General features: G+C 47.9%; 2 protein-coding genes and 3 long non-coding RNA genes across 9 annotated transcripts in view; 1 reads left to right on the top strand and 4 right to left on the bottom strand.

Moving 5' to 3' along the window:
• Positions 1-17,728: 17,728 nt before the first annotated feature.
• LOC120706578 lies at positions 17,729-22,303 on the top strand. Of its 5 annotated transcripts, XR_005688361.1 has the most exons (8): positions 17,729-18,109; positions 18,183-18,245; positions 18,397-19,457; positions 19,601-19,653; positions 19,796-19,876; positions 20,388-20,462; positions 20,828-20,962; positions 21,337-21,529. It is a non-coding gene; the product is annotated as an uncharacterized LOC120706578 (long non-coding RNA). The 5 variants fall into 5 exon arrangements; XR_005688358.1 differs by lacking the exon at positions 21,337-21,529 and adding an exon at positions 21,626-22,303 and having other exon boundaries at positions 17,729-18,245; XR_005688360.1 differs by lacking the exon at positions 21,337-21,529 and adding an exon at positions 21,620-22,303 and having other exon boundaries at positions 17,729-18,245.
• A 3,812-nt stretch (positions 22,304-26,115) lies between these two features.
• LOC120706577 (F-box protein At2g32560-like) lies at positions 26,116-30,123 on the bottom strand. Its single transcript, XM_039991256.1, has 5 exons — positions 28,719-30,123; positions 28,289-28,368; positions 27,674-27,852; positions 27,440-27,514; positions 26,116-26,683 (listed from the first exon to the last, which is right to left on the bottom strand). Exons 1-5 carry the CDS (start codon positions 29,412-29,414, stop codon positions 26,496-26,498), a joined length of 1,218 nt encoding a protein of 405 aa, XP_039847190.1. The 5' UTR covers positions 29,415-30,123; the 3' UTR covers positions 26,116-26,495.
• A 20,770-nt stretch (positions 30,124-50,893) lies between these two features.
• LOC120709727 (protein argonaute 4A-like) overlaps positions 50,894-70,919 on the bottom strand; it is a 32,831-nt gene continuing 12,805 nt past the window's right edge. Inside the window, exons 10-24 of the mRNA XM_039995388.1 lie at positions 54,274-54,390; positions 54,084-54,191; positions 53,921-53,983; positions 53,717-53,830; positions 53,475-53,643; positions 53,268-53,383; positions 53,008-53,142; positions 52,756-52,883; positions 52,605-52,667; positions 52,367-52,430; positions 52,161-52,275; positions 51,712-51,785; positions 51,482-51,573; positions 51,343-51,374; positions 50,894-51,249 (exon numbers count right to left, since the gene is read on the bottom strand). Of these exons, the coding sequence (XP_039851322.1) occupies positions 51,086-51,249; positions 51,343-51,374; positions 51,482-51,573; positions 51,712-51,785; positions 52,161-52,275; positions 52,367-52,430; positions 52,605-52,667; positions 52,756-52,883; positions 53,008-53,142; positions 53,268-53,383; positions 53,475-53,643; positions 53,717-53,830; positions 53,921-53,983; positions 54,084-54,191; positions 54,274-54,390 (1,554 nt within the window). The 3' untranslated portion in view covers positions 50,894-51,085. The remainder of the gene's footprint in view (positions 51,250-51,342; positions 51,375-51,481; positions 51,574-51,711; positions 51,786-52,160; positions 52,276-52,366; positions 52,431-52,604; positions 52,668-52,755; positions 52,884-53,007; positions 53,143-53,267; positions 53,384-53,474; positions 53,644-53,716; positions 53,831-53,920; positions 53,984-54,083; positions 54,192-54,273; positions 54,391-70,919) is intronic.
• Positions 64,671-65,993, bottom strand: LOC120706574. Its single transcript, XR_005688355.1, has 7 exons — positions 65,937-65,993; positions 65,725-65,860; positions 65,363-65,629; positions 65,185-65,269; positions 64,973-65,097; positions 64,801-64,872; positions 64,671-64,712 (listed from the first exon to the last, which is right to left on the bottom strand). It is a non-coding gene; the product is annotated as an uncharacterized LOC120706574 (long non-coding RNA).
• LOC120706576 lies at positions 66,004-66,899 on the bottom strand. Its single transcript, XR_005688356.1, has 3 exons — positions 66,669-66,899; positions 66,521-66,584; positions 66,004-66,432 (listed from the first exon to the last, which is right to left on the bottom strand). It is a non-coding gene; the product is annotated as an uncharacterized LOC120706576 (long non-coding RNA).

Here is a 70,919-nt window from a genome sequence, read left to right as displayed (position 1 = left end):
TGGCCTGGCCTTTTTAGGCTTTGGTGCTAGAAGAATGCTTGCGAGCGACGGGGGAAGACCGGAGAGGGCGTGCGCACCATCCGTCAGCTTCAGTGGGATCAGCAGAAGAGCATTGGGCCGATGGGGTCCTGCTTCTGCGATGTCCCCTAGCCTGAAGGGGGATGGGGTCGCCTGACCATGGAGTTAGTGCCAGGTTAGGCGGCCGCTCTTCGTATCGTCCCCCCCGGCAACAAGGTTGCTCTCGAGGAGACGGTGCGGAGAGTGCTGTCCGCCAGCTCGACCCTCCGCATAGTCTTCGGTGGAGGAGATGGTAGAAGAAAGCTTGCGAGGAGAGCATCCCGCTGGACCCGTGAGGTCTGGGGGCTGTTCCTCGCATCCCTAGCAGCCTGGCCGTTGCGCCAGCCAGGGGCTCGATGCCTTTCTTCGTCGCTCGCTCCTCCCCAAGACAGGGAAAATTGCCACGCGGGTGGCAATGTGTTTGTATTTTTCGACGGCTTCGCACCGGTAACCCTTTGAAATCTTTATTTGTATCGAGTAATAAAGTCCCTTTCTCCTTCACGGGGAGGATGACCGAGGGTATAGGGATGTACAGAGGGTTACAGCCTTCGAATATGTGTGAAGTTTCCTTCGTGGGGGCGCGTCAGCGCACCCGCGGGTGTAGCCCCCGAGGCCTTGGAGGAGTGTTTGTACTCGTCCAAGGGCTATAAACGTCGCCCCGCTGGGTTGCCTCACTGGGGTGGCCGTCCAGCGTCTTTTTTCAGCCTGAGCCGCGGTGTGCGAGGAGCCCCCGAGCCTAGGCCCGTGTGAAGGCGTTCAGGGGAACCCTCGACTTTGATTACGACCCTCGTCACCCTTCCGCAGGGAGGAGGGGTGAAGCGCACCATGCTACCCATGCCCGGGCCGCGAACTATGGCTGCTTCAGTGAGCTGTTAGCGGGTAGTTCAAGCGGACGTCCGTGCCCCGTTCGATAAGGGTCGGCTCGTGGTCCATGGACACATCACATAAAGCACTCGCAAGGGTTCGCTAGGCGGGGCTCGGACCCATTCGATAGGGTCCGAGGGCTCGATGCTCTCCCTCGATGGGATCCCCCTACTAGGCACCCTCAACTGGCCTTGAACACTATGTAGGATGTCTCGAACTCTGCGTTCGAGGGTAGCTTGTACGGCACATCCACGCAGTCCCTGACTCTGGTGATCTGGGGCATCTGTCGAACCCCCGACGTGCCAGGCTTCGAACCCCTGATCAGTACGGCCTCGGAATGCGATTCCTTCGAGGGTAAAGAGACCCCGGAAGGAATATTCCGTCATGATTCGAGAAATGGCGCGGAGTCGCTGGGCACGCGCGCGGGTCTTCCGCTGATTGTGGGTGATGTGGCCCGATTCGTGCGGTGCGGGCGCGCCTTTTCAGGCGGCAGCCTCGGGCAGACCAAGCGGTGTGGGCGGCGGCTGACAGATGGGATAGTGCAACAGTCGCGCCGTGCCCGCCGGTTACCGTGCCGCAGTTATTGCTGCGTGCGCGCATGGGAGACTCTGCGGTCGTGGGGCCCCAGCCGTCAGCGACAGCAAAATCTACCGCATTCAATGCGGTAGATTCGGGCTGTGGCTGCGGACCCGCCCATCGCGGTGAATAAAAACGAAGAGGAAAGGGTTGTTTGGGCTCACCTGGCTATTCGCCTTCGTCTCACTTTGCCTTCTCCGCCTCCCCTGCATCCTGAGCGCGTAGCCAAGAGCGAAAAGAGGAAGAAGGAGTGAGAGCGCACCCGCCATTCCTCAGCCTTCGTTCCCACATCCTCCCGCGACTAGAAGAGATGTCGGACGTCCAGGAGCCATTGCCGTGGGGGAAATCCTCCGCCACCGTGGCGGTTCTGGAGTAGTTGGTCGCCGACCGGCTGTTGCCGCGGAACCCCGGCTCGGGAGCACCGGCGTGGATCTCCCCGCTGCCAGAGGATTCCGAGCCAAAGCCTCCCCTGGGCTACGTTGTGAGCTTTGTGCGTCTTCATGAGTGAGGCTTCGTCGTCCCTGTCTGCAGGTTCATGTGGGCATTATGCGAGTACTACGGAGCGGAGCTGCATAACTTCAGCCCCAACTCCATCTCGCAAGCGGCGGTCTTCGTCGCCGTCTGCGAGGGGTACCTCGGCATCGAGGCCCATTGGGATCTTTGGATCCATCTATTCCGCGGTGAGCTCTTCGTCGAGAACGCGTGGGGCCAGCCGAAATGGTTCGCGCGCGCCGGTGGCCTGACGCTACACGTGCGCCCGTACCGGAAGAATTTGTACATCCCCAGCAAGATGACGACGAACAACGCCGGGTGGAGTCGAGGGTGGTTCTACCTTCGGAACTACAGTGGCGCGCTCCCGACGTTCACTAACAGGGTACTCCGGGAGCGACCACCGAAGTGGGACTAGGGGTGTCGCCCCCAGCACAACAGGCCAAGCTCGGAGTTCTCACCGATGCGCTGGCGCATCTGGCGAAGAAGGGGTTGACGGCGGCGGCCGTCATCGCAAACTTTCATCGGCAGAGGGTGATTCCTCTCGTGGAGAGGGCCCTGCCGATCTTCAAGCTTACCCCTGGGACTCAGGCTTCGGGCTCGAGGACGGCGGTCGAACTGCTTTCCCGTACCGCCACCGCCCAGAGGGCGAAGTACGCAGTGGCAGAGTTCCCCAACGACCCCGAGGATCTTTGGAGGATCAAAATGCGCCCCGAGCCGGGGTACATTTCACTGGTGAGTTTTGATTTCGAATTCGTTGTGTGTCTTGTGTGGCCCCTTTCCTTGCCCCTAACTTCAACTCTGTCGTGCTTTGCAGGGGTTAATGTGCCACCCCTCGAGGCCTCCGGTCCCTGAAGAACGCCAGATCAACCGCCTGCACGCAGAGAAGTTGAAGAGGCGGAAGGACGCGGCGGAGGCGAAGGACGAGAGGAAAAGGAAGAGGAAGGAGAAACACAACAAGGCATGCAAGATTGCACGCTCGTAGGGGAAGCTGCGGCCTGCCACGCCCGAGTCCACGGACGAGGAGGAGGAGGCCTCGGATGCCGAGGGCCACCTTCTGGGGGACGATGGGGCGGCGGCGGGTGCGAGTTCCCCGCTGACCTATCAGTGGGATGTCGATGAGAGGGCGACAGCAGCGCTGGAAGAAACAAGAACCGCGGCGGAGTCGGCGGCGGATCCGTCCCTCGAGGGGACGGAGCGGGAGTCGTCCCCTCCGGCGGTGGGTGAGGAGACACCCGTGCCCCAGGTGCTGATTCGTCGTGACGAGTCTGCGGTGGGAGCGGAGACGCCCGTGCTGACAGCCTCGAGGCACCAGGCCGACCCGAGGGCGGCGCCCTCGGGACAGTCTTCGAGGGGCGGCGCGGTGCCGCGGGCTCGAAGAAGCGGTACGAGAAAGCGGAGCATGAGCGCTCGATCCGGGTAAGTGGACTTGGACTTTATTTATGTCGTCAGTTTGGTCGATTTCTCGATCCCATTGTCCTCAGCTTTTATTCCTCGATTTCCAGCCCCGGGACCATTGCCAAGGATGCGGTGCAGCTTGCCCCAACTAAGGCCCTCAAGACCGGGGCACGCAGTACGCCGCACACGGCACCGCAGCCCCTGCCTGCCGTGGACCTCGTGGCGGCGACCGCAAAGCTACGGGAGGCGATGGCTCGAGGGGCCCAGGTGGCCCAGCAAGCTCGAGCACAGGAGGAGGAGGACGACATTGGCCAAAGTGGTGCCGAAGCAGCCGCTCAGGCTGACGACGTCGAGGAGACCGGCCGGGGCGGTGCGGACGGCGCCTATCGGCTGGACATCGAAGTTGAGGCCGGTCAGGGCGACACGGCTAGCGCCGCCCGGCCAGTTACAGGAGGAGAAACTGGCTGGGGTGCGCCGGAGCGCCCCACCGACCATGTGGAGGTGGAGACCCTCGTCCTCGAGCCCTCGAGGGCTGTGGTCGAGAGCGTCGGAGAGGAGATGGCGCTAGGGGCGCCGGGGTGGAAAGAGCCCCTGTCTCAGAGCCCACCGAGGTTCGGGATGAGGGTACCGTCGCGGTGGTGCCGGTGCCGACGGCGCAAGGGAGCATGGTGCCGGTGGTGCAGCTGCCGGACAGCAGCGAGGAATACGGGGATTCGATGGACATCGATCCTGCTGTTGCGGCAAGCACCGCGCGCACATCGCCGAGTTCGCATCGGCCAGCGTGGACGTGCTCGAGGTGGGGACGTCCGAGGGGCCTCACCACGGGGCGATCATCCCGTCCGGGCTCCCCTCGGAGTTTCTCCACAAAGAGCAAGAAGAGGAGGAGGCCTGGAATGCACAGCTCGACGTCGGTCGTGAGATCCTGCAAGCTCTCGACCGCGCCTTCCAGCTCCATCAGAAGACGGATTACCAGGTCAGCCAGGTAAATACTTTCCCCTGAAAATTGCTCGGATTCGGTTTGGCTTTAACGTGCTTTTACCCACGCCTTCCCACTTGCAGCGGCTGAGGGAAATCTCGCGCGAAAAGAGCGCCGAGATGACCCGGATGTACTCCCAGATGAGCCAGCTTGGGCAGCACAACGCCGAGCTAGTGCTCAAGAATATCGAAGCCAACACTAAAATGGCGGATCTGGGAGCCCGTCAGCAAGCGCTTGAGGAGGATTTGGCGCGGGTTGCCGGTGAGCGGGACGTTCAGAGGGCCGCAGCAGAGCAGAAGGCTCGGGAGGCCGAGGCGCAGGCTGCTGAGCTACAACGCCTCCGGACGGCGCTCGAGGAGAAGGCTCGGGAAGCCGAGGCACAGAACGCCGAGCTGCGGCACCTCAGAGCAGCAGGAGACCGAGCTCCTCCACAAGGAGGTAACCGTTGTCACGCTCACCGGGACCCTCCGGGAAAAGGGTGAGGCCCTCGAGGAGAAGGAGGTGGCCCTCCAGAACGTGGGGACCGCCCTTAAGGAGAAGGAAAACTCCTTGTCCTCGCTCGAAGAGGCCGCCCGAGTCCAGAGGGAAGAGGCGCAGAAGAGTATTGCGGGTAAGTACCTTCGAGTTTTCGTTGGTTTTATTTCTTTTTGTAGCTTACGTTGATTTCCTTTGCTCAGAGCTGAGGCAGAAGGTGGCGGATGAGTCCGCGGCGAAGGAAGCAGTCCACACATCACTCACGGCGGCGCAGGCAGAGTTCGCCGAGCTGGAACAAACCGCCGTGAGCGTGTGCTAAGAGCTCGAGGGGGAGGGTGCTGTCTCGGGCAGTTCGGTGATCAGCCGCCTGCGAGCGCTAGGCGGTCGGATTGCCGAACACGCCAAGAGCACCTTCCGCCTCGGTGTTGACGCTCCTTAGCGCCCCGATTTGTATACCACAAGCGCACGGTTCGTGTAGCTTTTTCCTTAGAGTATTCCCCCAAGGTTTATCAATCCGTGGATCGACAAAGAACAACCTAAGGTTTTCCATCTAATCTAACGGATCTATTCTAACATGAAGCATTAATTGCATATAAAGGATAAACCTTTGATAGATATGAGTGATGTGTAAAGGTTGATCTCATCCATGAACATAGGCTTAATCATAGCAAAACCAAAGACATGACTAGGCCTATCGTCATCTAGTTGTAGTTCAAGCTAACGAGCAAATAAATCATGCATCTCAATCAAAGTATCTTTAAACTCAAAATCTCCAATCCGATCCCTCGATACTCCGCCTACTCTGTGGAGATGGCCTGTCACGACGCCCCCCTTTTGAACGAAATACTCTGAAGCAAGTCGAATCCCCTTTGGTAGTTCCGCCATGAACCTCTAGCCACCATGACTACAAGATCATGCTAAGCGATCTATCTCGATAATAGATCTAGGATGAAGCAAACCCAAAGAAAAGAACGAAATCGAAAGAGAGAACATGATCGCTAATAGATTCGGAAGACATGATTATCATTACTCACATAATAGATTCATTTGGATCGTCACCACCGAGTACATACCATTGACGACTCCAACTAGCTCATGAACTCCACCATGGCACAACCTCGCAGGGAGGCCATGGCGGCTAGGGGTGGCCTAAGCCATCTCCTAGACAACTTCGAAGACTTGCGGCGGCCATCGTCTCCCTCCGGTCTTAGCCCTAGGTTTTCGTCGAGTTCTGGGTGGATGGATGCTCCGTGTTGAATAAGGTGCGAGCTATTTATAAGCCGAGGAAGCCACCGGTCGAAGGGGAGGCCAAACCGCCTCGAAAACGGGCTGGGCCGGCCGGCCCCATGGGCCTAGGCCGGCCGGCCTACCCCCTTTCGGGCTTGCCTCGGTCTCATCTTTTGCGTGTAGACTCCTCGCATCTTCTAGAGTTTATGTCCTTCACGATTGCACCCCTTTGGACGTCGTTATCTTGGATATATCTTCGAGGAAAGGATGGGATAGAGAATCCTTCCTTAAATCTTCATTTGCTTTGCTTAATCCCGAAGTATCTTGATCTCATCTTCGTGGGCTTAGTCCTTTGGGCTCTCTTGGAGGATGGATGTGCATGAATGGGCTTCGAATCAACATGGGCTTTGGTCCTTCCTTTGGGCTTTGGCCTTCGTCTTTCTCCGTGTTAGCGCTCGATCACGGGCCTCGTCATTTCATGCTCTAAAATAGGCCAAAAACCTGCAAAAATGAAGTTCCTCCAAAATATATGTGCAAGTGTGAAAATGACCAATAATTAGGCGGGGGTTAGGACGGTTAGTGATTTTGATATTAAATTCATGCCATTATCAAGGATAAACAAGGGATAAAGTGGGTACTTAAGGAGCGCCAACACTCGGTGTCCTGCGGGCCCTCGCCGTGGCCTCGACACACTACCTCATGGATCTCAAGAGGGTGTCATCGGGGTACGTCATTCCCGATGACGCTGATGGGGACGCCGCGTCGGCCATTACGGACGATGCTGATGCAGCCGCGGAGGAGTTCGCCACAGTCCTTGCCGGGAAGCTCGAAGCAGACATCCCTCCCATCGCCGAATTTGACGCCACTGAAGATCCGCAAGGGGGGGATGGTAGCCTGTAGGAAGTCTGGGCCTCGAAGCCCATGTAATAGATTAGCATTTGTTGTAATCGTACTTTGCAATCGTGCTTATAAATATAAGAAACTCGTTTTCGTTAAATCGACTGTGTGGCCCATCGAGGCCTTGTGCGTTCGAGCCATCATTTTCTTTACTTTATTTCCGTGTTCACATATGCGACTTAGATAAACTTCTGCGAGGAATTTCGCGTTCATAAGCAACGTAGGCGTGGGGTGGTGAGGGGGTGCCGTATCCCGGAGGCGTAGGCGGCCCCATGACTCGGCCGGCCCCGTACCGTAGTTTCTTATGCCTCGCGTCCGTTTTTTCCAAGGATACGAGAAGCTTAGGGGCGAGACAGAAATATTTCGAAAAAATGTTGGTGATTTTTGGGGGCGTTCGGGGGTTCCCCCCGTAGTAGCCCCCGAGGGAGGCTTGGCTTTGCCGAGGGTAAAGCCAGTCGTACCTCAGTGTTTGTGCGCATCCGAGCCTTCGAGGGTCCGGAAGGTTCTCAAAAATAAACAAGTAAAGCGTACTTCTTTATTATTTCGGGAAATCGAAAGTGCGAGTACAAACAATGTACAAGTAGCTCGGAATTCTAAGGATAGAAGCGACGTAGCTGTTGTATGTTCCAAGCGTTGGTGAGGACTTCGCCGTCCTCGTTTGCTAGTTTGTATGTGCCGGGCTTGAGCACCTCGGCAACGATGTATGGGCCTTCCCATGGTGGTGAGAGCTTGTGGCGATCCCTGTTGTCTTGTCGAAGCCTCAGCACCAAGTCCCCTTTGTTGAGGTCTCGGCGCCGGACTCTCTGCGCCTGATACCTTCGTAAAGACTGCTGGTAGCGCACAGAGTGTAGGAGCGCCACGTCTCGAGCCTCGTCCACTTGATCCAGCGAGTCCTCGCGGGCTCGCTGGTTCTGCCGCTCTTGGTATGCCTTGAGCCTCGGCGACCCGTACTCCAAGTCCGTAGGGAGTATGGCCTCTGCGCCATAGACGAGGAAGAATGGGGTAAAGCCCGTGGCTCTGTTTGGGGTTGTCCTCAGGCTCCAGATGACCGAGAGTAGCTCCGTGAGCCACCTCCGGCCAAACTTGTTCAACTTGTTGAAGATTCTCGGCTTCAGTCCTTGGAGGATCATGCCATTGGCACGTTCCACTTGCCCGTTCCTCTGTGGGTGCACCACAGCCGACCAGTCCACACGTATGTGGAAACTGTCACAGAACGCCAATAACTTCTTGCCTGTGAACTGGGTGCCGTTGTCGGTGATGATCGAATTCGGGACCCCGAACATGAAGACGATGTCGGTGAAGAACAAGACGGCTTGCTCGGATTTGATCTTGCTGATGGGTCGAGCCTCGATCCATTTGGAGAACTTGTCGACTGCCACCAGCAAGTGGGTGAAGCCCCCGGGCGCCTTCTGCAGTGGACCGACGAGGTCCAGTCCCCACACAGTGAAAGGCCATGTGACGGGGATGGTCTGCAGAACGTGCGCGGGGAGGTGCGTTTTTCGAGCGTAGAATTGGCAACCCTCGCAGGTCCGCACGACGTCGGTGGCGTCGGCGACCACGGTGGGCCAGTAGAAACCTTGCCAAAACGCGTTACCCACGAGGGTTCGCGGCGCGGCGTGATGACCGCAGGTGCCAGCATGGATGTTGCGGATCAGCTCCTTGCCCTCGGGGGTGGGGATGCATCGCTGCAAGACCCACGAGGGACTGCACTTGTATAGCTTGCTGTCGATTAGGACGAAGGACTTAACTCGCCTGGCGAGGCACCGCGCCTGAACGCGGTTCGAGGGTAGGACCCCTTGAATTATCCAGTCGAGGTACTGGGTGCTTCAATTTTACGAAGTAGGGGCCTCGTCGACTTCCATTGCTTCGGCCTTGTCCGCGGAGGTGGTCCCGTAGTCAATGTCCATGGGCTCGGCCTCGTCCGCCGGGGAGTTCCCGTTGGGGGCCCGGCGGTCGAGGGGCCCGGCTCCGCCGGATCCTTGAATTCGGCGGAGGGCCTGGCGATGTCGCGAGCGAAGACGTTCGGGGGACGGTGGTCCGCCCCGACGCAATCTTGGCTAGTTCGTCGGCGTCCTCGTTGTACTTGCGCGGGACATGGTTGAGTTCTAGGCCATCGAATTTGTCTTCGAGGCGGCGCACTGTATTGCAGTATGCCTCCATCTTCGGGTCGTGGCAGCTGGACTCCTTCATCACTTGGTCGATGACGAGTTGAGATTCACCACGCACGTCGAGGCATTTGACGCCGAGCTCGATGGCGATGCGGAGGCCGCTGAGGAGGGCCTCATACTCCGCCATGTTGTTAGACGCAGGGAAGTGCAAGCGTATCACGTATCGCATGTGATCCCCGAGGGGTGAGATGAAGAGGAGGCCGGCACCGGTGCCGGTTTTCATCACCGACCCGTCGAAGTACATGGTCCAGCATTCGGCCTGGATTTGCGGTGCAGGTAGCTGAGTGTCCGTCCACTCAGCGACGAAGTCGGCCAACATTTGGGACTTGATCGATTTGCGGGGGGCGTAGGTGAGAGTTTCTCCCATCAGCTCCACAGACCATTTGGCAATTCTACCCTCGGCTTCTTTGTTGCGGACTATCTCTCCCAAAGAGAAAGACGAGACCACGGTGACGGGATGGGCCTCGAAGTAGTGGCGTAGCTTTCGCCGAGCCAAAACCACCGCATAGAGCAGCTTCTGAATCTGCGGATAGCATGTCTTAGTTTCAGACAACACCTCGCTGATGTAGTACACCGGCCGTTGGACGGGTAGAGCATGGCCCTCCTCTTGTCTTTCGACAACGACCACCGCGCTGACCACTTGGGTCGTCGCAACTACGTACAGAAAGAGGGGCTCGCCGTCCGTGGGTGGTGTGAGAATGGGGGCATGAGTGAGCGATGCCTTCAGCCTGTCGAGGGCTTCTTGGGCTTCGGGGGTCCACGTGAAGCGCTCAGTTTTCCTCAAGAGTCGATACAGGGGTAAGCCTTTCTCGCCGAGACGCGAGATGAACCGGCTGAGGGACGCCAGGCATCCCATGACCCTCTGTACCCCCTTTAGGTCTCGGATCGGTCCCATCCGAGTGATGGCCGAGACTTTGTCAGGGTTGGGCTCGATGCCCCGCTGGGAGACAATGAAACCCAAGAGCATGCCTCGAGGCACCCCGAACATGCACTTCTCGGGGTTGAGTTTTACCCCTTTGGCCCGTAGGCAATCGAATGCGATTCTGAGATCGGCAACCAGGTCATCTGTCTTCCTAGATTTTACAACGATATCGTCGACATATGCCTCTACGCTGCGCCCGAGATGGTCCCCGAAAACGTGGAGCATACACCGCTGATACGTAGCTCCGGCGTTTCTGAGGCCAAAGGGCATCGTGACGTAGCAGTACATGCCGAAAGGTGTCATAAAAGAAGTCTCGAGCTGGTCGGACTCTTTCATCTTGATTTGGTGGTAACCGGAGTAAGCGTCAAGAAAGGATAAAAGTTCACACCCCATAGTAGAATCTACAATCTGATCAATTCGTGACAAAGGAAAGGGAACCTTCGGACATGTCTTATTTAAACTAGTGTAATCTACACACATCCTCCAGTTACCATTCTTTTTCTTCACTAATACAGGATTAGCTAGCCACTAGGGATGGAATACCTCCTTGATGAACCCGGCCGCCAGAAGTTTCTGCAACTCCTCGCCGATCGCCCGGCGCTTGAGCTCGTCGAAGTGTCGCAGGCGCTGCTTCACTGGCTTGGAGTCGGGTCGGATATCAAGGGAGTGCTCGGCGACCTCCCTCGGCATGCGTTGGTGCAGAGAAAGTAGACGAGCACCACTTCCTATTTGCTATCGAGGGTGGCGCTGATCTGCAACGCCTTGTCGTCGGGGTGGCTCGGGTCAAGGGGCACTTTCTTGATACCCTCGGCAGGTTCGAAACTCCCGGCGTGTCGATGCGTGGAGTCCAAGGCCTCGCTTGCCATTTTGTCGAGGGTGGCTGCGAGGGCCTCGTCCTCCGCCTGAGCCTCCGCGTGCTCAACGCACTCGACGTCGCACTCGTAGGCGTGCTCGAACGAAGAGCCGACGGTGATGACGCCCTTCGGACCCGGCATCTTCAGCTTGAGGTAGGTGTAGTTGGGGATGGCCATGAACTTGGCGTAGCAGGGACGACCAAGAATGGCGTGATAAGATCCTCGAAACCCTACCACCTCAAAGGTGAGCACTTCCTTGCGGAAGTTGGCTGCCGGGCCGAAGCAGACAGGCAGGTCGATCTGGCCGAGGGGTTGGACGCGCTTTCCCGGCGCAACACCATGAAATGGCGACTTGCTGGGACGAAGCTTGTTCAATCCAATCCCCATGAGCTCCAAGGTGTGGGCATACATGATGTTTAGGTTGCTGCCTCCGTCCATGAGCACCTTGGAGAAGCGGGTATTGCCGATGATGGGTCGACTACAAGCGGGTACCGTCCCCGATGCGGGACGTAGTTGGGGTGGTCCTCGCGGCCAAAGGAGATGGTGTCCTCCGACTAGTCGAGGTAGGATGGCGTGGCTTTGGTGACGGAGAAGACTTCCCGGCGCTCACGCTTGCGCTGCCGAGAGGTCATGTTCGTCGTTGGTCCTCCAAAGATGAAGAAGGCGTTCTCCACCGGGGGGAACTCGTCATCTTCACCTTTGTCACCAGCATCCTTCTTCTTGTCTTCGTCGCGATGTGCGACGCGGTTGTAGTACTTCTTGAGCATTTTGCACTGCTCGAGGGTGTGGTTGACCGAGCCCTTGTGGTAAGGGCACGGCTTCTTAAGCATGTCGTCGAATAGGCCACCACCGCCTCGAGGGGGGCCTCAAGGTCCTTTGCGGTCCAGGGCGGCAGCGAAGGCCTCCTCTGAGTCCTCTGCCCGCTCCGATCCGCGCTAGTTCGGTGGGACCGGCTTCTTTCCTTTCCTCTCCCGCTTTTGTTTCTTGGCAGGGGTGTTGAACTTGGGGTTGCTGCCCTCCGCGGGCGCATCCTCCTTGCGCTTGTTCGGCTTGTCATTGAAAATTGCACCAACTGCCTCCTCGCCGGCGGCATAATTGGTGGCAGCGTCGAACAACTCGTTGGTGTTGTCGGGTCGGCTTCTCGCAAGCTCGTGCACCAAGTTCCTGCACATTGTACCCTCGAGGAAGGCGTTGATGACCTCGACGTGGGTGACGCTAGGGAGCTTGGTGCATTGCTTGGAGAAGCGCTGCACGTAGTCACGTAGGGACTCGTTGGGCTTCTGGCAACACCCTTTGAGGTCCCATGAGTTCCCAGGGCGCACGTATGTGCCCTGGAAGTTACCCACGAAGATCTTGACTAAGTCGGCCCAGTTGTGAATATGGTCCACGGGCAAGTGCTCGAGCCACGTTCGTGTGGCATCAGCAAGATGGAGAGGAAGGTTGTGGATGATGACCGCATCTTCCATCGCACCGCCTAACTGGCACGCTAGGAGGTAATCGTTGAGCCAGACTGCAGGATCGGTCTCGCACGAGTACTTGACGAGGGTGGTGGGTTGTCGAAAGCGCAGGGGAAAAGAAGCAGTTCGAATCTCCCGGCTGAACACCCGGGTGCCCGGAGGCTTCGGCGACTCACCCCTGTCATGCTCGGGATCGAAGCGTCCACCCCGTCGAGGGGTGTACCTCCTGTCATCGATGATATAGCGGGCGTCGCCATCGCCGGCGTGCCCGCGTGTGTCGTGGAGTCGCTGCCTCGCGGGAGGCCTTCCGATGCGGTCGTGCACCGAGGGTGCCTTCGCACCGGGCGCTACAGCTGCCTTGCCCTTCTCTGCCGATGGAGTGTGCACCGAAGCCTCGCGGTCCTGGCGTGCAGTCCCACCGGGCTGCTCCGGGGCCTTCGAGCGCATACGAGACGCAGAGCTCTCGGCCTGCTGCACAGCAGCTTGCTCGATGAGCACCTGTGCCTCGAGGCGCAAGTTGCGGCCCGAAGGCGTCAATGGCTCGGGCATGGCTTGGAGTAGATAGGCCGCAGTGACGAGTTTTTCGCCAGCCGTCTTTAGTTCCGGAGGTTTGTCGACGTCGTCGTCGGCCAGGATGCGCTCCCGGGCAACTCGCGCCGCCGCCTGGTCATGTGCACCCCGCGCGGTGCGGTGTTGCTCGAGTGTGGTGCGCAGATCCTGGGTCTGCCGACGCTGCTCGTCGAGCTTGGCTTGAAGCTCCTTGAGCTGCGCCAGCTGTGCTTGCCGCGCCGCCGAGCTTGACGAAGAAGAAGGGGCCGCAGGCGGCACCACCGGTTGGTTTGCCTGCGCGTCTGCCCCGCCGTTCCCGTCATCACCCGGAGCATTGTCGTCTTGCCCGTCCGCGAGCTGGACCATGAAGCACTCCCGGGCGGGATCGTAATCCCCCTCACTGGAGTCTTCGGAGCAGGTGAGGCAGTAAGCCGTCGCCAGCTGGAACGAGCGGAAAGCATCGGGGTCGCGGACCCCGGAGTAGTCCTCGGCCTCCTTGGCCGTGAAATTGTTCATGAAGAAGTTGACGTCGTCGGCGATTGAGCTCGCCGTCCCGGGGTAGGATTCGTCGGGAGACGACGCGATGAGGCTGCGGATCGACAGAAGATGATGACCCGGCAGATCCTCATACTCGGTGAAGTTAGTGCTGATTGAAGAGGCGTAAGTGGCAGCGTTGCGCATCCCGAAGGGAAAGGGCGACGGCGAGGTCGAGCCCACCCTGGGAGGTACTGGTGCTGCAGCAGATGATGGTGCCGGCGCAGACGACGCCGAGGCACGTGATGACGAAGCGGTGGCCCCGTTGGCCGCGATGCTGAGTTGAGACATGCCAGCCTCAACCCACGTGGGGGAGGTGTGGCGTGCCGTACGGCGCCGCTCCGCGCGTGCTTGTCACGTACGGTGGCCCGAGCGCCTGTTGCGCTGGGCTGGTGAAGTTGGAGTGATGGGGTTGCGTCTGGGCGAGAGGAGCTCCATGAGGTATCCGTTGCCGGTTGCTCTGAACTCGAGACTCCCGAACCAGATCACATAACCAGCTGGGAGCGGATCCAAGATGCCCATGGGGTACGGGTTGGATCTGCTCACCATCCCTGGAGATCAAATGGGAACAAGAGAGAAAATGTCACGCAGCGAGCCCCTACCTGGCGCGCCAACTGTCGGTGTCCCGACCCGGGGGTCCGGATCCTAACTAGTAAATGATGCGTGTTTCCTCGTCCCAGATGTTGATGCAAGAGGCAACACAGTAACGCACGGGTTTATCCTGGTTCCGGCCGCGGGGCCGTACGTCCAGCAAGAGGGTGTGCGAGGGCACTATATTATCTTGCACCCGGAGTGCTTGTAGTAGGGGGTATAAGTGATGCGAGAGAGGGAAGGAAGCTCCCAAGTCCCTGCTAGAAGAGGGTTTGAGCGTGGCGAATAGCGATGTTGAAGCTCGGAGCGAGTACGTGTGCTCTGAGTGAGGTCTAGAGCCGACCGACCTAGATGGCGATGGCAGCTAAAGTCCAGAACGTCCCCCTTAAAGGAAGCCCGCCTCCTCCTTTTATAGTCACAAGGAGGGGCGGGGTACATGAGCAGGGGGGCGTGGAAGTCATCGTCTTCCCCCAAATCGCGGGGGTGTAGTGGTCGAATACTGTAGGAAGTACACTGCGGGGCATGGCGTTGGGCGTGGCAGTCGTCCTGGATATCGTCCTTGGTCTTGCGGAGATCGCGCCGGTGTCCTGCCAGCCCTAGCAGGCGGCGTTGTCATCGCTGTAGGGTGTACTGTCCTCCAGACGTGGCGTGATGGCGTTTTGTGGGCCCTGCGGGTCAGGATCTTTCATGCACCGATGGTGGCGGGGCACGCTGAGGCCCTGGACCCCCTGGACGGAGTGCTGGCGTGCACTCTAGGAGGTCCGAGGGTTGCGTGGAGGTCCCGGACCCCTTGAAGAGGGGAGGCGCGTGGCGACACCGGACCTCTCCCTGAGTAGGAGGTGGGCCTGGGGCCATTCGTGTGATGAGGTGGAGTCCGGACGGCCGGAGTTGGCAGAATAGTGATGGGAACAGTGCCGAGCCCATCTCGTCCCATGTCGCAGGTCCACAGTGTCGCCACAGCATCCGGGATGGCGGAGCAGTGACTGGAGCTGGCGGATGGGACTCCGGTCACAGCCACTGTGGGGAATGGCGGCCTGACGCCGTCTGTCCCAGGCACTGTGGAGGAGTGGTTGGCACTTAATGCCTCTGTACGACGGACGGGTGAGCAGCAGGGCCGTTTGTCCTTTATGCCGAGGGGTGGCCTCGAGCGAGGTGGAGATGTTCTGCCCACTCAAGGGTAGATTCGCTACCCTCGAGCGAGGCGGAGATGTGTGGCACAGTCGAGGGTCTCGATGGGATGTGAATGGGCCGTATGCTGGGCTTCTTTGAGTCCTTTTCTTTCTTCCAGATTGGGAGGAGGCCGTGGGCCTTCGTGGGCCCAGTTGCGTTAACATGTGTTTGCGTTTTTTAGAGTAATCTTAGTACCACTATTAGGGTGTCCCTAATCGTGGTACCCGACACCGAGAGCGCGGCAATTCGAATTGATTATAACATTGCAATGGTGTACTACTTTACTCACACGACGCAAGGACCATGCGACTCACCCAACCGGCCAAAGTTGGATAAGGGGGTACTCGCGTCAACCGTTCCCAACATGGCTCGATCATTAAAATTTTCACACCTAGCTTACGAGTAGAGACTTAGTTTCCACCGGGGCCATCTCTAAACTTTCCTACACATAGGTCCATCCGGGGGACACCTCTAAGCCTCTCTGCATAGCCCTTAGCCACGTATCTAGGACTGTACATCAATGATCAAGTCAAAGAAGGTAATTAGTTCATCCGTACCATTATATTGGATATGTGGTAGCACGGAAAGGTGCTCAAGGCCGATGGCATCTACTCGGTCCTTAATCGATCCAAGCGGACTACGCCCACGTGACTTCATTCTCTAGACCCTACCATTCCGGTCGAATCTCGATACTACCAACCCTTACCACCAAGCCAAACTAGTGAGATCAAGGGTAACCAATAAATGTGCTTCTCCAAACTACCCTTCCTAATAATCAATATGAGTACTCTAAGCAGGGCTAAGCATCTAGTCAAGTTAAGTTATTATCTAACTAGCATGTGCCAAGGACAGGGTTAAACAATTCAAGGATGGACAATGCATCAAAGTAGGTAAGAGAATGTATTACATACATAATATATATAACCCAACTTTACCCGGTGAGATAACTAACTCAGATTAAATAGGAGCAAGAAATCATGCTTAGCTGCTTGCCTTGGTTAACTTCGGCCTCGACCGCGAATGGAACTCAGAGCTCTGGCTCAACGGGCTCGGTGGGCTCCACAGGTTCGACCTCCGACGGTTCGGTCACTATAATGCATGAATGCGATGCAAGAATTAAGAAATGAAATATAAATCAAGCATAAATCATGAAATAAATTAAGAAGGCAGAGGACAACACAAAGAACTCTTGAAAATTGATTTTGCAGCAAAAGCATTTTTCGATAATTAATCATAAATAGATCAATTTTCAGCTATTCAAAACAAGATAAATCAGAAAAAACATGCAAACTTAACTAAACAAATCCAAAAAAATTATCATAAATACTATGCATATAAAAAAAGCTAACAAAACTGGTTTCACCCTTTTATCACTTTCTAGCAAAAAGTTCTACATTAAATCATTTTCAGACAGAACAAACGGAAACACACTAAAACTTTAACAAACAGCAAATAAACATGCAAAATAATATTTTTCTTGAGTAGATCTAAGGTAGAGGAATCCAACAAAATAAGTTTCACATTTTTTTTGAGCTATACACAAATTTCTATGAATTTTGCAAGGTAGAGGAGGCCGACAGGCGGGGCCCACGGGCCAGCGGCCCACCCAGGTCGGGTCAAGGCAATGCCAGCCTTGACCGCGGCGTGGACACGGCCACGACGACGCGCGTCGCGCGGTGCACGAGCGCACGCGCGGCCACGGCGACGGCGACGGCGGGCGGCGGCGGCGCGAGGCGGCACGGCGAGGCGGGGCCGGAGCAGGCCGGGGGTGGCGGGCACGGTGATGAGGAGGAGGCAGTGAACCTCACCGGCAGCGGCGCGGACGGGGAACGGCGGCGGAGGGGCGGCGCGACGGCGCTAGGCGGCGACGGACGGCGAGCTCCGCCGGGGCGCCTGCACGACAAGGGAAAGGGCCGAGTGAGGAGGGGAATCGAGGGAGGACGTCGAGGGGAAGCTCCCCATGCGAGGAATGGAGGAGAGGGCGACCGGAGACGACGAATCGCGGCCGGCAGCGAAGCTTCTCGCGGCGGCGTCAATGGAGGTCGGCTGGGCGTGAGGTCGATTCCGGCCGGGGTTGGGCTCAATCGAGTCCGGTGAGGGGCGGGGGAGACAGAGGGCGAGGTGAGGAGGCCGTGGGCGAGCGGAATCGAGGAGTGGCAGCTGAAGTTGGTCGGGGCGCCGGCGAGGGCGGCTCTGCTCTGCTCTGCTCGTGCTCGAGGAAGAAGAGGAGGAGAAGGGGAACACGGCAGAGGGGAGGATAAGGCCAGCGGCGGGGTCGCGGATAAGGGCGTGCACAGTGCGGGGAGCGAGGATGGCCGACGCGTGGAACGAGGTTGGACGCCGGCATTCCGCGCGTTCAACATTTTGGGGTCGTGACAAGTTCTATCCACCATGCAGTCGTCCGCGGCCATGCGCCTGTACAAACACCGGCATCCTCACCGTGGCTGCAGGTCGTCCAGATACGGTAAGCTACTAGCTGTGCTCTTGTTGCTCATCCATCGCTGGTTTGTAATCTCATCTCACGAGTCATGAATCCTACATGTTGTGTATGTATTTTTTTTTTTTGCATATTAACGGAGGGGATGATGTGGGTGCACTCTCTATGTTTGGGTAAATGCCCCAGTGAAGTTGATGCCCCTTGCAGGTCGAGCATCGCCGTTTGTTTCTCTATAGTCTGTGCTGGTCAGCTGACAGCAAGAAAAGGGTTCAATTGGAACTAGAGATGTTGCATTATGCATGTCTAAGCTTCTCTGTTCATCCTACCGGTCTTTTCTCATACGCTCATGAATACAATTCTGACATTGTCTTGGACGAAAATCTCCTGAAGCTATTTTTCTGTTTCAAATATCTGATTAGCGACACGTGCTTATTGGATCTCACAGTGGAGAAATAACATTTGTTTGCAGGTTATTGATCCTGCACTGCCTCTACGATTTATGATCTAAGAGCACTATGTGACAGAGCCTTGATTTGACGTAGGTAGGAGAGCAGCCAACAACCAGAGGCGTCCGATGGAGACTAAGTTCTTGATAGAATTGGGAGGTAGAGAGCTTGGAGTAGTTTTTTTTTGTAGCAATGGAACCTGTGATCTTTTTCTTTTTCAAATTCTCTTCATCTTTGGTACGGATTTTTGTATGAGTAATTGAGTGGCACTAATCCATTTCACATGTACTTTGTTCTGCATTTTCTGTAGGTTTGAGATGTATGCTTGGAGAAGAGGAGAAAAGAGGATGCTTGAATCTGGAGATGGTAAGAGTATTCTGTTAGTTTCTGCCCTTCTCAGGTTGTAATGGTGGCTGGTGGGTGGGCGAGACTTGGCATCGGCGCGGCACAAAAGCTGTCCTGGTGGCCGGCGATCATGAGGGCGAGCGAACTAGCGAGCGAGCGAGGGAGAATACTGAGTTAGGACGCCCTGAGATCAAAACTGATCCCCAAGCATAACTTACATTAACATGGAGTATGTAGTCATATAGACTAGGTACATAACGCATAGACTGAATTACAAATTTGAAAACGCTAGGAACTGCTTCCAGACGTGGGCGTGTGTGCGTTTTTGCCGTTCAACCGCGCTGCCTCCTCTTGTACACATTCCCAGTCATAACATATTGAATACATGGTGCAAGTAAGGGTTCAGTTTCATACTTATGAGGGTATTGTTAAGCTAATACACCCTATGAGCGGACAAAGAGGCATCATGGACTAAGAACCATTCTGAGGTATATTCTACTCTATTTAATTTTTTATTTCCAAAAAATTAAGTGATTTAGACCTCATGGTTGTAGCTTAACATTTATATCCTTGAACTCTGAGTAAAATTTGGTATCCATTTGGTGTTAACTAACGCGTGATATATATTCTTGATTTGTCCAGTTAGCTGTATTCTTGATGAAACTCTCTGCCTCCCTGCAATCCTTCTAATTCCCGATGGTTACACAGCAAGACAGAGTAGATAGTAATTCGGCTCCATCTATATGCATTTTACATAGTATGAAAAAAAAAATCTTTTGGTAGGTGCATTAGGATCTAAGCTGTTTACAACAGCGGCTCCTTTTTGATACAAAACTAATTCTTCACATAGGTGCATCTTAATTTCAGTAGCATTTGTGACTGGTGACTGAGCTTATTTTCTGATAGGATATCACATTATCTGTCCTTTCTCTACAATTAATCTTTGTCATGAATGCAGGAAATGATTCTGCTCTTTGTTGGATTCGAAACTGAGTGCAGATGAGTGATAATAATCTTTGCCTCATGGTAATATTCTTGCCAAGAGTACTTTAATATGCAGGAATTATGACTAAGAGTAATTTGGCAATGAAATAACTTTATAGTCTTTGTTTTATATTTGTTGAAAAAGAGAGAGTTGACAACCCTACTTACATGGTCTTTGTTTGCAGAGACTCATGGTTTTGGTTCAGAATAACAAGCATGGAGCATGGCAGATACACATGTACAAATTTCTACTCTCCTTTTTGTATGTGCAATTGTGCATGCCACTCTTTGTTTTCGTACCACACCCAACCTGCTACTCTCTTGCTTTCATGCCTATGGTAAAATGTCCTACATGTTAAAGTAGTTGCTACTTTTTGCAGCCACAACCAAACAGCTGAGTATGCCTCTTCAATTAATCTGCAGATCCCTCAGGTCGCATAATGACCTGTGTAAATTTAGAGGTTAGTCCCCACATATTTTTGGCATGTATGCAGTCTTGCAGTGCCCCTGTTATAAAATGAAGTCAGGACTCAGGACTTTTGGGCTCCTAAAAAGGGAGATATGCTATTTCTGCTTACATGATTCCAAACTTGAAATGTGCGGCCCATTAGCAGATACATTCAAAAGTGTTTTGCTTCATTTTCCAAAAGTTCACATTCCTGAAATTAGTTTTCCAGACAGTAACTTAGATTCTGCACTCATTCTCTCTAAGAATGATATAAGCTACCAAGATTCTTCTGTCATCTTGCTGTAATATTAAAGAGATGTTTGTTGCTCAGTGCACACTCCATGCTTCTCGAGAATAATCTGTCATCCGCATGAGCATGTTTCGCACTGAATTCAAAATACCACTTGAGATAGCCTAGCAGACCTTTTTGCAACTTTGGACTGCTCATTGCTAACCCAGATTCAGCTACATGATCATATTTTTCTTTCATATACTTTTTCTCAGATTGACAGTTACCTTTTTAGGAGAATTTGCTTCCCTTTCATTTTTTCGATCACCTTCGCAGCATCTTCCTGCTTGGAGCTCATTTCTCTGTTAAGGTATTTACTTTCCAGACTTAATATTTATGCTTCCAACTCCTAAGGTTAATTCCTTTGTTCCTAGTTTCCAAATGTGCCGAGGTTCAAACTAATGTTGATGACCTCATGGAAGACACCAGGAAATGATATTTACTATGATATCAATATTAATAACCAGGTGCTTAAATACATCTGAAATTGTCTTGTTCAAGTTGTTTGTAGTTGGGTACATATCGTTTGCTATGTCTAATGGAACACATCATACAGTTTTTAGCTATTCCTGAAAATGATTCTTATGTTGCCAAAGTAGGAAACATTTGTATGTAATCATCTCCTTTTTTTGGTCAAGTGTATGCAATCTAATTTGTGACAACCATATCTGTAAGGGTCCAATCAGCATGACCAGACCATGCAGCATCTCAGCTACGAATAAGATTGAAAGAATCATCAGGGAACCAACACTCAGTAGATATGGTTCTGATGATGGACTTCTAGAACATCGTGAAGCACTTCTCGAAAAGGTAAATTCTTTATTTCTCAACTGAGAAATGAGAACAAGATTCTCAATCCGGGGAAACTTGTTATTGGTTGGGAAATTTTCTGAAAGATTTACAATAAAAGTTGAAACTTTCTGAAAGATTTACTATAAAAGTTGAAACTTTCTAATACAATTCCCACCAAGTTGAAACCTACCCACCCTCTCACGAAACACCTCCAGGTGACCCTCAATTAAGACTTTCTAGCTATTTCCAGAAGGAAACCGGAATCAATATGCAAAATGCCATTCACCAATTATCACACAAATGCTTATCAAATTAACACATCGTGTAGATACTAAAATAGCCATTGATACCTATTGAAACATTAGAAAATTGAATTAAATATTTTCTTGCAGGTTCGCCAAGGCTGTCGAGGAGGCAGAGAGCAGACAGATTGCAGCTGTCTGTGTTCTTGTGACAGACCGACCTACTGAGATGGTTCTTTGGTAGGTTCTAAATGTGTAATAGACACCGGCTGACTGGACGTGATAGCACAAATGAAAAAAATATATAACAGATGCATTATAATATTTTCTTGTTCCTACTTAATTTACTGCTGCATCCTCTCAATACTGAAAATTGGGCAAAGATTTGGGGGATAGAATTGGCTCCTACATGCAATTTGATAAGAACGGCCAGGGTCAGGGATCGGTTGCAGATGAGGAAGCTAATTGTCGAAGCGTGGTGGGGTGTGGAAAATGGAAGGAAAAAAATGCACTGGCGCTCATGGGAGTGGCTTTCTTCTCCAAAATTTCTTGGTGTTCTTGGTTTTAGAGATCTCCACTTCTTTAACCAAGCAATGCTAGGCTCAGGGATGGAGACTTATCACTGAACCAGAATCTTTTGTGCAAGGGTACTGAAGAGCCGCTACTTTCCTTTCACTGATTTTTTGCCTGCCAGCTCATCTCGATCAGCCTCTTACACCTGACGCAGTCTATTTTGGGCTATTGGTAATGGCAAAAATATTCGATCAGTCTCTTACACCTGGCGCAGTCTATTTTGGGCTATTGGTAATGGCAAAAATATTCAAACAGTGGATGCCCTTGTAAACCCAGTGACTAGGCAGTGGGACCATGCCATGGTCAATACTTTCTTCCAGCCCAACTGCTGTTAATATAATTTGATGGTTAATGAATTTCTTGTGAGAATATCTTTGTATGAGAACCTGGATTAGATTAGATTTAGAATGGAGTGGATTGCTACATTCCTAATAAAAAAATAATTTAGTTGTTTTAGCGGAATTTAGTTGTTTTAGCAGCCGTTCAATGTAATCCAACTTTGTTTTATTATATCAATTTTGAGTCTCATGTTATTTTAAATATAGTTATCCTTTTTATAAACATGTGATATTTTTAAATATAATTTTTTTAAACATGTGCCTGTGGCACGTGCACCACTAGTATGCTATAACAATTCACCATATTGGATATATACCATCATAATACATCTTTCCCCTCTGGAGGCCCACCCGCAGAGTACAGCTCCTCGTATTTTTCTCATATGGACGTATATACCCCTCCATCCAAATCCATCTGCTACTCCTGACTCTGTGCGTCGCCCCCCCCCCCCCCCCCCCCCCCCCCCCCCGCGTCGCGACGCCCCGCCGCCGCCACGCCCCAATGCCGCCGTCCCCTCGAGGAGTCGCGACGCCCGCCCTGGAGGCCGCGCCGCCGGCCCCTGGAGTCGTGCCCCCCCCCCCTGCCCGCGCCGGCCACCATGGGCAGCAGCCCGCCAGCCCGGCTAGACGCCGCGATGGACGGCGCGCCGGCCCCCGGCCTGGATGATGAAGCTGGTTCCTCCCGGTCCAAGAAATAGAAAGTTCAAAAGAAGAAGAAGACAGCTAAGAAGAAAAAGGCAAAGAAGGCTGCAGCTGACCCACCTACTACTCTTGTCAGTAGCATTAGGAGGCTAGTCTATGAAGACTAGAGCTTGTCACTAACTTATGCTATGCTTTTGTATTAGGTTAATATAAGAACTTGTATGCCTAGAACCTTGTGAGGTGGCGAACGCCTGACATGTTCCATTGCATAGAGCTGGAAGTGATTTGGTTTATGCATTGGGTTTGTGTGGTGCCGTTGAATCTTATCTTAGCGATTTCTTTATTCTTGGAAATAGGCTATGTTCTACTCTTGCAAGATTGTACTCAAGTTAATTGTAAGGAAGAACATCCAATTTGCATGATCTATTGCCTCCTAGTAAAATAGAATCCAGTGCGTGTAGCTTCAGCCAAAAGAGCACTATATTTAACTACATGTTATGCCACTGTTTGTCCGTTTCTTTAGGAAAATTGTGACCCCTCCATTGCTTATCTTTTTTTTAATTGCTTGGGCTGACCTATTACCTAAGGTCAAATTGGCAGTATGGTTTGTGTGATTTTGTTATCCTGATCACTAGCGGTTGTACTTAATATTCCCCTGCATTTCTTGTGGCCTATTCCTCATGTACAGAAATAATAATACATAATACGACTATAAAATTAATTGTAAATTAATAACTTTTATGTTTTTCAGAAAACGGGAATGTTGAAAACGGTATCATAATACAAAATACGATGTCTGTTGGTACGGAAATTTCCCCGTTCCGCTTTCACCCTAAGGGGGGCTCTCCTATACACCCTTTCGATAGATAATTTTACTTCTTATATCTCTAATCTAATAGCAGCCCATCCATCGGCCCACAGCCCATCAACCGTGCATCAAAGAAAATTCAGCATGCAACAGGCGGCGGGAATAGCTCAGGACAGAATCACTCACGGAGGGGCACATCAACCGTGCATCAGAGAAAATTCTGGCAGTGAAACATTTGCGAAGTTTATCTGCAACGCAGTATAAGAGCATCTTCAAGAGTTTCTTCAAATTACACTAGCTAAATTCCATTTAGCTAACTATTTAACAAGTCGTTTAGCTATCCAGAGGGCTAGGATATCCAATAGGTTTTTCATCCATCCCCTGCTTCTTCCTCTCACCTGCCGCCGCGCAGCAACAGTTCCTGCCGGCGCCGTCGCGGCCCGCGCCTCCCATGGACTGGGTGGCCTGCTTCTTCCACGGGCTCGGTGGCCTCCGATGCCATCGCGGCCCGCGCCTCCCGCCGCCGCGGGCGCGAGCTCTGCCGCCACGGCCGGACGGGGCGAGCAGCGCCGACGGGAGGCGGAGTGTGCGCGGCGAGCAGATGGAAGGCGGCGGCCGGCGGCTGGAGGAGGCGCGCGCAGAGGTGGCAGAGCCCATGGCGGCCAGGGGAGTTGCGCGCAGAGGTGGTGGACCCGGCCGGCGTGGCATCTAGGGCGCACTACTAGAAAATCGGCTTAAGGCACCGGTTGCAAGGAGCCTTTGATACTGGTTTTTTCAACCGGTACCCCCAAAGTGGTACCAAAGGCTGAGTCTTTGGTACCGGGTAAAACAACCGGTGCCTAAGCCTTCAAAATTCACGCAAAATATTCTTTTTGGTTGGGACTTAAACTCGCGACCTCTAGCCTCGCACGTTGCTCCTTTACCATCTCAGCTGCATAGTTGTTCTGATCGAGAAGGAGATATTTGCCTTTTAAAGTAACCAATGGATGAGCCTAAGGTACCGGTTGGTGGTACCAACCGGTACCTATAGACGAGCCTTAGGTACCGGTTGGTGTTACCACCCGGTACTAATATAAAAATTACCACCCGGTACCTATGGAGAGCCTTAGGTACCGGTTGATAATACCAACCAGTACCTAAGGCTCATTTATAAATTCCATCCACCCCAAAAGTACCGGTATGGAGATGAACCGGTACCTATGCATAGGTACCGGTTCATCTCCATACCGGTACTTTTGGGGTGGACCTAAGGCTTGTTTTCTAGTAGTGGCGGACCCGCCCAGCGTGGCATCCAGAGCAGGGCGGCATGGCGTCCAGGGCGGACTGGGGCGGCACGACATCCAGGGCGGGCGAGGATGTCGGTGCGCGCGTGGAATCCGACGGCGGGTGTGCCCGGAGCGGCAGCCGCGAGGCGGGAGGGAGCCGGAGCGGCGGCGCGAGGGCGGAAGGGAGCAAGGGCGGCAGTGCGCGTGTGATGGCGGGAGGGCGCGGGACGGAGGTAGCGGCGCGCGAGAGGGCGGGACTGCAGGAGGGGCGCAGGATTCGGGGAGATGGTGACCGCTCAGATTCGGCAAAGATGCCTACTGGGAAAGGTGGAATACCGATCGAGATGGAGAAACGAGGAGGATAGACAAGCTCTTGGATGCGTGTGTTTAGGGATGTTTTTGTTTTTTTACAGATCTAGACTCATTTGGCTAGTCTGTTGGAGTTGCTCTAATGCTGCTACTGCGCAGTCCCTTGTTTTCTTTTAATGTGTTTTAACGAAGGTTCAGGTGATCCAAGATATCCGGAAAAGAAATGCCACTTTTATACTCCTGAATTGAATTTCTCGGACGAGTGGGTTGAACACTTGAACTTTAGCACCAATCTTGAAATGAACTCGATGGTTATTGGTTACGATAGGTCGGTCCGCTGTACTGCGACGAGTAGTTTGCCTGAACCACCAAGTAAACTTCGTTTTCTCTTGTTTTTCCTACCCAAAGCTATTTAAATTGGCGCAAGAAAGAAAATGGAAAAGACAAATTTTATTAGGTGGGTTAGATTTGCCAGTTTAAATATTCTGGGAGAGGAAAACAAGTAGAAATTTTTATTAAATATGCTGTAAACGAACAAAGTAAATTATTCAGATAGTAATAGTTTTTTCTTTTTAAAAAAAAAATGGGGGTAGCATGGCGTGAATGTGATAGGGACAAGGAAAAAGATGTGATGTGAACAAAACGTGGATCTCTTCCTTTCTGGGCCAGGCGTAAATTACTCGAAGGCCCATAAGACATTTTGGCATTTCAATTAGCTAAGGATTTTACGACTAAATGTGGCACCTATTTCTCCATCAGATATTCAGATCAGAATCTTTAAAAAAAGTATAATAAACTACGAGCATTAGTCCCCAAAATTGCTCCAGTTCAAATTCATCTGTACCACAGACAATTGTAACTGGAAAGATCCCAGGTGCTTGAAGAGACATAAGACATGGCCCCCAAAGTGTCACAAACACACCTGGCAACCAGAACAACAATCAGAATCTTTAATGGCCCAGCAAAAAATTCAAACGCAATCCAAAAATGGAAATTACGAGCCACGGTATACCAATCTGGCAATCTGTCATGAATCTGAGCTAAAAAATGTAATTTACATTTGATCTTTCTGCTCTACAGCTACAACAACAGGCAAAGGCACAGGCCACAGGTACACATACTGGCTGGAGGCTCAATGAAGGCTTACAGTCCCCCTGAATAGGAAGCAGCCTGTGACCGTGCGGCCGTCTATGCCTGATGATATAAGTTTACACCCGTGTCCAGCTACCAGATTTGTTTGTCACCTCATGTTCTAACTCGTGTACAACAGCGCGACAGAGGAAGTGGCCGTCCACAGAGCACAGCAATGGTCAATGGAAAGTGTGTCAATTGAGCAATCTGATGAATGGCGATGGCGAAATAGTCTCTTCTTTGCTACTCCAGGATGTCTGTTGGCCACAGCTGCCTCCACTTGGAGATGTCATTCTTGCTGTGGAGCTTCCTTATCCCGCCGTAGAACCCGTCGCCCTCATTGCCCTCTTCCCTGTGGTCCTTCCTGTTCACCAACGCTTGCCTCCATCTTGAGCCGGGCGTGTATTGATTGAACTCCAGCACAACGGTATCTGCGACAAAAAAAAAGGGTTAAGTTATTTAAAAGTAGCAATATTGCAACAAAAAAAAGGCCTCAAATGAATTACTAGTACTTCAATTCAATGAATGTTCATGCTTCTGTTACAAAGAATAATCTCGAATGGTATCCAATCCATTCAGAATGCATGTTTACAAGATATTTGAGTTCAACTACTTTTAAAATGAACAATATTTTTTATTCATATAGACGAAATGGATCAGCAACAACAATTTGATAGCCCACTTATTGTAGCTGCAAAGATTGTTATTCTGCACATGTACAAGCGTCAAAAACTAGATTTTATTCAGACTTCAGATTTCAGAACATGTGATGCTGACCCATGGATATATCAATTTTAAACAAACAAACGAAAGTTTAGTGTCTGAAATAGATGATCTGTCACAGAATCGAATATGCTGAACATGCGCATACATATCTAAACCCAGCTGTTTTCATAATCATATTAAAAAAGTGGTAGTCCAGTTTATTTAGTAGAAATACACAGTGTACAACCTGCTAGCAAAGTCATGGTCAAACATATATTACATATCTTAATTGACCATTTTGCTTTCTGTAATGAATGTGTAAAATGAGTCTGAGACCATGATATTGTTTTATAATAATGTTCTTTAGACTTCGCAGGCATGCAGGCATGTTCATGGCTATCAACAGCAGATGTGCTTGCAACAACTTCTGCAATTATTAGTCAAGTCAATAAATTAACTATTTCGCTTAAAGATATTCTCACCACTAAGATGACACCGACAAAAGTGCTCATTTCCATCACATGACTCCAAGTGGCCAACAACTCCATACCACCAGCCTGCCAAACATAGAAATGCATGAATGAACACACTATCCACTGGTAAAAAACTCCTAGCCACTATCTGAAAAGATTATCATATGCCATATGGCGGTGTTTAATGATTCCACTGGCACAGCCTAAAGCAAGCATTTCATTGTTGGGTGCTCGGGAACATACCATATGGGAATTCTTTGTTCCTTCTCCACTGAATCTCAATATGGTCGCCAGGCCGGAGTTCATGTAGGCAATCGGAGGCATGTAGGTCATGTGCAAGAGTGTCGACAGGCGGTGCCCTGACCCTGTCCCATTGCACCCCATCCTCCAAGACCACAGTTCGTCGCCCGTGTGGTGGATACCTGGCACATCAATCATTTTAAGTGCCAGAGAGGCAGTTTGAACGAGCAATTTTTCAGTGGGTAAAGATAATCGGGAACATATCAGGTGCAAACCAACCTCTCCGTGGAAACTATGCAAACTTCAATCTGGGCCACCGGATCAACATCCAAGGGGCATGGGGGAGGAGGGTAATTTTATAATTAACCGCCCGCCCTTGGATTAGGCAATCGCACTTTTACAAATCCCCCCTCCAACTCCCCCTGCGCCCTCCCCTTGGATGTTGATCCGGTGGCCCAAATTGAAGTTTCCATAGTTTCCACGGATATGTTGGTTTGCACCTGATACGTTCCCAAGATAATCTTGTTTCTAAGTTCTATGTGTTCATCACACAATCATCATAACATAAACGCAATCTTCCCGACCATCAAGGTGGGAAAACAGAAAAGCTATCAATACCTTGCACGGAATGTGTCGGAATGGTAATCGTAGCTGAGCTCTGCATCATAGCATGACATCATGAACCCAACATGGCCATGCTGCAAAACAGAAAGGAAGCTTCAGGATTTGCTTCAACAAACATGCCGAAATAGTCAATATGAACAAATATGTAAAGCCAGCATAGCATGTAACAGGCCTCAAAAGGGGAAATTAATGTAAGCTAGCATTTGCAGGCTGATGAAGCCGTCGAGATTCAGCTCAGCTGGATCCTAAGAAGCAAGTCTATTCAACCAAACTAAGGCCTAAAGATTTATTCTGGCAATTGGACATTAACTGGACAGCAATTAGCAGTAGTGAGCACAAATAAAGAGTGCTAATTAGCACGCTTTGCAATAGTGAAACTGCCAGTAACTAGTAGTAACTGACGAGACATGGGATTGGATGGTACCTCGCGGTTGTAAACCTGAGCCGGGAACCAGAACTTGCCGCTCTCCATGGACAGATACCACGACATGATGGAATCATCCAGCACAGGGCCGGAGGACTTGCCACTGTCCGCCCTGGGCCGCATCCAGGACACCACCGGACAGACGCAGGACAGCGCGGCGAGCCACCTCCGGCGCTTGCCGCCGCCGCAGCCCGAGGCGGAGCCCGCGGCGCCGGACTGGCTGGCGGACGCCAGGTGCGCCCTCCACTCGTCCCGGGCGGCGCGCCCCAGGACGCGGCCCCACTTGTCCGACATGTGGCGCTCCCAGAGGTGGTCGCTGCGGCAGCGCTCCCGCATGGAGCGGCAGACGGCGGCCATGCTCCGCAGCTCCGCCGGCGGCAGCCTCTCGAGAATGCAATCGATGGCCAGCTCGGGCAGGTCGAGGAGCACGGACGGCTCGCCGCCGGCGGCGGCGGCGACCTCCTCCGCATTCCCCACCATTGCCGCCGCCCGCTTCCTCTTGAAGGACGGCATGAGCGGCATGGTCTCCGGGGCGGCCGCGACGCCGCCGAGCAGGCGGAGGCCCGCCAGGAACCCGAGCAGTGAGAGCGCGAGTTGCTGGAACAGGGAGGCGAGGAACAGTCTCATGTCACGCGCGCATGGCTTGGACAGGAAGAGCAGGCAGGCAACGACGAAGGCGGCGAGCAGGGCAAACATCAGCGCGCGCCGGCGGAGGAGCGCGCTGCCGACTCCGGGGAGCCCGCCGCTGCTCCGTGAGGACAAACAGCGGGAGAAGCCACAAGCAGTGGGGTTGCTGGTGCTGCTACGACCAAAACCGCATCAAGAGCTCTCCTTTTTATCCCTTTTGTGCCGCTTTCTTTCGCCGCCCGATCGGAGGAGCCGTGGGGGTGACGCGATGGAACCCACTTTGCGACAGGAAGGAGAAAGGAAAAGCGCAGCGAGATAACGGAAAAACAATAAAATTAGGTCGGATTAGACCGAATCGAAGCCCGGGGATCGGGGGAAGCCAAGGACACTTGTTGCCGAGCCGCTTGTTCTTGGATTGATTCGAGCTCAGCGGCCAGAAACAGCTCCAATTCGAGCTGAATTTGGGCCTCTCCGAGCTCGGAAACCACAGGAGGTGCTCGGATCTCCGGAGCTGGAATGGGCGTCTTGGAGCGAGCGAAAGATCAAGGAATGATCCTAGCAAGAATGGGTGGGGCAAAAAAAAAAGTTGGGATCTTGGAAGGAGATAAGAGAGAGAGTTGGTGAGAGGGGGGAGCGTGGTGAGTGACCGGGGGAAGGCAAGGGTGGGGCCTTCCCGAGCTCACCGATGCCTCCCTCTCCTCCCTCCCCTCCTCTCTCTCTCGCTTCCAAGAAGGAAGGCTGGTGCCAAGACGAAGACGAAAAGAAAAATGGAGTAGGGGGGATTGCAAGTGGAGGAGGAGAGTATTTATGGGGCGCAAATTGCAGGAGTTTTTTCTTCCTTTTCTTGCCGCCCTCCTTGTTTGTAGCGGCTTTGGTCCCATGCCGCTTGTTTTTGGCTGCCGATTTTTCTGCTTTTTTCTTGGGGGTAGGGGATTTAGGAGCCATCGAGCTCCAATTATTGGGAGCCATGGGTTCGCCCGCGCACGTTTAGGACCAATCATACAGGGTTAGGCTGGAGGATGGAGGAGAGATGGGATGGGACGACGGCGTCCAACGGATTCATGGCCAAATTTAGGGGGAGAAAGATATGAGGAAAATGAGATTATTTTTATGGAGATTTTTGTGAAGGTTTTCTCCTAACCAACGGCTATAACATTGGGTGTTTAGAAGAGATGCTTAGTTAAAACTCAATTTTTTTACTATATTATTTGTCCCCGACGGTTAACATGATTAAAATTGCATGGAAGTTTTACCCGCAAGAAACATACCTGTAGGATGTAATGTAGTGTTAATGAAAAGGTGGCAATATAGATAGGACAAGAAAAAGCATTGCCCAGTGCTAATGTGGAAGTGGAACAAAATATAACAAGCACATAAGAACTAATAAGAAGAAAGATGAGATGTGATAAAGACGAGGAGGAAAGAAGATGGTAAACTGTTTGGTAAGTGGCTATATTTGTGATTTTTTTTCTAAAGTTCATATAGCCATTAGTTATTAGGAACTAGGAAGGCCATGACTAGAAAATTTGAACTTAGAATATGGCTTGTTGTTCGACGTGTCAAATTTCTGAGCCGGTACTAAGTTCGTTGCAATATCTTTGATTTCCTATATTTTTGTCCCGCCTATAGGTGTGCTTAACAAAAAAATAAACTTAGTCCAAGATGTGGCCTGAAAATTGTTGGCCATGGTGTTTTTTTGTTTCCCGCGACTTTTTTTAGCCCCTGTGATCTGTTTATAAATTCTTTTTTGAAAGATGGGTGATAATTCGCGAAATGAATTTAATGAGCTTAATTAATTCATTATTTACTACAGTAATGATACAGTAACCATCTGCTGAATATAGATTAGTATACCTCATTAGATTCGTCTTGCAGTTTAGCCACAAACTTCTGCAATTAGTTTTGTAATTAAATTTTATTTAATATTTTTAAATACTAAAATTTTCTTTAAAGTGATATGGTATAAAGATTAGGCCCAGATCCAAACAACCTATACCTCGATCGACCTTGACATGATTGGCTGAGGTCCACTGCCCGCGTGCTTTCTCTGCTACAACGGGGACGATAGGACGGACCGCATCCATTCAATACCTGCTACTGTAGTCATTGTACTGTTTATTTTGATCTAGACCGTTGAAATCAGATATGGCAGTGCTACTGTGTCTAAAATGCGGTTACACTAGCAGCTGTGCAGGAACTATATTTCCTACATAATTTGGCAAAACAGACGTGGTAATAATAATGAAAGCCAAGCAAGCAAAACATATGAAACTCGGCTCTTACTTCTTGCACGCCCTAGTCAAAGTGAGCCCAAATTTGGTGGCACTATTACTCATACATATTAATCCTTTTTGGAGGCTCTACGCTAATTCTCATGAGACATGTTAGGGGAAAAAAAGATAAACTCTAAAATTCTCATCAAAATCAAAGACACCCGCCCATCTCATAAAATCAAGGACAGCTTTCTGTCAATTCTATGATCTTGTTGATTCCATTCTCTAAAAATTTATCCACATGACCGCCCTAGTCAAAGTGAGCCCAAATCTGGTGTTGACTGTTAAATTTATTTTGAGAACGAGCGGGAACCATAGGGGGCAGTATTACTCATACATATTTATTCTTTTTGGAGGCTCTATGCTAATTCTCATAAGACATGTTGGGAAAAAAAGATAAATTTTAAAAATTCTCATAAAAATCAAAGACACCCGACCATCTCATTGAAACCAGAAACATGCTTCTATCAATTCCATAGAATCTAATCGTGTTGGTTCCATTTTTTCTCTAAAAATTATCCACATGAAAATAGTCTAAAAACTCTCTAAATCTATGGATTACCCACATATGTTAATATGAAAATAATCTAAAGTAAGTTCATTATATTTCTAACCAAATGACTTCTAGTCTAGTGGTTAGAGCAATTGAGTAACATTCAGCAGATTCAACCCCTCATTGGAGTGAATTAAAAATATGCATCAATGAAATAAAAAAAACTTACATAAAAATAGGTGGGGGTCTCCCCTGCTGACTTCTATAAAAAAAAGTCTCATAATATTTACAAATAATACACACATATACCATATATTTAAAAGGAATATAAAAAAACCTTCTAATTTGCATCTAAACTACCCACCTCCATTATTAAGAATAACCTAAAATAACAACTAAATAAGCATCAAAATTATTTTTTGCGAAATATGGTAATTTAAATTAGCTATTTTGTCTTTATAGAAAACAAACCCCAAAGTACCCACATATATGCTTCTATATTAAATTACTCACTGCTACCACTGTTAATATAGAAAAACTAACTTAAAGTATAACTGATGCTTGTAACAAAAGTATACCACGCTGGGGTAAAAGATAAGAAAGCTGTGAATGGATGGAAAATGAACCGATGAAGGTGTCCTAGTGTCATGTATTTACAACTTCAGGGGTATTATTGGTATTCAATTATAATATGGATAAACGAGACATAGAGAGGGTGAGCAAAGATAAGCAAGTTTGATTAGTTGTGGGTTCCATACTTATTTAATTACAATTTTTAACAACTAGCCTATCAACCCATGCTCCAGCACGGACTAATTAGAATTAATATAAAAATAAAATATATAGGTGATAATTGTAGTTATCTATTTCACACCCTCTTTGTCTTTGATCTATTAAGTATTCTAAAACGTACTCTAAAATACATATTTATCAACCTCTATTTACAATAAATTTCATCCTGCATCATACCATCATGTGTGTTTGATATATATTTAATTGAACCATGTTTTATGAACTGGTATTCATCGCACATGAATATGTAATGACACATATAGTGGGTAGTATATTTAAATAAAGGAAAATTCCTTTCTACACTTGCTTGTAGCTACTCCAATGTTTGTATCTCAGGATACATGACGTATCTGCTCCAACGAAAAGTATGTACGCGGAGTATGTATTCATACTAGAATATCTATGATGAGATATATGTTGGGAATGTGACCATATATAGAATATATCGACATACTTATTTTATATACTAATACTAAAGTATAATTATAGTATATTTAAAATATAGGGTTGCTTTTAAATTTTTTCATGTATATACTTTTGAAGTATCTTAAAATAAGTATATGAACATACTCAAAGTGATAAATGAGTATGCGGACATACAGACGTTGGTATACTGATGATGAGAGTAGCTACACGCGAGTGTAGAAAAAACTCGTCCTAAATAATAAAATAAATAATATATTATAATTATAGAAATAGTAATTTAGAAGTTTATATTGGTGCACTTTAATATTTTGTTATAATTATATAATTTAGATTCAGATTTAGAGGTTAATTTAATTTTTAATAATTATATAATTGTATAATTTATATAAAAATTCAGGGAGTTATTTGTATTGTTTTTATAATATCACGGGTGGGTAATTTACATGAAGATTAGGGGTTACTTTATTTTTTTATAATGACAGAGGTGAGTAATTTAGATACATGTTTAGAATATCACTTTAGTACATTTACACAATGACAGAGGTGGATAATTTTATTAGGAAAAATAATAGATCCAATGAATATTACGATTAGAGTGATCGGATTGATGGCAGAATGTTTCTGATTTTTTTGAAAAATTTTAGAATTCACTATGTGAGAAAATGCCAATAGTGATGAGCGTCATCTCTCTAAGGTGATGGGTATCGCGCCCGTCACTTGTACATCGCCACTGATTAGAACAGAAAAGTGACGGACAAAAGCCCGTCACCTATGTACATAAAAGGTGACGGGTATTAGTATGAGCCGTCACCTATGTCAACACATAGGTGACATGCATCATTCTTTTGCGTGCTAGAATAAATATTTGCAGTATGAATAAAAATCAAAAAATTATTTTCTTTTTCCCCAGCGAGTTGCGATTTTTTCCGGTATTATCAGGATTCGAACCCACAACCTCAGCCTCGTGCGTACCCTTCCCTACCACTGGGCTACACCATCACATGTGACCAACAATGAGATATTTTTCTTTTATCATCACTTTTTAATATCTTGTATAACCTGTTTCACACCTATAATGATCTCAAATGAAAAACTTTTCAACTACAAAGTTATAGATCTAGTGGCGAGCTACAACTTTTGTATATACTTTTTTTTTCCATCTGAGGTCATTTGAAAATTTTGAAATTTTAAAATTCAAAATTTAAACCATATATTTGGGTGCCAAAACAACCTCAACTGAAAAACTTTTGAACTACAAAGTTGTAGATCTGGTTGAGGCCTACAACTTTTGTATAGACTAATTTTTTATTTGAGACAATTTGAATTTTTTAAAAATTGCATGTTCAAATATTAATAAAAGTCACAAAGGTGACGCACTTTGATGTTGCACGTCACCTATATCATCACAAAGGTGACGCGCTTTGATGTTGACCGTCACTTTTTACTTATTAAATTCTGTCATCTATACTAACTTTATAGGTGACATGTTTTAATGTTGCCCGTCACCAATATCAAACTTATAGGTGACGAGCCATAAATGTGGCCCGTCGCCTATAACAAAGGTGACGTGTTTTGATGTTGCACGTCACCTATGTCATAACAAAGGTGACGGCAATGTTTTAGAGAGGCCACCAAAAGGTAAAAAGTGACGCGCATCATCTTTGCGCGTCACTCAAATAATAAAGGTGATGTACAACAACAACATGTTACATTTGTGCACGTCACTATAGGTCATTTTTTACATAGTGATTTCTCTATTTTTTAAGTACCCACCTAGGATCCTAGGTGGGTTCATGTGAGGCTTCAAAAGAAACCTCTAATTAGTAATAGTAAGATGATGTATTTTAAAATTAGGAAAAAATCTATTTTTGGCCATCCAACTATTGCCCGAGTTTGATTTTGACCATGCAACTCCAAAACCGGGTATCCTTGACCATCGAACTATCAAAACCGTTCATATTTGACCATTCGGCTGTTTCGAAAGGTGGTTTCGCTGACTTGGATGACATGTGGCAGTGGGACCCACATGTCAGCCCATTTTCCTCTCTTCTCTCTCATCTCTCTATTTCTTCTCTCCCTCCTCTCTCTCTCTGACGAGCAGGGGCCTGGAGTTGGGGCAGAGCAGCCGCCGCGTCCATGGCCGACTCCCTCCCTCCTCGGCCTCCTCCGGGTCGCCGCCTCCCCTCCCTGTTCCAGCGCAGGCCGGCTGATTCGAGCTCGTGGCCGGCGGCAGAGGAGCGGGCCGGATCTCCGGCGAGCTGGTCGAGGAGCAGGGGAGCCCTGCGGCGGTGGAGCAGCAGGGGTTGCCGGTGCGGACGTCCGAACTTCTTGACCTGCGGACCATTGGGAGCGAACCGTCCACGGCGTGCCCGCCTCGCCGCGGCTCGAGAGGCGCTCGGACGCACTGACGCGGGGGCGGCACGCGAGCCACAGCTCACTGCTGGTGGCGAGCCGTACGGCGGCGAGGAGTTGCACCTTTAGCATCTACGCAGCAAGGCGAGTTCAATGGTGGGTGATGTGCGTGAGAAGCAACGGCCAAACATGGTCGGCGGCGAGGAGGGGGTTCCGGCCGGCGGCGAGCTCCATAGATGAGCGCGGAAACCGGTGGAACGTGGAGGGCATGAGCTTTAGGAGTTCGCTTACATTCGATTTGAGCTGTTGGACAAGGAAAATGGGAGCCGGAGGTGGGAATTCGCCTACGGGTGGATCTCGGTCCCGCCGGCGCCAATGGCGGACGGAGAACTTCGATTCACAGCCGGGACTGGGTTGAAGCTCATCAGGAGCAGGTTGTTGAGGTAGCAAGGAGGGTAGAGGAGGGTTGGGAGAGGGGGATTTGAGTTTGGTGGCCTAGGGTGGCGACAAAGTCCGGCGGCTCGGCTCTGCTCTGCTCTGCTTTGCTCGTGCTCGTGGTGAGAGGTAGAATAAAGGAAGGGGCGAGTGGGGAGAATGGAGGGGCCGGGGTCTTATGGTGCTGGCCTGCGGCGGAGCTCTGGGTCGTCCAGCCGGCGGCACTAGCCCGCGGCGAAGCTTGCATTGCGAAGCTTGCACTGGCCGCCTCGCCGTCGCCAACTGCTACGCTGCATCCCCGCAGGACGCCATCGACCGGTTCTTGTCCGTACACGCCATCGAGGTCAAGGGCAAGCCTCACTTCGCGGACTTCGGGCTCGTGCCGCTCGGCTAGGGCGCTGCCGCCGTGCCGTGGGTCGCCGCCGCCGCCGACGGGATCCATTGAAACAGGAGAGAGAAAGAGGGAGATAGAGAGAAGAGAGAGAGGGAGGTAACATTGACAGGTGGGTCTCACTGCCACGTGGCGTCCACGTCAGCGAAACCGGCCACCAAAACAGCCCGATGGTAAAAAATAAATGGTTTTCATAGTTGAGTGGTCAAAGATACCCCGTTTTAGAGTTCAATGGCCAAAATCAAACCAAGGCAAGAGTTGAATGGCCAAAAATGGACTTTATCCTTAAAATTACTAGCCCCATACTCCTGCATAAATTGATAGACTAGTATTGCATATAATTCATGTACAATTATAAAAAAAACAACGATACAAAAGGAAGGGACACCCTGGGCAACACGTATGTAGAGTTTCGAGGTCCAAGTTTGATTCTCACCCCCTATTATAGGTAAGGGGAAGTCAGCACTATGAGATGATGAAGTTGGAATTTATTCAATAATTCAATATAAAAGAATTAAAACTAACTACTAATGCTAGGGAATTATGAGGAGGTAAATATTGGTGATTAAAATAGAGGATTGATGGCTAGTTAATGGTGCAAATTTATAGTCATTATTGCACCTAAAAACGTCCAAGTTCGTTGAATCTGATGGTGCCGCACGGTTATATAAACCAGCCCACTCTCCTCTCATTCTCACTCACTCAAGCACTTGCTTCAGGTACTCCTACTTAGGAGACATCTCCCTTCTCCCTCTACTGCTTTCTGCAATCTCCATCGCTAGCACTGCGCGCACAGTCCTAGCGAGAGCAGGCCTCCGAAACCATTGCCCGCTGAAGGTCTTGCACGGGATAGCGGGGCAATCAGGTTTTTGGGGAGCGTCTTGACGCGACTGCTCGCAAGGCTCCCGAACGACTACGTCCTCTACTTCTTGGTGGCCTCAACGACTACATCCTAGCGCCCAGAACAACTACTTCATCTACTTCCTGGTGGTCGTTCGTGGGACTGCACTGTGAACATCGTCCTGCATCGACATCGTTCGACTACTTCAAGTAAGGCCAGTCGAATAGCATGGATGCTATTCCAGCCGGTGACGGCGCACCCAATGCCTCCGGCACTGGTCCTGCCTTGGGGTACAATATGGAACTCATGTGTTTCATTCTGTTTATGTTTATGTTAATTTTGAACATTTGCACATGCTATGTTTCACTCACAATAGTCATAGAAATATTGTTTATTCACATGTTTAATTTTGAAATTAAAATATCTCCGAAAATACCTATATTTCTAACAGACGAGGCTACGTGGGAGTCTTTCGCACAGGCTAACAAAGAAACGTGCAAAAGGGAGGAGAGTGATCAGGAGACGAAAAAAACGAAACGTGGCTATATCATCGAAGTGTCGTCGATAGTGTGGTTGAAGTGACACGAAGGAAGGAAGGAAGGAGAGAGGGAGGGAGGGAGAGATACGTCGAAAGATGAGGCGTGGTGAAGAACGAAATTAAAGGGACCGAGGAACAAGAAGATAATTTTTCATGTGGCTACAAGATGGGTGAAAATTTTCCCTGGCTAATTGAAAGTATAATGGTAAGTTAGTTGAATGCTCTAGACAAATATAATGGGTGGATCTTGACCGTGCTGGAGACCCTGCTGATGAGAGGCCGGCCGGCCGGCGAGATTCTGTACGTAGTGGGGGAAGTAGAATTTTTGTTTAATTGACGTGTCGGTTAAATGACGATTAACCAAAAGTTGAGCGGTTTTTTATTCGGTACTCCAACTAAGGAACCTAATAAGATGCGTCTTCATTTGGCGACGCCCATCAGCTCCCACATAAGGAAAGCGAATGCACATATCCATCGTCTACATGACCTATACTAGTCTAATGCATGCACATACGTAGCACTAAAGCTATGCAAGTTGACAGCATCGTCTCATAGGGCTTTAATTTATCCATCAGCTACATGACCTACTAGTCTAACTAATGTCCAAGTTATTTATTCCGAAAATTAACAAGATACATGTATTTTTTAAAAAAACTAACTGCAGGTGGCTATATCCATCAACTTTAATTTTATCCGAAATCAAATTTCTCCTATTTTAACTAGGAGAACATATCAGGTGCAAATCAACCTCTCTGTGCAAACCATGCAAACTTCAATCTGGGCCATCGGATCAACATCCAAGGGGCATAGGGAATTGGGTAATTTTACAATTAATCGCCCGCTCTTGGATTGGGTAATCACACTTCTACAAATCCCCCCTCCCACCCCCTACGCCCCTCCCCTTGCATGTTAATACGATGGCTCAGATTGAAGTTTGCACGGTTTGCACGGAAAAGTTGGTTTGCACCTGATATATTCCCTTTGACTAGCTAGGTATATAGAGAAATATATTAAGATTTATAATACCAACTAAATGAACTGATGGATTTAATGAGATGATTCCATGTTGTAGTTGGTGTATTTTTATTTTATTTTTTATATAAAATCATCAAAAATAGATAAATTTAAACTTTATATATATATATAACTAAAGCGATCTAGATTCTAGAATAGAACAGGACGCAGCAGGAATATAATTGTACTCTGACTAGGCAGCAGTGTGCTCACTAGCGACGATGGTGTCGATTTCCAAAACAACGGTGGCTATCCAGCATCAGACAGCAGTATGGGCTGAGCGTATCGTCCGTAATCTCGTCCCCCGACTAAACTAATCCATCGAGTACTCGTCGCCCTCTGAAGAAACGGTGCGTTTCCACCTAATGCCTCCAGTTAAATAAGCGATCAAGCGATTGCCCTAGATATGGTAGGAGATACGTGACAAATATAGAATCGCCGGCGAGCAAATGGGCTGATCCCTGCATGTTCCCCCGCCGGCTGGGACGTGTGTCGACGGCAGAAACCGCCGGGAGACGCCTCGCGCCTCGACAGCGAGGAGGCGATTTGGGGAAAATTCGGACGTGTAATCTAGCTAAAAGAAGGCGTGTGGCCTTTTAATTTGCTGCTCTTTTTTCTTTGCCCCGGGATGCAGGCTTTGCGTGTATTCGATCGTGCTGTCAGCCTGTCACATATTGGATGCTATTCCAGCCGTTCCAAATTATTTATAAGTCGTTTTGATTTTTCTAGATGTATAAATTTCTGGGAAATTTGTCCAAAGTATACTGCAAAAAGCATGGTTTTGTACATCATACATCGTCAAACTCGATTTAGTATTCAGCACACTGTGAAAGAGTGCATTGGTCTGCTATACACCACACTGAATAAACTAAACATTAGTGGCTCAAAAAAGGATGAAAAGACCATTTTACTCTTGAACTCACCTTTCATCATATTCCCACACACACTTATTTGCTTCATCCTCTCTTCTCCTCCGACCTCTGCTGCTGCTCGGCTTCTGCCGGCGCGAGGGTGGAGGGCGGCGACAGCTGCGGGCGTGGAGGAGACCGCGACCGCGCCGCCCTGGAGGAGCCCACGATCGCGGCGGCCGTCGTGCGCGCGTCCGCCCATCACATGGAGCCAGCGACCACGTCGCATCGTCCGTGCCCACCCAGCTCCGTCTGCCTTGCTCCCGCCTGTCGTGGGATCCCCAGAAAGCCTGATTGCATCCACAGGAAGCCCAGCATGATGGCAGCCTCCATCTGCGCGGCGGCGCTGGTTGTGACGAGCACGAGCCAGCCAGCGTCGGCGAGCAGTGCGGCCAAGGGGGCGCGATGGCGCAATGGAAGTGAGGAGGCGACGGGTGGGACCCGCTCCAAGGGCCAATTTAGTCCTTTTACTGTTCCCTCTCTTATGTCCGGTTCGAAAAGCTATTTTTTAAGGAATGATGTGGCGCATACAAATTCGTATTTTCACGGTGTCTTTCAACCTAAATCGAAGAGTGGGATGTGCTGCCCACCAAACCACGTTTTAGTGGTGTGCTATAGACAAAAAAGTGCTAGATTTTACTATACAACTATATATATACACTGTGTCTAGATATACAGAAAATATTGTGCATCTAAATTTGTCAAAATATCCTATATATAATTTGGAAAGGAGTGAGTAGCTAGGTTTATACTAAGATTAGTTGACAAAGGATTAGTGTAGTTTTATGTAGTCAGATGATGGCGTGTGCAGGATTTAACCTAACATCCCAACTTATTACTAACTTGCAACACGGGTCCTTCTGGGGGAGCAGGGTGTGAAAAGTTGGCGCATGGCCGGCCACTGGCATATTTTTTGTTGGATGATAACGAAACAGTAGCAGACGAAGTATGATTGTCTCTTCCATCATACATAAATATATAATGACACGTATATGGGGTCAATCATGCTGCTTGGACAACTGGAATGCAACGGAAAGAGAAAAAAATAGGGGGTCAACGTCGTCTTGGAGGAAACGAAGTCAAGGAAAACGGAGCTGAGATGCCACGGAGTTAAGCAATAAAACAATAGACAGTACCAGTAGGTGACAGTGTTATAAAAGAAACAGTAGGCGACAGGTGTTATATAATTAATTCACCAATGATTTGTTTTCGTCTCTCCTACTAGTGCTGTTAATTAAGGCCGTGTTTAGTTCCCCTTAAAATCCCAAAAAAATTCCAGTGCTACAGTAATTCCGAACGTTTGACCACTAATTAGAAGTCTTAAGTGTGGATAACTGACAAAACTCATTCCATAACCCCCGGGTGTAATTTCGAGACGAATTTTTTAAGCTTAATTAGGTCATAATTGGACAACATCGTGCTACAGTAATAATCTCTAATGAGAGATTAATTAGGCTCGTTAGATTCGTCTCGCGATTTAGAACCCATCCGTATAAAAAGTTTTATAAATAAATTTTATTTAGTACATCTAAATGCCAAGATTCAATTTCCAAATTTTTTGGAAAACGGAACTAAACACAGCCTAAAGATTCTTTAGTTGAATCAAGTACCTGTCCAACTAAAGTTATGTCATGTTTATCTGAATTTATTCTTGGATGAAACAGTATATATCGAGTTGCCGGTCCAATCTTGTATAAGTGTTTGTATGTGTGAGTGTGTCCATCCATGTGGAGCGTTTTGTGTTTTGCGTGTCCGCATCATCTTGATTGTATTTCTAAAAGGTATTGATTTCTTTCAAACCCAAACATTTTCTAACAAGGTAGAAATATTTCAAGTTTGCATAAATAAAATACAGCCACCAATTCGGGGACTCTAATCATCATTGTCACACAATAACCGTTGCATCATCTGATTAGCTGCTTCTGCGTGAAAATTGAAAATATCAAGCCAAGTTAATCCCGTACTTTCTTATAACTTACATAGCTATGACATTTTGAAAAATAACCCAAAGTACATCGTGTAGTCTATGATGCTTCCTAATAAGTTAGAAAGTGAATGATCCATTTTAATCCGAAACATTAAATAAAACATGACACTAACACTAGTATGATCCATGATGTTTTTACAATAGCAAACAAAAGGTATGTGATCGTGCAATAAAAACATATTGAAACAGGAAGCTCAAGAGGTGATACGTACGTTGAAGCGGGGTCAATGCAGAGGGCACCGAATGCGCTGTTTCAAATGGACCACTCGTAGTGGTCGGTCGAGCTTGGTCGATGTAGCCATACTAACTGCACATGTTCGTTGTGCAGTTGTGTCTCTAGGCAGTACTGGTGCGCAGTCATTAGGCAGTACTGGTGCGCAGTCATCAGGATGTAGTGGAACGCAGCGAGCAGTTGCGCAGAGATGTGCTTCCAAAAACTTGGTCAGCCTCTACTTGGTGCAAAGTCTCAAAGAAAGCGGAGTTTCGGATCCTTCTCTGTCGACGAACTGTGCGCCCAGATGACCAGGACCACTCTGTTGTGCTGGCAACCAGCAGCAGTGTTTTTCTCTCACACCAAATTAATAACAACCACCAGCCATCAGCTAGTCAGTAGTATTTGTCTTTCATAGCAAATCAGCACCAGCAACCAGCCACAGCCAGCCGAACAAAATGAACGAGGTTGCAAAAGTAAATCGTGCTTGGCTCGACTTAGTATGCCTCGACGAGCGAGCAGGCACCCTCATGTGGCACCCTGCTATCCTCCAACTTCTTATCAGGTATAGACAAACTCCACCTTATAAGTTGGTTTGAAGCCTTCTTTACGTAACATAGGTGGTCTTGGAATTATTTTATTAATGACTTAATAAATCTAGGCCCAACTAATCCAATAATAGATAAATTGGCTTAATAAACTTGGTCCAATTAATCCAACATAAATGATAAAGTTTCCTATCGGCAACTTATGAGTGTTCATTTTCTTGCAACAAGTTCTCACCAAAATTACAAAATTCAAATAAATCCCCAAAGTAAATCCGATGGAATTGTTTTTTTAAGAGCCTCAGCGATCATTTGTAAACCTATACTGCACACCTATCTTGAACAGCTTAAATTAATAAACTATAGTTAAGATAAGAATTGGCTGGTCCATTAGACTTTCTTAATTGCCGCCATACTAGATCAGATGGCATAGCTCGTCTCCTTGCTAATTAAACCATAAACAACGCCAACTTGGTCGATCTGCCTTTATACGAGCCCAGATTACACGATCAGAGTGACGCAGTGCCCAACAAGATAGCTGAAGAAGAAGCAAGTAGCCACCGGCCCACTTGAGAGAGCACCAAAAGGAAAGCGAAGGCATCTGTCTGTCGCTCGTCAGTCATCAGCATACCCGTTGCATCGCCGTGCCATCCTGGGTGTAGCTAGGGCAGGTTCATTGCATCCAGCAGTGCTCCGTTCCATTTGCAGGTATGGGCCGCCAGGGCTGGGATCCCAAGCTCTCGGATGCTCTTCAATTTGCGGCCGGCCGTGGTTGGGTAGGGTAGCGGATGGCATGAAACTGGACAGGGCAGGTTCACTGAACTGAATCCGGACTCCGGGGGGCCAAGCCGGTCACTGCACATGTATGTCTGAAAACCTTGTTGGGATCATATGCTTCCTTGCTTGATCTTGTTACTGGATGTGGACATTTCATTGCGCCGTGTTCTGTTCCTTGAAAGATCCTATTTACACATCTAGGAGTAGATCGAGTGGGAGAGGCCTTTACAGAGCAAGAAATGTCGCCATCTTTGCCGCCGTGTAGGTCGGAGTCCGCCGGAGTAGTCGAAGCAGTGGCGGTGACGACGGTCGGAGGGGCACCGGAGTCGGAGAGGATGACAGCGGCTTGATGCAGAGGTGACAGAGGCGCCGGCCAGTGGCGACGCCGAGCCGGTGGCGCTTCCCGTCGCTCTCAGCCCCCCTCTCTGATCGGTCTAGGTTTTGGACGGTGGGAACTCTAGCTGCAGCGGCGAACCTCGTGCCTAGTGCCGCTGGTCCTCACCTCCTTTTATGGGGCTGCGCGACGGGGGCCCACCAGCCTTCCATGGGCTGGGTGCCCCCGATCAGGGCGCGAGTCAGGGTCCATTTGGTCCGTTGGGCCCAAATGGTGGAGATCAATACTAACATTCTCCCCCTTGATCTCATCTTGTCTTTTTACTTATCTCAATCTTTACTTTCAACATTTTTTTTATTCTTTGTTTACCTACTCCATCACGGATTAGTGCATATGAGCATGCCTCATCGTCACGGTCAATAACCGATAGACTTAACAGCTACAACACACCTTTCGGTTCTGAAATAGGTACTTTAACTTTGGGCCCTTTATTGTCCGGAAAACATAGGCTATACCGTAAACCCATGTCGACTGTGTGTTCTCTGTACACACTGGGCGGCAAGCCTTTAGTAAGCGGATCCGCAACAACTTTCTGTCATTTAAACTCACAATCCATTTCAATCATGATTCCGGACTTTCTCCTTTACAACGTATAACTTTGTGTCAATGTGTTTGGCACCACAGTTGACTTGTTGTCACAGGAGCAAACTATTTTAATGGTTATTGCTGCTGTCAACCATTATCAACTCCGGGTAAAGGTTCCCTTAACTATTTTGCCTGTCCCTCGGCCTCGTATCATGCTATACCATGTCTTTGCTTCACATTGATGATAATTATTTCATTTTGGAGCTTTTCCACACAAAACCTCCAAGTGTGAAAGTTAGCGACAATTGTGGATTTCGCTACACATTTCACATGTTCTACTTTTGTACTCACAATCTTTTGAGAGTACTTGATCTTTCCAACTTAGCATGAGGCCGACATTCTCAATTTTGTTCCAGTGATCTATATCTGGATTGAACTTTTGCCAAAATAACCCGGATACACAAAATATGTCAGGGTAAGTTCTTTACTTGCGCGCCTGTAAAACTTCCAACAGCTGAAGCATATGGATTCCTGGAACATTAAGGTTCCCAAAACCATTACCCTTGACAATAGGAACAGGCGTAGGTTTACTCCTTTGCATACTTCATTTCTTTAGAATCTTTTCTAAGTATGCCTTTGTTGTAACCATAATACCCCTTTTTTTTATCTCAATGAGTTTCAATTCTTAGAATGAAAACCAACCACCGAGATAAAAATTTGAGGACAAGAATTCTTTATCTGAAATAGCATATTAACACCACTACTAATGGGTAGGGTGTTATCTTTAAGTTGTGGAAATAAAATTTCCCATTCTTTAACTTTCTTTAAAACTTTCTTTAAAAAACTATTGTCCTCCTCAATCTCTTTAAACCCAAATTTTTCTTACTATTTCTATGAACTTTAGATACCACCATCTCAAGGCTTTAAATGAGTTTCTTCTTGTGGTATCTCATATATTCTTTCTTTCCATGACAAAACGTCAAGTAGTGTCATGTAAATATTTCTTCTCTTTGTGTGAAACTTTTGTCACAAGCCTTGTGTTATATCTTTCATCATTTCCTCTAGAGTCACATTTCTCTTTGTAGGTCCATTACAACCTATTGTGGTGACTCTTTTAGGAATTATTTTCCTTTTCCATGGATTTAGCCCATAGAATTCTCGTGACTTCTTCAAATGAGGTGGAATCAACTTCCATTTCTTTTCTTGGTACATTGTTTTCTATATATGGTTGTTGTTGCTCTTTGCCAAAAGGCAATAGACTCTATAGGCTCTTGCATAACAAGACCCTTCTTTATATTATTCATCTTCTTTGAAAAGCTAACAACAGGTGTTGTATACAACATCAACAAGTATGAGAAACTTATTGCTCCTGAATCATCGAAGTGGACACGCATTTCTACTTCTCTTCAAAGCTTACCATGCTCCCCCAGATTTTGCCATATTTTGTAAATATGGCGTATCAGTAAATCTCTTTATTTGGGTTATCTGTTAAAAACTTTATATGTGCTCTGTAAGCACCATCTTACTATCTTTGAGGGTCGTCCAGCATAAATACTGGAATTTAGCCATTTCTTTACATAGGGGTATCAGTATAGTGACCGTTGTACTCCCCCTGACGGTCACATTCAATTTTAATAGATCACCTCTTGCTTTTCAATGCACATTTCAGAGGAGTATCTTTCTAACTATCTCACATTTCTCCCCCTCGAAATGTGGCATGAACTTTTCTGCCACAATTTCGAAAACTATTCTCAACTTTCGTGAATGAGGAAACTTTTATTTCTTATTTCATCCACATGATTACGACATGCAGAATCAATTAATTTGTTACTTTGTATGGGAGTACTTTTTACTCATTTTACTTTGAAAACTCAATAGAGTCCTTTATTCAATATGGCAGTACCTTTTCCTCGATTCACTTCACGAACTTAATAGAGTCCTTTATTACTAGTAATTTAGCAAGTCACGCTCGCATATCTTTCTTATCTTGAGGTTCGCATGCAACTTTCCATTCTTTTTAAACTCATTGAGTGCTTAATCACTGTGACACAATAGAAGTACCCGATCAATTCTAGAATAGCAAAACTACTCCAAACTTTTCTCCCAGTGTGGGATAAACCAGTACATGAGTCATCACAACTTTCTCCCGCCATGCAGGATTAGCACTATGCCAACTTTATTCCGTCATGCGGGTTATTTCATACTTTTCCAAACAAAAATGTCAGGATCAGTTCATATCAAAATTCAGAAATAAATCTGAATATTCCATGACACACATGCTTAATCCGACGTTGATCAAATTAAACATGTATTGACTTATCACAACTTTGAATGAACTCAAAATGAATTCTTCTTGATAGAGAGTACATAAGAGACATTTCTCAAAATGAACTCTTATTGCTTTATCTACTCTTCTTGGATAAATATCCTGAGTCCTTTTCCTATCAAGCCGTTCTTTACAGAGAATATATTCTCTTATGTAATGACCTTCTTTCTTTCTGAGTCACAAGTACCCAGTTCAATGTCTTTAGTCCATCAAGGACAACATAGAACTCTTTGTCTGAAAAGTCAATAATCAATACTTTAAGTTCTATTCTAAATCACCGTTGGGCAGAAATAGAATAATCTTTTAAATTAATTCTGTATCACCGTTGGGCAGAAACGGAATCAATGTATGGAAAACTCAATAAACTTTAAAACCATATATCTGCTTCTCAAAATTAAATTCTCCCGTTGGTTCGAATTTAATTAGAGGATAATCAACTTTATTGCAACAAAAACTAGAAAATATATTTTTTCTAGTTTAAGAGCAGTTCTTTATCTATTCTCTGAAAATGGTCACTTTGATGCAAGATTTACCAGAGACTTTAAACTTTAAGGTATGATTCATGAAAAATTATAGTACTGTTATCATCAACATTGGTCAGAAAATAACAATACCATAATTAACTTTAAAATTTCTCTTCTTTGAGAATTATCTTTATAATTCCAGTGATGCTCAACTTTGAGACTCCAAATGGCATAAAAAAATACCAAAACTCAACTTTAACTTTAAACAGCGGAAGCTTTTCTATCTTTTCCCCACAGAGAAAAACTCATTTAAGACTTTTGGGCTATTCTTCCAATTAAATCTTCTCGTTGGTTCCGACTTAATTGAAAGATAGCATTGTATGAAAACATAAATATTTTCCTTTCTTTGTGGCAGCGGAAAACTTTTCTTTCTTTTCAGAAACAATACTTTGTACTCATTTTCTCTCTAAACAATTTATCTCGTTGGTTCAAAATTGATTAGAGATAAAACTATACAAAACTTACTCAAAGTAAGTTCTTTAATCATGCTCTCAAAAGTAATTCTCTTGTTGCTTTCAATTAAAATTAAGAGCAACAACTTTCAAACTTTACAGCAAACACATGTAAAACTTTTAAGCATTACTGTACTCATTCTAATCTCTAAACAAAATTACACATTGGTGCAAAATTGAATGGAGATCAAACTATCTAATATTTCATCAAAAATTGCTTCTAAAAATAAGAAAACTATTGACAAAAACTTACTGTGCTATACTCTGCCTCCAGCCCAAACGACAAAAGCTGTCTCGGCCCGCAGCATCCCGCGCAGCCCAACGGCCAGCGCTCGGCCCGCTCGCGGCTCAACTCGCTGGGCCGAGTCGGCCTCGACATGCCTTCACAGCCCGCTAAGCCGGCCCATGGCCCAGCTCGCAAGCCTGGAGCCGGTCCGGCCGCCAGCCGCCGTCGGATGGGATCGAACGGCCACCCGCCGATTTCGGCGAGGCAAAAACCGGCGGCCGGTGCATCCTCCCCAAACCCTAGCGCACTTTTCTCCATCCCTAAGCTCTCCCGAGCCGGGTCCGGCGGCAGCCCTCGCCGGCGCGTCGCGACAGGCCGGCCCCCTCGCCATGGTCGCACGCAAGGGCCCGGTGCCTTCCTTTCTCTTTCCGTCCACCCCCCCTTTCTTTCTGCCGCGTCATTCGGAGCGGTAGTGGCCGATGCGGCTCACCGGTGGAGACGGCAGCGTCGGTGCAGACCCCCTCGCCGGCGCGCGCGCCCGCTCGTGTGCGGACGCGCCGCCGTCGAGCGGCCTTGCATCGGTGCCCAAGCCCGCATGGAGCAGCGGCTCGGGTCTTCTTCCCGCACGCGGAGGCTATGGCACGCCGGCGAGCCGATGCCCTGGCTTTTCTTTCCGCGCAGCCATGGATGGCGGTGGAGCAGCAGCAGGTGCGTGCCCTCTGCTCTTTCTTTGTTAGGGTTAGTGATTGCTTTCAACTTTCAACTTCGATTCGAGATCGAGTTGCATCTTGTTCTGTCTCTGTTTCTGTCGATTCGCAAAAGAATCCTTTCCAAATCGATCTACTCGATAGATCGGCTCTGATGCCAATGAAAGATCCTATTTACACATCTAGGAGTAGATCGAGTGGGAGAGGCCTTTACAGAGCAAGAAATGTCGCCATCTTTGCCGCCGTGTAGGTCGGAGTCCGCCGGAGTAGTCGAAGCAGTGGCGGTGACGACGGTCGGAGGGGCACCGGAGTCGGAGAGGATGACGGCGGCTTGATGCAGAGGTGACAGAGGCGCCGGCCAGTGGCGACGCCGAGCCGGTGGCGCTTCCCGTCGCTCTCAGCCCCCCTCTCTGATCGGTCTAGGTTTTGGATGGTGGGAACTCTAGCTGCAGCGGCGAACCTCGTGCCTAGTGCCGCTGGTCCTCACCTCCTTTTATGGGGCTGCGCGACGGGGGCCCACCAGCCTTCCATGGGCTGGGTGCCCCCGATCAGGGCGCGAGTCAGGGTCCATTTGGTCCGTTGGGCCCAAATGGTGGAGATCAATACTAACATTCCTGTCCTTACACACGTGAAAACAATGGAGCAGATTTTCTTTGGTTGTTTAGTAGATCCGAGGATTCCTTGCAGTACTGCTACGTCAATGATCTCATCCGTTTAGCAGTATTCTGCTGAGTGAAACTGTGAAAGGGTGGTGAATTTAGACATGGCCGTAGTTTATCTCTAATGTTTTTCTACCGATTATGTCCTCCAATTTTTTGGTTCGTAGGTATAGTAAAAACTGTATATTTAGAAAAGACAAAGCAACAAATAATTTGGAACAAAGGAAGTAGCATCCGATGTTCAAAAAGGCGCTAGATGGTTTCTAGGCGGTGACCCACCGCCTAGAGCCTAAGCGAGCTTAGGCGAGCCTAGTCGTTTCAAGGCGATTTGCTAGGCGGTGCTATATATATATATATATTTCTTGTCATACACATCAACTATCTCTAAAAAAAAAGAAAACTTGAGAATAATGGGCCTAAAGTTAGATAGAAAGCCCATCAAGCAGCCCAACCCAAGTCTCAACCCTAGTTTATCCCTAGCCTCAACCTTATCCTCCACCCACCCTCCTCCTCCACCCGTCTCTGCTGCCCAGGCCGCCGCCACCCTCCCGCCCCTGCTTCCTCCGTTGCCCAGGACGACGTCGCCCGCCCGCCTATGCCTCCTCCTCCTCCTCCACCACCTGCTCGGTCTCAGCCTCCTCCGCCACCGTCCAGCGCACGCCGCCGCCGCCGCCTCTCAGGCTCCCACCTCCTCCACCGCTGCTTCCGCTTGATGTCCCTTCCTCCCTCGCCGGCGCATGGCCTCCCCACCTGGCGGATCTGCACGGCGGCCACCAGGGATGGAATTCCGGCCATCCTTTCACCGCCGACGAGCTGGCGCCGCCTAGGGGACCGCCTACCCCCATAGGCGAGGCGGGACCCCTCGCCTAGAGCTTAAGCGCGCCTAGGTGGACGCCTAATTCCGCCTTCTTGAACATTGGTAGCATCCATACTTAATTACTTATCCTCGTGAGATAGAAATTACTGTTGTGGCACGGTAAACCAAGTCAACTAATAATGTGGTAAATCATTTCATGTGCATGGTCAGTAGTTTATTGTTACAAACTAGACTTATTCCTGACCTTAGCCCAATATTGTATTTTGGACAATGATTTTTTAATGCCAACGAAATATGCAAAAATATATTTTCAAGGTGCACCGAAAAACTGGCATCTACCAGATAAATTTCACAGTTCTTAGTGGTCAAGGTCCACACCAAAACTGTAACAATTTCAATCATAATGTGCATACGAAATAAATATCTGTAGTAACCTAAGAAAATACTTCAGCGTCAACCCATTTGTACATCTCTCTTACAAACAATGTGTGGTTATTCCAGGGCAGCATGATAGCAAAACTTCACAATGCTAGGTCCCCAACCATTCCAAACTAGATCGCACTTATAACAACTAACAAACAACTAATATAAAAATAATGCTAAATGGTAACTAACAGGTTTAGTCGTAAATTTTACTGTGCATTTAGTCATTTTTCCCCAACAATCAATTAATTTGATTACAAATTAATTCAATTTCAGTCGATTTGTTAGCAGACAAAAAGCACCAAAAATATTTTTTTAGAGAAATTAGATGACGGGACAAATGTTAGTTAGCTTGGGGCCCCATCAGTCAGCCCAGGCCCATCAGTCACCTCCAGCTCCATCTGGCTGCCAAAATTTAAAAACAAGCCCGCCCACAATGAGCCTGCCAAAACGCACAGCTCGTACGCCTAATGATCTCAGCAACATCATCAGAATTTGCAATATCATTACCGTAGTCCTAATTGACCAAGTCCAATTAAACGAGTTGATGGTAGCAAGCAGAAGCATACAGGTCCAAACTCAAAAGCATAGTCCAGCCTTCAGAGTTTATGAACGCCAAAGCGAAGTTTGTTCAAGGAAAGCAAAAGCCAAGGTCGATCTGTCGACTGTCCTCGTGCAATTTCATCGGGTCATCCACGCCCAACTCAGCAGAAGAACATGGAGGACCTGACGCGGTCATTCAGCCGAGGCAGCTCTGGCACAGGTGCTGGACCGCCGCTGGCCGACGATCCTGTCTCTGATGACTCATCCAACTTGACAAACTGCCGCACCTGCGCTGCCGCCAGATGCGCGTAGTACACAGGAGCAACTGCATAAGCAAAACAATGTTCTGATCTGTCATAATGATCAGTTGAGCAATTGACCTGGAATTCACGAGGACAGAGAAGTAAGTTAAGCTTACCGACAGATATGGCTGAGGTGCTCCTCTGGTACCTGAAAGTTCACAACAATTGCAAGGTTAGACTGAGGAGTGCAAGGACCAAGTAACTGAAGTTTCTCTCTTTTTGGTTTTTGTTTGATGCAGTTTTCAGAGTGCATACACATAAGAGAGGGAGTGCACGAGCTCCTCCAGGTCATCAGGAGTGAAGCCGATCTCGTCATACAGCACGTGGTAATGTGTTGGCCTTGTCCCCTGTCAATGCAAGCACAAGCACAACCACAGCTCAATTAGATGAAACACACATTTCATAACTATCGTTCTATGAAGATCGATAAACACAATACTACAAAGACTATAAAGTGCATGAGCACATGTAGAGAATCCACTCACAATCCTGCCGGCGTGAGCACACATGTAGAAATCATAGCCCCTGTGGTGGCAGATTCCCTTGTCCACAACAGTACCTACACAATAGGGATGAAAACGGATCGGATACGGACGGATATCACTGATATCGTATTTGTTTTCATATTTGTGTTCGAATACGGATTCTGATACGGATAGTGTTAATTTTTGTCGGATAAAATTGTAATAGATATCGACATCATAAAAATATAACTTTTGAGCATTCGGATACGGATCGGTTACGGATAGTAGATACTCGGAATCGGATACGGACGGATAAAAACCCTTCCTGACCAGATCAAATTCAAATACGGTCGGAAAATATTCGTACCATTTACATCCCTACTACACACAGACACAGATTTAGCAACAACAATGAACTAACAAGATGAAAGGACACAATCAAAGGATCGTAAGTAAAACTTCTGGGTTACCAGCAGGAACATTAGACCCATCATTGCTATCTCTGAAAAACCTTGTGTGGTGATTCTTCTGCGCAACGATCACCATGAACTTGGGGGACCAATCGTCTTGGAGAAACTTGCATGCCTGCATCATCCATCATCATTCAGAAGAACAAGACTATAGAAAACGAGCAGAAGATGATGGCCGGGGCGATACAAATTGGAGGCATGTTTACCTCAATAATTTGCGGTAGCTCCTTGTTCAGCACCTGAGTAAACTGGCCCTCACTGACTCCATCCCTGGGAAGCAAGGCAACACAAGCCAACAACTAGTTGGAAAAGGCCAATAGGGGCGAAACATTGTTCAACTGACTTTAGATGCTTTTAATATTTTTTTCATTTTGAAACATGTAGGGTGTATGAATTGACAATGTCATAATTGACATTTTTCACCCACATCTTAGGACTGCTAACCTGAAAATGATAATTTGTTGCGGCAATTTTCTGCAGCTGTTACCAAAGTCTTCTATTAGCTCCCTAAAACAAATTTCGATCCCATATATCAAAATATATAAAAAAAACATCTTATTAGCAGGCACTTGTGAAAACTAAAGTAACACCGTACCTAATGAGGCCGCGATCATTATCTCCCTCTTGCTTGAACAAGGACTCAATCATCTCTAGCCTAGGTGACTGGGTGCAGACAGGAGCTCTGTATCTTGATATGAGAGGCCAATCCAAGGAACTTACAACCTAGGCAACATGGAAAAGCATGGTTTTACATCAATAAAATGATCAGCTAGAAGGTGCAACTAAGTTTCATATGCCACTTGCATCTAAAAATAGTGCAAAAAAGAGGCTAAAATGTACTACTTACCGCAGCAACGGATGGCAAATCACGTTGTGGTGAACCATGGGAAACATCCATGCCAAGGATCATGGTTGGAACCCGTGACACGAGAGGTATGGCATGCTTCTCTTCCATTTCCAGCAACGAGTTCAGCCCGCCAAGCTGATTAGAAACAGAAAGCAAGCCAAGGATTCAAAGGATCCATTGTTATGGTAAGATATGACAAGCACAACCAAAGAAAGCCATATATACCCCGTCACAGTATCAATGATGGCAGTGTGGAATACCTTAGCATTTATTTTCAGCAGCAAATTAGTGACATACTGATCGTTAATTACTGGAGGAGGACTTAAGCATTGTGTGACAATGCCAAAGTCCGCAAGACATGCCCGCTTCCATGGCCCTGACAAGAAAAAGAACAATAAACATTTTGATATTCTTAGAAGCAGTAGCGAAAACTGGAATTTGTCAGCCCAATCTGTAGAGAAGCAAACCATAAATGTCGCAGTTCTTCCTCTCAGGAAGAATACACAGTAGAAATGCTGGTGGCTTCTTGGGAAACCTTCTTTTTATCTGGTCAAACATGTCTTTCACCCTGTTTTGTGCAGGCGCCCGTCTCATTCTAGGGTTCTCCCCAATCACCGCGTCTTCAGGGTCGATTTGCTGCAAATAAATCTGGATGATCAGACATACTTTTTAGAAAGGTGCAAGATGGGATGTAGAACAATTAACTTACCATTCCCTTAGCTTTTCCACATTGGATGAGGCGTCGAACAAGATCCGGAATCTTACAACGTGAAGAAAAATCAACAACTACCCAACGGTTTACCGTGCTAGCTAGAATGAACCTCTGGGGTACACAATTGGCAATGTTACTGGCAACTGAACGCAACCATGAAAATTATTAGGAGTGTTGACACGAAAACATGAGCTCACTAACGTTGTTGTTGAAGTTCCACTTCCCTTGAGACACAAAAATATCTCGGCCACTCCCAGCTTTTAACTACACATGATAGTATTTTATCAGATATGCAAAGCTTTCTAACTCCAACTCATAAAAAAGAATTCAGGGAAAAGACGGCGATAGCTAAGTTCTGACAAACCTTTGGTGCATGAAGGAATCTACCATCAACTTGAGTAAACTCTGGAGCTATTGAGATGCCACACTTCTGCAGTATGCTGTCGGAATTATAGTTACTGAGCTTTAGAGCCTGGACATGATATTAAACATTAAAAAAGTTAATCAAACTAGGATAGGTAAGTGAACTGGTAGTTTTTGACATCAGGACTTACGACAGACAAGTCTGACTTCCTCTCACTAGGGTTACGCCGGGAATTCAGGACGAGCGAGGACCGTTGTGGCACTGTCAGAGCCTTTGTGTACCTTTGCAGCGAAACCAGATTGCATAGCTGAAAAACACTTAAAGACAAATGTAATGAGCAAAGGAAAGAAATATTTCAGCTGAACAATGATGGCACAACAAGAACAATGCTGACTTTTTGTTATGGTCGGCCGCGTGTACGAGCGCAGGAAACGTGGCTGAAGAAGTTAGGAACGTGTGTGTTTGCGTGTGTGTTTGAACTGATCGTGTGTTTCAGTTGTGTAATCAAAACTATAACTACTGTATTTGTGAAGTAAGGAAGTTACGCTAGAGATCGTTCTGATCTCTTGGCGCTTGCGTCTCTCTTGCCTGTGCTTGCATCTCGCCTCACGCTCGTGCCGCACGCTCATGCCGGCCGCCAAGGACGGCGTCGCGCCCTCGCCGCCGCCGGGAGCCGAGTCCCCGGCCGCCCGTCCACCACGACTACAATCTCAGATGCTCGCACTCTGACAATCTGGTATCAGTCGTCTCCACTATGTCTGGGACCTCCGCCGCGATTTCCTCCGCCGTAACCGCCGCGGGCACCTCTGCAGCGGCCGCACCCGTCATGCTGCCCAGCGCCGCCCCCGCCACTGCATTCGCCGCAAGCGCCGCAACCGGCGCGCCATCGATTTCCATCCCAGCACCCACCTCCGTCGCCACAAATTCACCGGCAACCGGCAACCCCGCCGCCGCGCTGGACACCTTGACGACGGCGATCTACGGCCTCCAACGACAGATGGGGCAATTCGCCACCCGTCTGTCCGACATCGAGCGCCGTTCACCATCACCCGGCGACTCTCAGTTTCCACAGCTGAGCGCTGGCCCTTCCCACACTCCGCGTCCTCCGCCATCCTGCCAAGCATACGGATTGCCGGGCTATGGTGGCATCCCTGCCCCACAGCTGGAACCGGCCGTGATTGTCCACTCCGCTCCAGCAAGCCGCCCAGTTCCCATCACCCAAATCCAACTATACGTGTAGCCCGCGTATTTACGCGGCTAGTATTAAAAATTCAAAAATTTGCATGTCATTGTACCCTTACTCATACATCATCCTATTCATTATCGTAAATTATGTCTTATTGTTGATTAAAACAATTCAACTATGATCTACCTATAATAATAATTTGATTTGTTGATCTTTAATAATATTATGCAGATAATTATTCTTATTGTCATTTTATTTTGATTGATTGTCGTTTGCTTTAGTTTTTATTAATAATATATATTTGTAACTGATACATAGCTAAATGATATTTTATATTTAATTTTTCATAATGGCATTGGTGGGTGATTTTTAATTAGGCACAGGGGTATTTTAGGCTAATTTTTATCGTAATAGCAGTGGTGGGTAATTTTTATTTTTCTATTTTCTTCGATTAACGTGTGAATTTCTAGACTTTGAGAGTGAATATGGAGGCTTCGTTTGTTGGCCAAATAATAAGATAATAGATTCCCACACTCCCCATCAGCCATTCCACATCTTCCGCCACCACACAACCTTGAACCCCCGCCTGCTGAGGACGACGGCCTCAGCATTCCACGCTACCACAAACTCTCTTTCCCCACCTATGATGGAAAAGAAGATCCCTTAGGCTGGCTAATAAGTGTGAGCATTTCTTCAGAGCCCAGCGCACGAGAGAAGCTGACAAAGTTTGGTTGGCATCCTTCCACCTCACTGGGATTTCTCAGCACTGGTTTTACATGCTTGAACGCGATGCCGGCGACATCAATGCCATATCCTGGTCTGCCTTCCGATCATTGTGCCGGCAACGCTTTGGACCACCTCTCGGAACCAATCACCTGTTGGACCTTGCACGACTCCAATTCCGTGGGTCCGTTGCTGATTATCAAGAGGCATTCCAGGCTCGTTTGGCACATGCTGGCTACTTATCCCCGAAGCAACAGGTGCAGCTGTTCACCGGAGGACTGCCGGATCCCATCCGTACCGACGTCGAGCTTCAAGCACCAGCTGATTTACAGCGTGCCATGTCCCTAGCATGAGCGTATGAACGCCGAGCAGCGGCCCTGACATCCAACCCTGCCCGTTCGAACAGACCCCCACAGCGCTAGGGACAGCTCTACACGCCGGTTTCATCATCTGCAGCACCTTCACAACAGCTGGCCGTTGTACCAACAGCAAATCCCCCACCCAAACAATTCAAGAGGCTGTCACCACAAGAGATGGCCGAGCGTCGACGCCAAGGCCTTTGTTACAATTGTGATGAGCCATATGTCCGGGGCCACAAGTGCCCCAGGCTGTTCTACTTAGAGGTCACTGATTTTGATGAAGCCGAAGATACTGAACACAATACTGATGGTGAGCCTCAAGATCAGCCTCCTTTAATCTCATTGCATGCAATTGCTGGATTCACTACAAATGACACAATGAAGATCCGAGTGAGAATTGGCGAGTCTGAGTTGATTGCCTTACTAGACTCTGGCTCCACATCCAACTTTATCAGCATGGAGGCAGCACAGAATCTCGGGTTACACTTTCATGACAGTGTGGGAGCTAGCGTGATTGTTGCCAATGGGGACCGAGTGGTGTGTCGTGGACTTGCCCGTGATGTTGCAACTAGGATTGGGTCGGAATTCTTCACCATTGAGTGCTACGCCATTCCACTGGACTGTTTTGACATGGTGCTTGGCATTTCCTTCCTCAAAACATTGGGCCCGATCATCTGGGATTTTGATGAGTTGTTCATGTCCTTCTGGCATCGTGGCCATCGCGTGCGATGGCGAGGCATTGACTCCCCACAGAGAAGCATACCATCAACTGGTAGCCTCCATGCATTGAATACTACAGAGCAACCACTCCTGGACACACTGCTGGATTCATTTCAGGATGTGTTTGCACAGCCCACGGGACTTCCACCAGCAAGAGAATGTGATCACCGCATACATCTGTTGCCACAGACAGCTCCAGTAGCAGTCCGGCCATATCGCTATCCACACCTGCAGAAAGATGAATTAGAGAGTCAATGCAAATCAATGCTGGAGCAAGGGATAATTCGTATGCCCCTCTCACACACCTGCAGGAGTGTCAATGGACGTGGACAAGGTGCAGGCAGTTCGCGCTTGGCCACAACCACAGTCAGTTCGGGCACTCCGAGGATTTCTAGGACTTGCTGGCTATTATAGAAGATTTATAAAGGATTATGGTATATTGGCTGCCCCTCTCACACACTTGCTAAAAAAGGAGCAATTCCATTGGTCAGAAGCAGCCGAGCACTCTTTCACAGCTCTCAAGGAAGCACTGTCATCTGCTCCTGTCTTACACTTGCCCAATTTTTTCAAGCCATTCTTGGTCGACTGTGATGCCTCAGGAACAGGATTTGGTGCTGTGCTGCACCAAGGTGAAGGACCCCTTGCATTTTTCAGCAAACCATTTGCAGCTCGACACCTGAAACTTGCAGCTTATGAAAGAGAGTTAATTGGCTTAGTACAAGCTGTGCGACACTGGAGGCCCTACTTGTGGGGGAGAAAGTTCATTGTGAGAACAGACCATTATGCACTGAAATTTATGCTTGATCAACGTTTGTCCACAGTCCCTCAACATCAGTGGATCAGCAAACTATTTGGATTTGATTTCTCTGTAGAGTATCGGCCTGGCCGCCTCAACACAGTTGCTGATGCCCTTTCTCGCCGAGATCAACTGGACTTAAACCTGAATACTATATCCACGCCATCCTTTGAACTCTTTTCTGAACTGCGCCGTGAGATCAATGCAGACACCAGCCTGCAACATCTCCGGGATAACATCGCTGTCCTTCATGGTGACCCATGGCGTTCAGACCAAGGACTGGTTCTAAAGGGTACTCGTGTGTATATACCACTAGTAGAGTGCCCGTGCGTTGCTACGGGTCCTTTGTTACGATGCGATATATGTAAAAAGTCGTTATTTGTTGACATGCGGTATAGACATATTGCGATAACATTAAGACAAAGATAATTAATATTGTCACCAGTTCAAGAAATTAACAGGACAATGGAAAATACAAACGTTCGTAGCTAGTAATTACAAATAAAAAAACGATCTAGGAAGTGAGCACTTCTTTGTAGACGATATTCTTGGTAAGTGTGCCATCTAATTCGCTAATCTCATCATTAGTCGTTGCAGCGAGAACTTTGAGTCTGCTTCTGGCTGTAGCTCGTGACATAGCGACATATAGCTGTCCGTGTGAGAACACCGGGTTAGGGAGGTAGACTCCAACATGAGGGATCGTTTGCCCCTGAGCTTTATTGATAGTCATTGCAAAGCTCACTCTAACAGGGAACTGTTTCCTCTTGAACCTAAATGGGAACATTTCATCATCCGAAGGACATAAAGGTATGCGTGGGAGGAAGACTCGCTTTCCCACGTGTTGACCCAGCACTATCTCTGCATCGATGGTGTTCCTCTGAAATGCTCGCATCACCAACCTCGTTCCATTACACAAGCCATTTGGTGGGTCAAGATTCCTGAGCAATATCACTGGACAATTAACCTTAAGCTTTAGGATGTGAGGCGGCAAACCATTCGGTGTCAAAGAATTCAAGAACTCAGATGGGTAGTGATTGTTTGGATCATCAACTGCACAATCAAAGTTGTGATAGATCATTTGCTGTCCTAGGAAGCGTTCGATGAGCTTCATGTTTATGCCATCGACGTTCTCATTCCTAGTTGATAGAATAGCTCGTGATGTGATGTAGTTTTGAATTTGTCATGTTTTCCTCTAGCATTGGGAAAACCACATCAATGAGGTCATTGATGTTAGATTCTTCACCGGTGTAAGGGACACATATATCGCTAGGTAGCCTTACGTAGTCCTGATCAATGGTTTCCTCAACACCATTTCCGATGCGCAACAAGTAATCTGAAAACCAAGGATCTGACTGAGCCCTCATATTCTGCACAAGCCTCAACTGATGCATGTAGTCCCATAGGTAAGATCTACGCAGCGTTGAGTTAATTATTTGTGCCCTTGTACCCTTCCGTATGACCGGAAGCACCTGTCTAAAGTCACCTCCAAAGACAATCGTCTTTCCACCAAACGGTAAACCAGGCTTATCCATGATGTCTCTCATGCTCTTATCAAGTGCCTCAATTGCTTGTCTTTTTGTCATCGTGGCTTCATCCCACAATATAAGTGAAGCACGACGAAGAAGTGTTGCCGTCCCACTTTGCTTGGTAAAGTTACACACACCACCGTCTTGTATGCTAAGTGGAATTTTGAATCTTGAATGTGCAGTTCTACCTCTAGGCATGATGGAAGCAGCTACACCGGACGTTGCAGTAGCTATCGCTATATTTCCATTGTTCCGAACTCTGGCTAGCATTGCATTGTATAGGAATGTCTTTCCTGTTCCTCCGGGGCCGTCAACAAAGAAAACACCTCCAGTACCACTATCGACGGATGCTAATATAGTGTCATAAGCTTGCCTTTGTTCACGATTGAGGTATGACACAACTGATAGGTGTTCATTGTCTAATTCAATATTGGTCTCCTCAAATATTTCCCGTACCACACCAGACATGTCGTCATTTGAGCCAGAAATCTCTGGAAGAGGGAATAATGTTATATCCTTACCCATCGACTGGAGGATATTTCTAATATCTATCAACACCATCTGTTGTACTGCATTTGAATCGCTTTGGCCCCGCTGGAAGTCATCAGACATTGCTTGTAAGTGCTTATCCCAGAGACCTCGCACATTGCTAGGCTCACAGAAGACCAAAATCGTAGCAAACAACCTTCGGAGAGACGAAGGCATATGGAAAACTTCAGCCTCAGTCAAGCATTCATCGATGCTACTATCTGCCTCAATAAGACCTCTTTTCTCAGCAGCCTCTCGGAAGGTAGGATAGACAATTCCTTCAAATGATCTTAGATGTTCGTATGAAGTCGGTCCTCGTACGTGGTTCAGCAACACTCTTAGATAATATCTCTCCCCCTCAGCAGGATGTGCAGAAATGATCCGTCCAACCTGTGTTCGCTGCTGTCTTGGTTTCCATTTCTTCGGCCTACTCTCCCAAACTGCATGTTCTGGAAACTCTCTATATAGTAGGGTTCGAGCCCATGGGAATTCTTGGTTTGCCTTAAAGAACTGAGTTAACATTGATTTCTCAACACCCTGTGCTTCCAAAACATTACGCACATCGGCATTCTCATTGTAGGAAACAAGATGCATGCCTGGAAGATGAAGTTGTAGCTGTAGAACAGGGGTGAGATACCATTTAGATCAAACCCATATATTCTCCATAATGCCTCCTGCGGGCCCACCCATCTAGCATCTCTGAAATTTTCTATCTCGTTAATCTCCTAATTGCCATCTGCATCATTTACAGACACGGATGCCCTATCGTGGCCCTTATAGATGTACTTGTAAAGGTATTTCACAGCTTGAATGCTCGAGCAAACCTCAACATTCAAGTGACAATCATACCTTCTCAATAGCTTCGGACAATAAGGCACGACCCACCTATTGTCCATGTCATGTCCTCTAACTAATTCTGTCTCTCCATCCTCCCTTCTTCTATATATTGGGTAAGAGTCCTTCCCTTGGAGAGTTGTGGTCTGAAACTGGCGTGGATAATGGCACTTGCATTGACCATCTCTCATACAGGGGTTACGTCTATTTAAAGAACCACATGGCCCATGCATCATGTGTTTGGCAACCATTTCACGAAGCTGGGGATACTTGTCCTTATTTGGAAGCTCCGCCGAGATAACAGCATCGTACTGTTCTGGGCTTGTTAGTTTGTAGGGGGATTGCATGATAAGGAGGAAGTGTGCATGTGGCAAACCCCTTTTCTGGAACTCAATGACATGAACTTGTGCTGCCACAACCCCAAGGATGTGTTTATGGAATAGCTGGTGTTTGAGGTCTTCTAATTTGGCTTTAAATACTCGCACAACAAGATCCGGTCGGTCCTGTGGTGTCTGGCCCGGTTCAAGCTCTCTAACTATTTCTTCCCAGTTAGGATTACAAGTCATAGTGAGAAAGAAATCTGGTTTTCCATACTTTTGCACCAAGGCCATAGCATCCATGTATCTCCGTCTCATATCCCTTCCTCCACCAATAAATGATGCCGGTAGCACCCATCTTTTGCCAACTCTACGTGCTCGAACCTCTCCAGCACATAAAGTGTCAACTAAGCCCTGGTACAGATCAGCTCGTATTCTCGATTGGTTGTGAAGGATATAGTTGAGCCGTGTTGTTTCAAGCTTGATATATGTATCCACAGCGAACTGCTGGAATAGACGCTTACCATGCAAGATGGTGTTGAATATACCACGGCGCATCTGGAATTTGTAGCAATAGTATTCGCGCATCGTGACGCACAACTGGCTATTAGTGTCTGATAATGATAAAAGATGCATGCGGTTAGTTAATTATTGGATCGGATCAAGAGTTGAAATCATCTGAAAAAATAAGGCAATTTCTCACATAACGTACCTGGATTGTCAGGTTGTGTGGATGGCCTAATGACCTGGCCAGGATTAACACCAACCTTTGGTATTTCTAGGATGCCACCCAAGCTCGCCCCTAGGAAAGAAGAGAGGGTATGACAAAGGGTCATAACATCCATGATGAGGCTTGATGGAGTAACATCTGTTATAGTTGCCAAACAGGGTTATGCCACGGTCAATATGTTGGTAAATCTCATTCCCCTCAACCCATACAGCGGCCACCTCTGACGTCAATGGTGCATTGTAGGTTCTCTGGTCTAGTTTGTAGTCAGTATTAAGGAAAATACGACACTCATCCATGTTCTCGACCTATCCTAAGCTCCTAAATGTTTCAGAAGTAAAGGGTTGGCTCTTAGTATATCCACCAAACTCGCAATGATAGAACGGTCTCTTGCTTGGAACAACTCAAATTGAGCCTTTCGAAAACGATGTGAAAGGCTAGGGTCATCATCGTAGAAGTATAGTTGCAAGTGGCTTGAATTCTCATCTCTTTTTCCAAAGGAGTGTAGGTTGTGGTAAATTTGTCCATTCGCTTTGAAGGTATATACTCCATCTCTTGTGCTTGCAAGGTTTTGGTCGTAATCACAAGCAAAGGTTGTGAACGAAAAATGTCCATTGAACCATCTTGTATGATCTTTGAAATGTTGTGAGTTTGGGTCCTGGCTGGTATACAACAGTCGAAGCTCTTCAGGCGGCTCAGGCATCTCAATCTTGATCCTTCCCATCTCGGCAACAAAATCCCAACGGCTCATATTCAAACCTCTTTGCACCGCAATGGCAGCAGTCTGGCACCGACTTCAACATATGAGTGCTTTCAAGTAGGTTCTGGTATACGATGTCACCAAACTCAAGGTTGTTTGAGCCCACCACAGCGGCATCATTAGTGCCATTGAAATTTGTTACAACAGAAAAGTTAGGAACATGTGTGGTGCATCTAGCCGCCGCTCTTGGGTATCTTCGAACTTGTCTCGCTAGCCTTTGTTCTGGTCTCTCATTTGCATACCGTTCTCTGGCGCGCGCGCGTCTGCTTGCAACTTGTTCAGGTGTCATGCTTGCACGACGTGCTCTTTCACGTTCCCTTCTTGTCTCTGCACGGTATGTTGCTCTACCACGAGTGCTTGCTCGAGATATTCGTGATGGATTTTGCTGCTCCATAAGGGTAGGACGTGCTGAAAAGTAAAAAGAATTGGAGTAATGATTATATGTTTCATACGACTATTGTTTACAAATCAGCCACTTATTTTAATTAATTATATGAAGTACCCGTAGAGCTTTCGCCTTGTTCAACATGTGTAGACGTGAGGGTACTTTGGAAAGGGCTCAAAACTGAGGGAGGTAGTCCACATGGATGGTCATCATCTTCTGATGAACTTTCTTGCATGGCACATGATGGATCTCGAATCGAAAGCCCGGTAGAGACTTGACGCGTCCTCATACTTTCAACTCTCTTTCGCTTCATTTGTATATTCATAACTTGTATAAATAAAAAATAAATGAAATGAACACCTTACATGTATACATCCATTGATTGAATTTTGTAATCAAAATCAAAAGAAAATTTAACTAACAAGTTACAAATTCATACTTTCTTTTCCATTTCTTCTTGGGTGGTTCGGATCTCCCGACATTGTAGCCTCTAGACCTAACAAGTAAGGCATTTGTAACACACTATTCAGAATATAAAGCTAGAGCTTAATTTCAAAATTCATCCATGCACTTGAACTATGGCACGAACTGCATAGCAAAAGTATTATACTGCAAAATATTTTTAACCTAAATCGAATGGAGCATATTACAGAATTTTGCAGCTTATCTCTATATACAATTTCCGCACCAAAAGAAGGCCTCCCAGCGTGGCCACATCATCGGTCGTTCCCGGCCGTCCGATCGGCCGGGCGGACGGCCCAGATCGTGCTTTCTCGGTCATTTTGCAAAACAGTCCTCAGACTGACATCTCATGTGGAGGTCGGGCGAGTCCGACCCCCCCTGCAGGGGTCGGGTGAGCCGGACCCTCTTCGCAGATGTCGGGCCAGGCCGACTCCCTCCATAGGGGTCGGGCGAGCCGGACCCCCTCTACAGGGGTCGGGCGAGCCGGACCCTTTGTCGCAGGGGTCGGGCGAGTCCGACCCCCTCTACAGGGGTCGGGAGAACGCCCCGCTGCCCCCCCCCCCCCGTTGCACGCACAATTTGGACACAGGGGGTCGGGCTCGCCCGACCCTTTGTCGCAGGGGTCGGGAAAACGCCCCGCTCAGCGGCTGCGTCCCCCCTCCCCCCCCCCCCTGCATTATGTTGAACGAATAACCATAACACACTTCCAGTCATAAAGAACAATGTCCATCGTTTTGTTGTATTTTACTAACCACATAAATCATACTAGTTTTTTTTGTTTTTTTTGAAAGGGTATCATACAGTTCACATATGAAGCCAAATAATCCTGAAAGGTCAGGACGTGCAACAAGAAAACAGATACATTGATCTGTCGATCATGCCTGGGTGCCAACAGGTTAAGATACAGGAGTCTGGAACTATCAACCATGTTTAAGCAACTTCTGGCAATCCATACGACCCAGTGATGCCTGCCTCGTTCTTCTTGTATTCAACACATGATAACCAAAATATACTATCATAGTATATTGTCCACTCAACTAAACACTTTTGAATAGCACAGCCATGAATGTATTGGAAATGCAGTCTGCTTCTGGTAACATTAATACAAATTTCGAAAACATAGCAGTGATAAATAGTCTAGTGACAAACAATCTAGAAACACTTCCTAATGACCCGTACATCTAATTTTCCTTGATTCCCAGATCGATCAGTGTGGTAACACGGTCGCCAAGTATGCCCATCTTGCTTCAAGATATCTGTTAACTGAAGCGAAGATTCTGCCTTTCCATCATTATTCGCCGAACAGCTGCAATTTACAAGATATATTGTTTTAGTCTATATGTGTGCATTAACAGATGAAGACAAATTTAGCTTAGGATGTAGCAGTTTCTCACTTGCTAGTTGATGCCATGTGTGATGTCTTGGGTTGAAGTCCAGTGATGTGTGGTCTGAGCTCTCCAAGCATCCTGTTGGTTAAATAGGGTAGGGTTAGGGTAGGGTTAGTTAAATTGAAGATATGACTGAGGTATATTTGATCAGGTATAGGTATATTTGATCAGGAATTACTGTGTGTAGAGTTTCGTCGCAGCATAGTGGCAATTATAATTTCCTTTTCATCTCTAGCTTTGTACCATCGTTGAAAATTCCGGCAGAAGAGGTCACTCCAAATCCCAACAATAATAAGGTGCCACCTAGAAATTTAGCATATTAATTAAAACCCTTTAGTGGTGAGGTGTGAATATATAACATATTGTTGTAGTACCGATTTGAATGCATACCTTGCATCCATTAACACAACCTCTCTATATAGCCTATTGCCCACATGCTCCAATGGCTCCATATGGACAACTATTCCCATAACATCTGAAACATTTAGTAATTTATCAACTTAAAGACTATGGATATTAAGATATTTGTAGAGCCATTACAACAAAGTAGGTTAGGAGCAGTACCTACAAATGTCTTGTTGGGTTGTCGGATCACTTCATGAAATGGCATAAGATGCTTTGGGCAGGGAGGGAACTGAAGTCGGAAGGTGTATGGCTCAACACGAGTTTTTCTGGTCAATGTCACCTCAAACCGATGCCCGATATTTCTGAATTCAAGGTCCCCCCAGTTTGGCCCAAAAACTACATCTTTCAAAATGTACTTGCATCCTTGCTGAAGTAGTGTGTCAAATCGATGGACATTATTGCCATATGAAATTGCTTCAATTTTGGAACCCTATAGAGTTACCCAGTACAGGAGATGTGAGTGAGATAACTATGCCTAAAACGACTTAATGATACAATTTATTTTTAGCCTTTGTAGTGACTTACAGTGGTGTCGACAAGGATGAAGTGTTGCTTATCATGATACCTAGGCTCCATAGGGAATTTAACATCTATCCTTACAATTATAGTCCAAGTCTGAGGTAGACCTCGAGAATCGTCAACATCATCGAACAACTTTAAGCTGTAAGCACACACGTTTTAGGTTGCTATATATATATGTGTATCTTAGGTGTTCTGATTAGTGTAACTAAACTCACCAATCCGTTGCTGGATTTGGCTCTGCATACTCCGCATATGTCCTCTTACTTCCACCAATGCGAAGTGGTGCCATTAAACTAAATATAAAATGGGGTGAAGCAGGTGTTTCACCGATTTTGGTATATTGTATGACATTAGGTGTGAACTAACCTTAAACATACACTACATGCAGCTAGTTCATTGCAGGTCGAAAAACGGAACTAATGCTGGCATTTAACATCAAGAATCATGCATTTCACACAGTTAATATTGGACAAAGCATTCAGGCAATATGCAAGCAGAGAAACTGAGCTTATTGCAGTCACGTATTACTGACTACCCAATTAACACCAGGATCAATTAAGCAAGCAAGCAGAGAAACTGAGCTTTTGTATACATCATAGCATGCACACAGGATCAATTAAGCAAGGAAGCAGAGAAACTGGGCACCTGGATGTTAGCTTCTCAACGTACCAGGCAATCACAAGAGGACACACCGATGAACGAAGCACCACACTATCAAGAATCAACAGAGAACAAAGCATTAGATGCCGCCATCATGGGAGAGGGAACCAGAACAGAAGCGACAGGGAAACTGGGGCACCTGGATGTAACCTTCTCAACGCAGCAGGCAATCCCAAGAGGGCAGGCGACACACCGATGAACGACTATCAAGAATAAACAGGAACAAAGCATTAGCTGCCGCCACCATGGGAGGGAGAACGAGAACAGAAGCAAGAGAGGAACTGCACCTTTCGTGTGTGCGACGGAGGAGCATGGCAACACTGAGTAGAGCTGCGGCTTGTCGCGGCTCGCGGGTGCGCTCGGTCGTGGCTCACGGTAAAGGCGGCGGTTGCCAACAATGTGGGGGGCGACGTGTGGTGGGGGAGCTGTAACTGGCGCGGGAGCGGGCGCTGGCACGGGAGCTGGCGCTGGCAGCCTCCTCGTGCCGGATCCGTGCCATGGTGGTCGAATCCCGGCCGGCGAGGGACGGCGAGCCGCTGCGCGGTGGGGGCGCGGGAGTGGTAAGGCGTCGGCGAGCGCGAGGAGCGGTTCAGATCCGAGGCGAGGGACGGCGAGGGGCGGCGCGGCGGGTGAGGGGCGAGGCGGCGGCGCGGCACAGCAAGGGACGGCGAGGGGCGGCGTGGCGGGCGACTGGGCGACCGGGCGAGGCGTCGGCGCGAGGGAGAGCGAGAAGCGGGGGGCGACAGCCGAGGAGGCGAGCGACCGACTGTGTGGGCCGGGAGTGGGCTGCGTTCGGCCCACGCGGTGGGGTGCGGGGAGGAGGCGACGCACGAACTACTGCTGCATTATAGGAGTAGAGACTTCAATGCTGCAGCCTGCAAACAGTGTTACAAATGTCACACACAGCAGCACATGAGGGAACACAGAAAACCTTGCAGCGCCTCAGACAGGATTTCATCATCGACAATGATCGTGCAGTAGTGCGCGACTTTGTTCGCTCCTGCACAACCTGTCAGAGAAACAAAACAGAAGCTCTACACCCAGCCGGCTTGCTGCAACCCCTGGATGTGCCACATCAAGTATGGTCTGACATATCTATGGACTTCATCGAGAGACTCCCTAGTGTACATGGTAAAAGTGTGATCTTGACAGTGGTGGATAGGTTCTCTAAATTTGCCCATGTCATCGCACTTGGTCACCCATACACAGCAGTGTCTGTGGCAAGAACTTTATTCAACGACATTGTTCGTTTGCATGGGTTCCCACAGTCCATCGTCAGTGACCGCGACCCGATATTCACAGGACATGTTTGGCGTGACCTTTTCAAGCATGTAGGTGTCAAACTCAAAATGAGTACCGCATTCCATCCCCAAACTGATGGACAGTCAGAGGCTGTGAACAAAACAATTTCAATGTATCTCCGCTGCATCACGGGTGATCGCCCTCGAGCTTGGTTAGATTGGTTAACATGGGCTGAATATGTTTACAATACATCATATCACTCAGCACTGCGCACCTCTCCATTTCAAGTTGTATATGGCCGAGCTCCCCTAACCCTGCTGCCGTATTCGACAGCCACAGCCAAGACAGCAACAGTCGACACTCTACTGCAAGACCGCGATGCATTCATCGCTGATGTTCTGACCGTCTACTTCAGGCCCAAGAATATGCAAAGCGCCATTACGACGCTCATCACCGTCCTTTGGTTTTCAATGTTGACGACTGGGTGTGGCTACGCCTTCTTAATCGCCACACACGTTCACTAGAACCTGGAATGCACGGCAAGCTCGGTCCTCGTTACGCTGGCCCGTTCCAGATCACGGAACGCGTAGGTGAAGTGGCATATCGTCTCAGACTTTCATCGGGTGCACGTATCCACGATGTGTTCCATGTCGGAGTTCTCAAACCATTTCACGGCACGCCTCTAGCTACAACCCCGGCACTGCCACCGATCCAACACGGCCGCTTACTCCAGCAGCCAGAAAAGTGTTGTAGGATTTGGGGAATTCTTGCTGGGCACACTGCCACAGCCCATTCTCTCTTCTCTTTGTTCTATCACTTTACACAAAGGTCCTTACAATATCAAGAATTACATCCATACACCAACACTCCCCCTCAAGATGGACTAAAGATATTAAACATGCCCATCTTGTTACATGCTAACTCATTATCCTTAGGACCTAAACCCTTTGTGAGACAATCAGCAAGTTGATCGCTAGACTTAACATATTCTAGTCTCAGGGCCCCAGTGTCCATCTTTTCCTTGATGAAGAACCGATCAATCTCTACATGCTTCATCCGATCAAACTGGACTGGGTTATTTGCTATATTGATCGCTGCCACATTATCACAATGGAGTAACATAGTTTCATTCTTCAACACTCGAAGCTCCTTCAAAAGGCCCTTTAACCACATCATCTCACATAAAGCCAAGGTCATTGCCCTGTGTTCAGCTTCTGCAGTAGATCGTGACACCACTGCTTGCTTCTTTCTCCTCCATGAAACAAGATTACCACCCACAAACACACAATATCCAGATGTGGATCTTCGATCATCTCTACTGCTTGCCCAATCAGCATCACAGTATCCTTCTAGATTTAAGTGTTGGTTTGCTCTAAACCACAACCCCTTACCAGGGGTTCCCTTCAGATATCTTAGGATTTGATAAACAACCTCCATATGCCCAGTTCTAGGATCATGCATATATCTACTCACCACACTCACTGCATAGGCAATGTCAGGTCTTGTATGACAGAGGTATATCAATCGCCCGACTAGCCTTTGATATCTTTCTCGGTCCACAAGTTCACCTGAGTCAGCACACATTTGGTGATTTCTATCAATGGGTGAGCCACAGGGACGACACCCAAGCATTCCTGTTTCCGCCAATAGATCAAGGACATACTTTCTTTGGGAGAGAATGATTCCTTTTGATGATCTGGCAATCTCAATCCCAAGAAAGTACCTTAGTGGTCCAAGATCCTTTACCTCAAAGGCTCTGCCTAGCCTCTCTTTTAGTTTTTTTATCTCATCCACATCATCTCCAGTGATCACTATATCATCAACATAAACAACCAAGATAGTAATTCGAGACCCCTGATGTCTGTAGAAGATTGTGTGATCACCATTACATTGAGAGTACCCCATATCACACACTGCTCGCCTGAATCTGTCGAACCATGCACGTGGTGACTGCTTCAGGCCATAAAGTGACTTCTTGAGCTTGCACACCTTCCCAAGAGTATGTTCATTTGCAAAGCCAGGTGGAATTTCCATATATACCTCTTCTTGTAGATCACCATGAAGAAATGCATTCTTCACATCTAGCTGATGAAGTGGCCAACCGAAGTTGGCTGCACATGATATCAATGTCCTTACCGTGCCAATTTTTGCCACAGGTGCAAAAGTTTCATCATAGTCAATCCCATATGTTTGACTGTACCCTTTTGCAACCAATCTTGCTTTGTACCTATCCACCTTTCCTTCAGGAGTCTGCTTCACTGTGAACACCCACTTGCAATCAACCACCTTCTTGCCTTTTGGAAGATGAACAAGTTCCCATGTCTTATTCTTTTGGAGTGCAAGTAACTCTTCTTTCATTGCATCTTTCCACTTTGGATCCTGTTTCGCACACCTCCAGTCCTTCGGAATAGGCACTATCTGTAATGATGCAATGAAGGCTCTATATGCAGGAGAAACACTAGAGTATGAAACATACTTAGCAATGTCATGTTCATAGCCATAACGAGAAGGAGGTTTTCCAGCATTAACTCTAGGCTCTCTACTTTGTGCAAGAGGTAACTCTACATATTCAGGGGTGGGAGAAATGTTACCGGTTGGGGTTGGTAGGCTCGATGGAGAGGAGTCCGAGGAGTGATGTGGGACTGGAGCTTCAGCTTGTTCGGGTTGTGGTTGCTCCCTCTGTTTTTTTAGTCTTCCTTCGAAAATACACTATGGGTCGCTCCCCCGGCTTCCCATCCACATTCTCCCCAATGGGGCATGAGATTGTCCCAACCTCTATAGCTTCACCATTTTCCATCTCCTCCTGACCTTCAACACTTGGATTATCACGATCCCCACACATACCTCCTGAAGTCTCATCCACCTCCGCACCACCAGCAATCATACCCCCTGAAGCCTCACTGGCTAAACCTCCTGAACCACCATACTCACTTATCGGACACAGGATTGTCCCAACGACCACCTTCTCATGAGGCACAGCATCATTGTGCACACACCATTCTCATTCCCTTCCTCTCTACTGTCACTCTCAATGACTGAAGAGAACTCCTCCAAGAATGGATCAAGATCAACCTTCTTTGTGTAGTACGGTTCTTCCTCACGGAATGTTACATCCATACTCACAAACAGCCTTCTTCCAATGGGATCCCAACACTTGTATCCCTTCTGTGTAGATGAATAGCCAACAAAGATACACTTCACCGCTTGTGGTTCCAATTTTCCCACTGAAGGCATGTGGTCTCTGACGAAACAAACACAACCAAACACCTTATAAGGCACCTTGAACTCTCGTCGTC

Source organism: Panicum virgatum, chromosome 5K (genome assembly GCF_016808335.1).
Source record: "Panicum virgatum strain AP13 chromosome 5K, P.virgatum_v5, whole genome shotgun sequence".
Lineage (NCBI taxonomy): Eukaryota > Viridiplantae > Streptophyta > Magnoliopsida > Poales > Poaceae > Panicum > Panicum virgatum.
This window is presented reverse-complemented; position numbering and strand designations above follow the sequence as displayed.

What these genes read in the sequence shown, in the direction of transcription:
- LOC120706577 (XM_039991256.1), bottom strand. Translation starts at nt 29,414, where the DNA reads ATGTTTGCCCTGCTCGCCGCCTTCGTCGTTGCCTGCCTGCTCTTCCTG. An exon ending in TCCGACACATTCCGTGCAAG is followed by an intron (nt 27,853 to 28,288) that starts GTATTGATAGCT and finishes TTGATGTGCCAG; the next exon opens with GTATCCACCACACGGGCGAC. An exon ending in GAACAAAGAATTCCCATATG is followed by an intron (nt 27,515 to 27,673) that starts GTATGTTCCCGA and finishes TATGTTTGGCAG; the next exon opens with GCTGGTGGTATGGAGTTGTT.